Here is a 57,970-nt window from a genome sequence, read left to right as displayed (position 1 = left end):
GAGGATGTAATACACTGATTTTGCTTGTGCCCTGGTTTTGCCGGACAGATGTGAGTCACAAACTTGGATTTCAATAAGTGGGGCCAGAGCTCAAGCCCTCCACAGGCTGTCCGAACACAGACAGCATTTGAAGAGGAAAGATTTCATTAATTAGGTTTTGCCCAATGGACGAATGCGGCAATCTCACCTTATCCCACACTCCCACCACAAACCTTGTCCTTCCACATCATCATCCCCTCCCAGCATGCCATTATCTGATATATCTCTTGACTTCACAATTTAGATCTCTCTCTTTAACTTAAAAAAAGAGTTCGTTGGCAGCTCAAGTTTGAGGTGGACTGAGCCCAAATGGCAACTCTCAACTCAAGTGTCTTGGCCTGCAAGTACTCCATCTCGGGATCCGGAGCCTCCGGGCTTACCTCGAGGATCAGCTCGGTCTCGACGGGGGTGTCGAACGGTGTGAAGCTGCCTGTGATCAGAGCCCAGCAGGCTAAGGAGGAGACCTCTGCGACTGAAGGCAGGAGGGCTGCTCTTGGGTACTTGGCTGCCACCATCTTCGCTGTTGCCGCCTCCGCTTCCTCCGCAAATGCTGGCGTTATCGAGGAGTACCTCGAGAGGAGCAAGGCCAACAAGGTCTCTTTTGTTTTGCAGATGTGTTGGAATCCAATTTAATTCATGCTTCCTTTTTCCCCTGAAGATGAGTCCCCGATGAAGAGATCGACTTGTGTAACTGTTACAGGTTTCTAATACGATGATGATTTGTTTTGCTTGTGTCGTTAAGGAATTGAATGACAAGAAGAGGCTGGCCACGAGCGGGGCGAACTTCGCAAGGGCGTACACCGTCGAGTTTGGAACCTGCAAGTTCCCCGAGAACTTCACCGGCTGTCAGGATCTCGCCAAGCAAAAGGTTTTAACCATGATCTCGAGCTTTCCATTTCATAGGACATGAAAAACGAGATTTCGGGACATTCGTCGTGCTTTCTAACGCTGGGACATCTTTCATTCATTGTTTTTTTTTTTTTAATGGTGCAGAAAGTGCCGTTCATCAGTGATGATTTGGATGTGGAGTGCGAAGGAAAGGACAAGTACAAGTGTGGTTCGAATGTTTTCTGGAAATGGTGAATAGAGATTTGAAATTGAAATCTCCAGCAATCCTGAAAATGAATTATAACCCTGTACTTAATCTTCTACCATTAGTTTAAACTTTAAACACTGAAGAGCATTTGTTCGGTTAGTTGTTGATCATCGTAATTTCTTTCCTGATCGCTTCCTTATGGTTCTTATTCAAGAGGGATCGGTCGATCACCTCTGATTTGAGAATTTTAAGGATGAATTCGAGAGGTGAATGATCTAGAATGGTCACCACGAAAGACAGTGTGAGAAATACTCCATTACAACACGAATTTGTGGATCCGATTGCAGCAAAATAAGGATCACATGGAGGAAAGAAAATCATTTAACTTTTCAAGTCTCTCTCTGTACATGCCAAACTCTCTCTCTGTGTATCATCACTTAAACATCTATGGGATGTGTTGTGTACAACGAAGAATGACCTAAGTTTAAGGTAACATCAGAAAGATGCAAAAAACTGAAAGTTCCTGATGTTACTCTATCGGCTAACTTCAAAGAACGTACCCTCATTCGCCAAAATTTGTTATATTCCCGACTCCTGAGCAAAGAGCTCCTCTCCTCAGCCGCAGATGATCAGCTCTCTTAGTTGTTCCCTGTCCAGTAAGCAGTCAAATGCAAAAACTACATTCACGCCCAACGTATGTGAATCTCCACCACTAATCTATGGAGCTCGAGTGAAGCTTAGGCCTGACCCAAACCAAGACCTCCTTTTTATAGGCAAAGAGAAGAACTGTTGTTCTGCATCTCTAAACACGGGGCTGGAACAACTCCATCCGCAAAGCCTGAGATAAATTCACAGTGCCACTTCAAGTTTGGACGGAGTCCGAGTGTCGTCACATTCCTCATGCAGATATCTTCAAATGCTGCACCCTCCATGCCCTCCAATACCGGTGCTTTCGTTGAATTTATACTGTAAATGTTGCTCATAAAGATTCCCTTTATGGTTGGGACAGCTTTTGAGTCCCATCCGTCATCAGGGTGGTCATTAGAGCCTCTACTAAACCTTATTGGCACTTTCACTCTCTCCATGAAGATGTTGCTAATGCTTATGTTAGATACATATCCACCTCGGCCTACATCAGTTTTGATACGGACCCCAGCAGCAGAATCCCAAACATGGAGGTCCTCTATAGTCACATTTGAGATCCCTCCAGACATCTCACTACCAATTCCAACCCCAGAGCATGTCGGGGTTGTGCCCGATATTCTCCTAATTGTGATATTCAAGCTAGGACGAGCCATTGAAATCCCATAGTGGTCCCATCCACTTTTAACTGCCACCAGATCATCTCCACTCTCGATGTAACAGTCTTCAATGCAAACGTTGGTGCTCGAGTCTAACATACATAAATCCATGCAGGGTAATTTAGTGGCGTATTTCTCCTAGTATACTCTTAATAGTTTAATGAAAACAACTCTAGCCTAGCCTGAACCAGAATGAAAAGTATTCCTCCAGACAGGGCCAATGAAATTAATCGTGTGTAGGTTCACCATTAGTTATCTTCGAACCCCAATAAACAGTGGCTGTTATTAACCAAGTCCTAGGAAATCATATCTAAATTGAGTAAGGATACCTAGTTTCTAGTGCTGCGGCATCTAAGAGAAAAATTACGAGAGGGTACAAGAAAGGGATTGCTTACCAGGATCTATGCCGTCAGTATTTGGGCATCCAGAGGAGCCAAGATCGTCATGTCTTTGATAACGACATTACTGCAAACAAACTTTAGAACTAAGTTAGTTTTGCTTGAAACTGCCTAGCGCATTTGGTATAAAAATGGGGATAATATTCATGGCATTAATCAACATCTAATAATGATATAACATTGGACACAAAGCAATGAAAAAGAGTATAGTTAGACCTGGAATAGACTGGGTGTATGGTCCAGAATGGCGAATTTTGGAAGGTAAGGTTGGAAATGAGAATATTTTGCGAGTTCATGATTTCTACAAGGTGGCCTCTTGTGTGTTCCAGTGTCCTGTTCCACCATAGCTCCCACCACATCTTCCCTTGTCCATCTATTGTCCCATTATTTCCTGTAAAAAGGATGAACACCAATCAGCAGGACGAGCAAATAGAATTTCAAAAGGAAAAAAAAAAAAAGAAAAGAAAAAGAGTAATCCGTAATCAGTTCCCTAGTTGCGTTGATAATCTCCCACAATGTTTTTTTTTAAGATTCTGCACACTAATCATACTCATTCCAGAAAAAGATTCATAGGTCATAATAGATCGTAAACCCGGGGCATCAATACCTGTAATGACAACATTCATGAGGCCATCTCCGTGTATAAGGCTTATGTGCCTTCCTCCTAATCTCTCTCTTCCTCTTCCATAAGAAGGTAACGGCTTGATAATTGGCCAATCCTCTGGCTCCTATCATTTCAAACATAGATCCATCAGACATAATTCTTTTTAGCCACTTTATGATCATTTCTTTGTTAAATATCTTGTTCAGACTCTCGCAATTTAAATTACTCAAAAAGACAATTAAATATCTGAATACTGACAACTTCATTATTTAAGAAATATATGTAAAACCACCAGACGAAGAGAATGAACAAGAAATCAAACAAAAGTTCAATTTTATATTTGATTGCTTCTGCAGAATTTAAACCAATGCACTACACTTTCTTTTCTTAATATCACAACGGAGATACCATCCTCATGTCCTCATCCACATGTAACTCACAAGTCTATAGTACGACTGAAAACTACGAATTTAAATATAACTTCAGAGAATGAGCAAGAAACCAAACAAAACCTCCAGGTTAATATATGAATTCTACTGCAGAACTCAAAGGACATAAAAAACTTTCGATGCCCCTAAGAGATTCCAATTCCGTATCTGTCCACATGCAACAAATAAGTGTATCATAGTGTACAATTGGGAATGCAAATAAGAAATTACCCCATGAGAAAAACTAAAGAAGGTGCTAGTAAAGCATTTTTTTCCCATCAGGTTTGATTCAGATTGAATGTACATTTTAAAAGGGAATTTAAGCTGCTCATATCTTACAAAGATGTGGAAAGCAAATGGGTCGACAAGTGAAGACAAGGAATATAGCCTGCAGTGGGTCCTTGCAAAGGACCAGACACCAACTTTGTCACTATTTCCATATGATATTGCCAGGCCGGTGGTTAGTATTCCATCAGCAAGAGAACCGTGACTTCCTAAATGCCTTGCTTCATGAAAGAAACAAAAAATCTTAAAAGATATCGGTGCTATAGGTATAGGAAAAAAAAATCCCTAAGTTTTTCCTTTTCCCTTTTCTTAACAACTAAATTACTGTCAGTTTGCACAAGGGAAAATGTAATATTTCTGATAAAAAGATGAACCTTGGTTTCGGTTCATCAAAAAAGTTGAAGAACAAAGGGATCCGAATACAATACGCATTCTTCACTGCAAGAAAATTAAAATATGTAGTCTGCTGTCTGCACCCAAAAAGCTTTCAAATTTTAAAAGAAAAGGTGGCAGAACAAACATAGATTTTCCAGTTTCTTTTCTCGAGCAATCGGGAAGATTCGTTAAAGAGATCATGATGAGATTATATAGGGGCAAAGGGAAAGAAGATCTTGTTGCCTTGTTGGGGCTAGGATTCTAATTAATAATCAATATCATCAAATCAAATCAAATCATTATCATGCACCATTGGTCCTATCTTCTCACGTAGAACCCCAAAATGATATCATAATCTGAAAAGCTCCCACTAATTCCAGTTCCACTCTTCCTCAGACACCATAATCACAACTTTGGAAAACTTAATGATCAGTACAATCCCAGAGAGAAGAAAACAAAGATCAAAACTTTAACTGGTCAGAAACAGAGCATCCCATGTCCAAGCCCTGTCATTCATAGAAATTCAAGAGCAGATGATAAAGTGACACCCAATTGGTTTCTAGTAACTTTTTCATAGTGCTGAGCTCTGACAAATTCATCCATCACCCTTATGCGAATTCATCTAAACAGACTAAGAATTCGTACGTATGTATGTGTAATTACGCGTATATACTAGAAGGATGAAAAGCATAGTGTTTCTTTAAGGAACGATCGTGATGAGAAATTGAGGTTAACCTGAGATCCCAAAATCAAAGCGCCCTCTTCGAGGAAGAGCGTGAAGTTGCTGGTGAGGTTGAAGCTCCCCGTGAGCCACGTCCCTTTGGGGACGTTCAGCTGGGACCCACCCCTGTCCCCGAACCTCCCCATGAACCGGACCGCCCTCCGGAACGCTTCCGTGTTCGACGTCCTCCCGTCCCCGACACCCCCGAAGTCCGTTATCGACATCACCACCTTCCTTTCCGCCGACCCCCTGAAGAACGCACCGCAGCTCGGCCTCCCATCCCTCGTCGGGTTAGTGATATTCCCGGGGTGAATCACCGGCGAGCCGGGGATGCCCGGAGACCTAGGGGTGAGCTGCAGGGACAGGATTGCGATGACGGAGAAGAGGAAGAGGAGCGGGGCCAAGGCGGGTCGGGACGGGGTGCTCCACGGGGCAGAATTGAACATCGGCTTGTCGGAGTCCATGGACGATTACATGCATGCTTTGAGAAGAGCGCTCTCTGACTCTGTCTCTCTCTCTCTCTCTATATATATATATACAAAATATGCGTGTACGTATAATATGTATACGGAGACGGGGAGAGTGAATGGAATAGTGGTTGAAGAGGGAGGCGATTTTCTTACAGACAGAACGATAGCAGAGAGAGACGTGCAGGGGAAAGACAGACAAATCCAAAGAGGAGAGAAAAGGCGAGAGAGGTAGAGAGAGGGCCCATTAGCAGCTCTAGTTTGTGAATATTTGGTCCCTGAACTTTAATTCACTTTTTGCATGCGTCCTTTTACGAGGGAAACTCTTGCCTGAACCTGATTCATGATATTCCTCCACACTCCATCGATCGCAGTATTTTGATCATATGAGAGCAAAATTTCATGCAGCTATTGAACTCGGCTAACACGAAACTGATGTGAATAATTTGAGTTTCAATTCAGACTTATTAATGAGCTGAAATTACAACGTTAATATTAAGTTAAGAGGGAGAAAAAAGGTGATGAAGTGGGAGTTTGAAATTGTATGACTGAGCTAATTAGTGCCTATATGGACAAAAATAAAAGGGGGAGCAAACTGTGCATGGTTCATTTATTAAAGGAGCTCCATTATCATGTCTTTACTTGTAACTATTGAGATAATACTAAAAAGATTTGGGATATGTACTCTTTTTAAAATTACAGATTGGTCCACGGGACAAGGTCTAACTGGATTCATGAACTGCAATATATATCATGCCGCTACGTGAAAAACCAAATCTCAAGAGGTGTCATCATCATGAAGTTCATTTAGACGAGCTATATTATTTACAGGGTTCGGAGGGAGAGAAATTCTCTTGATATTTACTGTTGTTAAATGTAACATGACAAAAATAAAAAAAGTGTATATTTCAGTAGTAGAATGGAATTGAAGAAGAAGATTGCATATTTAGGTTTAGGTGGTACGAGTGGATTAGCCGAAACCGAAGAAATTCCAAACTGAATGAATGGATCATGAATGATGGCGCATCGCATCGCACCACATTGGAGGTGAGAGCAAAGTTTGAGGACCCAAATAGGGCCGTAGATCAAAGTTGGAGGAAGAGAGAAAAAAGTCTTTATAATTACAAAAAGTTCCCAGGGTGCCATGTGGGCCCGGTTCGGAAAGTCCGAGGGAGGCGGCCATCGATCGATCGATCCGTTTTGTCCGGCTCCACCTGTCCACCCAGACCGAAAGATGAAAAAGCAAAAAAAAAGGAAAAAAATGAAGAAAAGAAAAGGAAAAAAAAAATCTGGGCGCAAAAGTCGCTCGGTGGAAGAGGACCGTGAGGCCGACACATGGTGTTTATGTCGGGATCGGCGATTCGGCGTATGAATGATTGTTGGTGGAGTTGACTTAAAAGGACGCCGCGTCCGGGCCGGTTTTGCGTGTGTGAAATGAATCGTATTGTGAAACGAGAGAGAGAGAGAGAGAGAGAGAGAGAGAGAGAAATCCGCTATTCACGGGACGACAATCTTCTCTCTCTCTCTCTCATGCAATCCAATCGGAATGTCTGCTTTTCTCATTCATATTATGCTGTCGGATTTTCAGTTATTTGGCTCAATTTCTTGCTCAAACGTCGGAGTTTTAATTATTATTTTTTTATATTAGAAGGTAATAAGTATAATAAAATAAAAATTATAATATCTGTATATCTAATAAAAAAGTTATAGCATGAAAATTGAATCCAGATATTTATGTATCACTACGCTGCTTCTTATTTCGAGAATTTTGATTAGTTCAATTAAATCATTTAGGGTGTTGGGGTGCCTCTACCCAGTCCATCTTTATTAATAATAATAATTATTGTTTTTCTTTCCCGTGTTTTTTTGTCGCAATTGATTGAAGGGAAAACAGAGAAAGTTCTCCTTTTTGCTAATATAGACAGAAAGAGAAAGTGCGTAGATTCTCTTTTTCTTATAAGGGGGACTTTCCGTATATATAATATTCTATCATTGAATCATGAGATTGGAGATGAGCCCCCGAGCCAGCCACGAAACGAAGTGATAATATTATTCTCATCTGGTCCTCCTCCTCATATATATATATATATGTATGTGGAAGGAATTATTTTCAAGGGAATTGCTCGGTTGGCCTGCCATACTAGTCAGACTTCCTATCCTATTTTATGGAATTATGTAGACTGAGTAAATATAGACCGACTAATTTCTGATATATACGGAAAACTCTGTAGTGTTAATTCCATGTACTAGGGTGAAGTGGACATTTTTTTCTCATTATTATTATTATTATTATTATTATAAAGAGAAGAAGAAACGCTGAAGAAATTAATGTTTCCGAATTTTTTTATCCTTTCTCTTGGTTTTAATTTTACTTATAGGAAAAGATATGGAATTTTTTTTTTTTGGATCTACATCATCTAGTATCCAAAGATCCAATAATCTCAATAATTCTAAGTTCACATTGGGTCTTAATGATATCCTTAAATGAGTGAATTATTATGTTATACATGAGAGACATCGACTTCCATGGTGGAGACGAGCTGAAATTCGGGCAAGATTGGTTGTGTTTGGGCTAAAGCCTAATCAGTAGTGTGAAATTGTGTAATTGATCATCATTTTTGTGCAAAGCCCATTAGGATTAATTCATGAGTCCATGGAAAGTCATGTTTCCCAAGAATCCCAACCCATACAAAAGCAAGGAAGCCCGTGCCATGTTGAGGTCCGTCAAGCTAAGATATGATATGATTAACATATGGTCTAATAACTTTATTATTATTATTATTTTGGTTGGAATTATGAAAATAAAGCCTAAATGAAAAGTTCTAGCTCGACGAGGGACATTTAATATGATCATTAGTATCTGGTGAATACTGTATAAATCTACTTATATGTGCGCATGGTATGTACATTTGGCTTATGGTTTTTTCAAGCTACAATATAAAATTTAAAGGAAATATTTCCATATCCAAGAATCGGTCTAGCCAAATAAAATATGACGTAGAAGCTCTATCTCCATAGTTCGAATCCGTAAGTAAGCTCCCACACTACGTCCAACTCGTTTCTCTCTTTTAACATATATATCAATTAAAATGGAAGAAGGAAAAATTAAATCCATTGATGAGGCTGCGACCTTAGCTAAATAGATCATACAGAAGGGACGATGACATTAATTCATTTCATTTCCAGCTAGTTTATATATACATATGATTATATTGTATAGGTCGAATTTGGTTGGATTATTTGAAGGAAGTTCCTAAGAGACTTCGTAGCAAACGCAATCAGCGGGGGAATGTATGACTTGACTTTCTCGGGTCTTCCACTCAAACATATTAAATTACATAAAATAATCAAAATGATTATATTATTTTATCATAAAAAAAAGAAACATACTAATATACATAAAAATAGTACGTACTATCGGCCATTATATATATATATATATATTATCATGAACTGTAAGAAATGATTACCAGCAATTATATATTATCGCTACAGGAGATTACTGTTTGATCTCCTTTTTAACATGTTCCGCCCCTTTTATTAACTTATCTAACAATAATTCACGACCCAGCCAACGCTCCGTAATAGAATCATTGAGAATTTGAAGCTTTATATATATATATATATATAAAAGTTCAGCAGTATGATAATAATTATCTAAGCAAGTGCTTCTGACCATTATTTCGTCAAATCTACAAAGTGAAAATCCTATCTTACGTATCGATCAGTTCAATTAACTACTTTAAGTATAAATTAAATACAGATAAGGTAAGCAACATATCAATTTCCTTAATTAACGGGCAAGAGAGAAAATAAATCATGATATTGCTGAACAATCAATTACTTCCATTATATGAACAAAAGAAAATACAAAAAATAAAGGCATATACGAGAAGTCTTATAGCAAATATATTGATTTTTTGTTGCACTTGATTTATGAGGTTGATCCCAAGAAAGAGCCGTGTCAAAAGAGATGCGACCTCTAATAATTTCATCCGAGTAAATGGGAAAATTACATCACCCGGCAAAATTTCTAAACCTTTTTCTACGAGAGCTGGTACAGTTTGGAAATTTGACATGAGCTAGCATAAATTCTTGTCTCTCTGTCAAATCTAGCATTTTGTTAACCTTTTGTCTTAAATTCGATGAAAAACTAACACGGTATCACACGTATGCAGAGGTATGCCGCGTCAGTTTACTGTAACATTCGAGATGGAGAGTTGGCGCTAGACTTGGCACATAAAAGGGAAGATTCGTGTTAGGTAACATCAATTTTTTTCTTAAAATTATGGTAGAACATACAAAAAAAAAAAGAAAGGTAAACACCATACTATCCGGGGTAAGTTTTCAATAGACATGGCATTCGCAATTAGCTATCTCCAAGATACGTGAGATATCGCGATAGCTTTCTGTCACATTTTAGACGAAAAGTTGATAGTGTGTGTTAGATTGACACAGAAAAAAGAATTTTGAACTATTGTGTCAAATTTTAAAACTATGATAGTTCGTGGAAAAAACCTAGAACTGTGATTATGTAGTGCAAGTTAATTTTCCCAAAGTAAATAACATTTCTTGATCGATGACAGGTCCAAATCAAGAGTTTTGTCGTGAGATCCGTTAGCGAGAGTCTGACTAGGAATATGAGAAAAGGATATATGGGAGCAACAGGTCCAAAAATTTGATATTAATGGGATAGTCGTGGTGAACCACTGGGTATATAAAATTTACACGTCCAATGGCATGCTTGAAATATGAAAAGGCAGCAATAAAGGTTAAATCGAAGCTGACCCACGTAACTCTCTTGATTGCTATCATACACTCCGGTGCATCATATACCATATATGATCCTAATATAAACTTTACAATCACAACTACCATTACACGACAATCATTAAATTTTTGTTTTTTTAACTACAATGAAGACCAGTACTTAGTACAATAAAACATGTAATACCTAATAAAGGGATATGGATAATCCCGCTGAGTATTAAATCTGACACCTCTAATTGCCATACAAGAGCATGCATCGTCGCACTACATCCTCTTTTGACGTGACATCACTAATTTGATATTTCAGAATCGGTCCATTTGCACTGCATTATGGTGCAACAGAAATATGAGATTTCTTCTTCTTGTTCATATCCCTACGATATGCTGCGTTTGGTTTCAAAGTAAAATTTTAAAATTAGATTTTGATTTTGAAAAAGAATGGTATAAATGGGCCCACCCTTTGACTCTTTGACTCTGTATGAGTTATTTTGTTTTGTTGTAGAAAAAAAAGTGATATAAATGGGGCTCACTCTTTGATTTTGTATGAGTTATTTTGTTTTGTTGTTGGTAGAATTAGGTTAAAGTTGTGATTTTAAAATCACATTTGCAAACCAAACAAGCCAAAGTCATCGATATGTGGACTTCGCTTGCATAAAAATAAACTTTGTTAAATTTGTGTTGTTTTCTGTTTTTGGATCACAAGGCCTATGGACTTACTAAGAGAAGGAATTTAATTAAAGGGCCATGTGAATATTTAATTATGCATGATAATCGAACTAAAAAATTGTCAATTTTAATCTCTGTCCCAAGACTCCCAACGTATTCATATTTTGTCAATTTTTACATGTTTGTTGTCATTTCAGCGACTTAGCTAGGAATTTACAGACCTTGAACAAAGTGAAAATTATTGAAAATTTTTAAATGTGGTAAGTAATTTCCACTTTAGCAAGTAAAAAGAGCTATTCATTAACTTATTATTATCTAATTTGACCTCAATGACGTCACTAGAGGTTTTAGATCCCTCAATGGCGATATCAGTAAAGGTCAATGTGGCTAGTTTTGAGCAAAAATGAGCTTCTAAAGACCCAAATTTGAAACATGTATATAAATCTATAAAAGAATGTCATGATAAAAATTTGTCAATAATTTCGTACTCGAAAAGATTTGCAATTATAGGTATTTTTTGTTACAATTTAAACATTGAAATAAATTTGAAAATGAGTGTAAATGCTAGCTATATACATTTCCTAATCCATTTCCATTTACCCCAAACCTAAATATTTTGCTCCATCTGTCTAACAAAATATTCATAGAATTCTCCAAGTCCTCAAATGATCAGTTGTTCCTTTCCCTTCATATAAGATAGAAAATAGATAAAGGAATTGTTCAAATGATTTTCTTTCTCTCTTTACGACCTTTAATCATTTGCCAAGTCCATAACTCTTGACGAATTGAAGATGCAGGCACCCATTGAATTCCGAGGAGAGTGTCTATTGCAGCCCATAGTTTTATATTTTGTAAAACTATTTTAATCTTTTATTTGAGGAAATTCATAATCTCATAATCGATTTGTCTTTCACGATTGTTGCAATAATATAACTTTATAATGAAAAGAAATTAATTAATATAACTTTGGTATGCACAATTTGTCTAATTTTGCCTATATATTTGATTTGGAAAAATATCTGTAAAAAACTATACTTATTAGGTGATATTTGAGGTATGATGTATCATTAAACTTCTAGGAGTTAAATTGAGAAAAGAAGTTGCAAGGAATAGAAAATATCAATGTAGGAAGAGTAAGATTTTTGTTTGGGAGTGCGGTAAGAGATTTCATAATCACATTTTCTTATAATCTTATGCAAATTTGGTATTTGGTAAGAGTTTTTGAAACCATAATTTGGATCGAAATTGCAGTTGCAAACGTGATTTTCTCAAGCAGGTTAATAGGTGTTTATAAAATCTACTTCTGCTTATTCTATTTCAAGTATTAATAATTATTTTTTTTACTTTTAGTAGTTTTTAATTGTTATTTCTCAAACGCTTTTGCTTATTTTAAAATCAGTACTTATTTTTCAATAATTATACTTCAATTATATTTCAGCAATAACACTCCCAAATCAAGCATTAAATTACAAAAGAAAAAGTAAAAAAAGATCAAGAATAAAATTAGAAAAAGAGCATAGTATATATGGCCATTTGAGCCATTTGTATAACTCTCTTTTACCTACCTTTCCGAAAGAACTCTCTTTTACCTTAGATATATTATATATATAGGTATAGATAAATATGTATAGAATTAGATATGTAAAATTTATAAGTTATTGGGCTTATTTTCAATCCAAAAACTCGAACCAGTAGGTTGTGGTACTTAATCTCTTATAAATACGTGGATTTCTCTTTTATTTTTCAGTGTGAGACAATCTCTCTCAATACTTGTCCTCATGTAATACCATGTAGTCTTTATCACCCTTTACTTACACATATCACGTGAACACTTAAGCCTTCAACAACTTATCTCGAGCAGGACTCTCCTCTTTTTTGGACTCGAGCCTTAACTATCTCGAGGTGGGCTTCAACTTTCATTTCCGGACTTGGACTTCACTAGCCACTAGTTCCACACTTGGGCCAAGCGTGATATGAGTTCATACACAGGCGCACAGAAGCCTAATCAACTCTGATATTATATAAAATTTCACTGGGCCTATAAACTATTGGGCTCATCTTTCGTCCAAAAGCTTGAGCCGATAAGTGGTGGAACCCAAGTCATATATTAACCAACGAATTTTCCTTTTCTTTTCCGTAACGTGTAGACAGAAATAGATCACTGTTGCACGTGAGAGCAGATGTTGAGGATGTTAATTCTACATGGAAAAAATAAAGGAATAACAATCGGTTTATATGAGGATTGGGTACCAATACTTATCAACTTGACTTTTTAAGTGGAAATGAGCCCAAATTTGTATAAGCTTAATGGAAATTTAATATGGTATCAGAGGCCAGACAACACGTATGAGCACCCACACTACACCAGGCCCAGTATATTCAAGAGTGCCTCGTGTTAGTCCCCCCTCAACTGAGCACGAAAAATGAGCTTGGCTCGAGGTTAGTTGTTTAAGGCGGGTGTTTTCCAACACGTATAGGCAGAAATAGATCATACGATGCATGTGAGGACGGATGTTGAGGATGTTAATCCCATATGAAAAAAATAAAGGAATAACCATAGGTTTATATGAGGATTGGTACCAACGGTTATTAATTTCAGTTTTTAAGTGGAAATGGATCCAATTATGTATAAGTTCAATGAAAATTTAATAAGATATAGACATAGACATAGATGAATAAAGGGGCAAATATAACTGGTTAATATGTTAATGCTTTTTAAGTTATAAGGGAGGCATATAGACCTAATACAATGAAATAGAAATCATCGTATCTAATAAAGATGCACATATAATTACACCTGAGCTTCTTGGCGATAAAGGAAGGGCGTGCGCTACCGCTGCATCCTTTTTTATTGAAATGTTAATGTTGATATGATTATTTCATCACAACGTTGACTAATTTTAAGTTAGACTGCTTGAAATATAGAGAGTTGAACATAATGACTGCAATGTTGCTATATACAAAAGGATTTTTCTAAACTATGCCCTCAGGGTATATGATAAGAACTCATACTGACCAAGAGTGTTTGTATGAATTTGAGAATAAAATAAATGTTTTGTATTTTTAAATAATAAAAATTTACTGAACAATATTATAATTTTAGAAAATTTATTTTATTTTTAGTTTTTATCCTGTACCCTAAAAAATCACAACCTTGACTATTAAGTTAGACTATTAACCGAAAAGTTGTATGCTCAATATCTAGTGGGATTATCGTGCCCCTTTATTAGTTATTTAGAATTTATATTTCATCGTATTAGGTCTTGGGTCTCCTTTGTGACCCAAAAAATCACAGCTTTTTTATGGATAAAATAGTGGGCAGTAATGATGGCAACCTTGCTATCCCCTACTACGTAATGTTTGGACTCTCGTATTCAACAGCAAATATATTAGACGAACTGAACAACCAACGCGAGCCCAACCTCTGACCGCGTAAATGTAGAACCACCAAAAGCCTAGTATAAAATAATAGAAGCCAGTGTCTTCCAAGCCCAAGCGAAGAGCGCACTCCTAGCAAATGTTTTGACACAAATGCATAGAGGGAAACCAAAAAAATCACAACCCGGACTATTAAGTTAGACCGCGTAAAATGGAGAGAAGTAATGGATGCACATAAAGAGGGAAACCAAAAATTGCAAGTATAGCTTAAGTTAGATTGCTTAAAATGGAGAGAAGTAATGAACGCACATAAAGAGGGAACCAAAAATGCAAATAAAGCGCGTAATTAGCACGTCATCTTTCACTTCATGTTATCACTAATCGTCTATTATTGAGATTCCAGATCAATTTTCTTAAAAAAATAAAAACAAATATATCTTTTATGGAAGAAAATGGCCGTATATTAGAAAAACTGAGCACGCAGCTCCAGTTACCGAATTTTGCTCAAATTTTCAAAAAAAAAAATTATATCTTTTCTGATCACGAGTACGTGGTTTAATAGCACATTGATTTTTAGTGGGCAAAATATACATGTGATGTAAGAGTTTAAAACTAACGAGAAACGCCTTGTTATTAGAGGATCAAGCCGAAATCGGCACATGATTAGTTTGATAGTCTCAACAATAGGTTGAGCATATCTCTATCATCTTATATGGAAATATGACTTTTCCTTTGGCAAAAAATGGTCATACATTAAAAATGCCAACCACCTCCATTCCCCACCCTTTTTTCTCTTCCGGCCTCCTTTTTCATTTCCTAGTGAAATAAATAGGAATTCACAAATTCTTATCTGAAATTAAGAAATTTTTATGTTCGATTCTTACCGTGTGGTATGATTCCATATGCCTATCTCTAACTGAATAAAGAATAGCAAACTGATTTGATTATGTAGTAATCGGTTAGTAATAATTTTCTCAAAGTGATTGCATCTAAAATTCAAGTAAATTACCTAAAGCTGCAAGTAAAGTAGCCAAACATTAAATAAATTACATGTATTTTCAAATAAGTTGCACTTTAATTTTTAGTAAGATATTTTGAGTGCACAGCTAGGCCACCACTCTTGGTGATTGGACCATAAAATTTTCCTTCGAGTTCACTTCCTCTGTCTCTCTCTATATATATAAGTAACCATTTGGAAACAGAGCAGTGGCATTCTGAGGAAGAAGAAGAAGAAGAAGAAGCAATGGACAGAGAGCAAGAAGAGATGCAATTTCTCGGGTTCGCCGGGATCTACAAGGAGTCCTTCAAGATCATCTCTTCATGGAAGAAGCTCTTCGCCCAAATCTCAGTTTTCCTGATCCTCCCCCTCTCCTTCATCTACCTAGCCCACTCATGGATGACTCAGACCCTCTCCTACCGCATCCTCAGTGACTCGGTTGACCGCACCGACACCTTGAAGGATTCTAAAGAATACTCCAAGCTCTCCCGCTCGATCAACTCTGCCTGGCTTTCCCTTGGCCTCTTCAAAGCCGGCTACTTCACCTTCGTCCTCGTCCTCTCCCTCCTCTCGACCTCTGCCGTGGTCTACGCGATCGCCTGCATCTACACTGGGAAAGACGTCACTTTCAGGAAGGTCATGCCCGTTGTGCCGAGAGTTTGGAAGAGACTCGTGGTCACTTTCTTATGGAGCTTCGCAGTTTTCTTTGTCTATAATGTTTTCTTCGGCGGGCTCCTCGTAGCCTGTCTTCTCTTCGCCAGCCTCTACACCTACAGGCCGGTCGATCGGATCGCTGTCGTGGTTGGAGTCTTCATATTATACATAGTCGGTTTCATCTACATGTCAATGATATGGCAGTTGGCGAGCGTGGTCTCCGTCCTGGAGGACGTCTATGGAAGGAAAGCAATGGTGAAGAGCAAAGCCCTGATAAAGGGCAAGATGGGGATCTCGGTGGGCTGCTTCGCTGGCCTCGTCTTGCTCTTCACGGTGGTGCAGGTGGCGTTTGAGTTCCTTGTGGTCATTGACGACCTTGTGCGGGGACTCAGGAACAGGATCTTGATTGGGCTCCTATGCGTGGTGCTCCTCCTTGGGGTCGGGCTCCTCGGGCTCGTCGTGCAAACTGTGCTCTACTTTGTGTGCAAGTCGTTCCACCACGAGAACATTGATAAGCCGTCCCTGGTGGATCACCTTGAGGTCTACCGTGGAGACTATGTTCCTCTCAGGGCCCAAAATATCCAGCTAGAGCATATCCATGTATGACTCTAATTGGATTACCTCTCTTGGCTAATTTATACGTATTATATATCTAGCGAGAGATAACATGATATTATTGTTCTGTGCGGATGTTGTGGGGACGGTTGAAAGGATTGATGAGAATGGAGATGTGAAATTTATCTTGATATATGCCGATGATTAAAACTTTTTTCTTTCGGGTGAGATCAAAATGTATGGTCACTCAATCATTAGCTGAGATTAATATCTACTCTGCGTTCATTTTGAATTTACTCATAGTAAAGTGGACACCACTCTTTCCACTTGATCGTATCATCGTAGTATTTCCTGAAGTGTAACATTCCTTGTTGTTCTTCTTATCGTTGCTTCTCCACGATATCGCACACTATCGAATTGCAAGCAAGGCCAGATATGTAAACCCTCGAATATGCATATTGCGATTACTGCCTGTATCATCCCTAATTTGTTCTCTTAAATCTTGTTTCAATTAAGCACAATATGAATGGTAAATGTGCGAATACTTCCTGGCACTGGTTAGCTTGATCCAATATTAATCAAGTTTAATTACCCAAAAAAAATATTAATCAAGTTTAGCGGCAGACATCTCACTCAGAAGCATGCTACTAAGATAGAGCTTCCCTAATTAATTTGTTCCCCTAAATCTTGTTTCACGTAAACACAATATGAATGGTAAATGTGCGAATACTTCCTGGCACTGATTAGCTTCATCCAATATTAATCAAGTTTAATTACCCAAAAAAATATTAATCAAGTTTAGCGGGAAACATCTCCTTCAGAAGCATGCCACTGAGATAGATCTTTCCCTAATTAATTTGTTCACTTAAATCTTGTTTCACGTAAACCCAATGTGAACAGAGCCTTCTAGCAAAATTAGAAGAATTTCTCTTCATACTGGCCATCTGTGTTCGGTCCAAAAATGTTTATGAACCTAACGGAGCCTTCTAGCAAAAGTCAAACTTACAAGAGATCGCCCATGACGCCAAAGAGGCAAGGGGAACATTGCATGATCATTGCTGGAGATGGATGTGCAAGGAATTCCCTTTTTTATTTTATTTTTTGCTTCACATTTTATTTCGTCGAATGAATTGGAGATTTATTCTCCAAGATGATTAGTACGATATATATATATATATATATATATATAACAATGGATTCTGAAATTTGCTCTTAATTCTCACGATTCACATGAACACTTTACTAGCCCAAAAAAATATTGAGTGAGTATTATTCATTATTTTTGGATAAGTAATAACCGATCTGAATGTTTATAATCTGAATTTGTGGACTCGTTGTGGAACAATTTTCACTTTCAAAAATTCTGATTGTGTATTACATAATTAAGTGATTGAGTAATATTCACCGTATATCCCGCAAGCCATTATGATATTTTCTCTCCTTGTAATATTTTTTTCATTAATTTAACAATTTAGCAGAGTTCTATTTGAATAATTTTCAGTTTGGTATATATGTATGTATTCGATCTAGATCGATTCACTAGAATTTCTCATATACGCCTACAAATACTAAATCCGGTATTCATTATAAGGACCCTCGGACAATTCAATCAAATGCACTTATTCTTTTCTGTTTTTATTATTCTGCACTTTAGGAGTTTTTATGCTTTAGCAAGTTATCGTTGTTCGAATTTAGCAATCCTTGAATCAGTAATGGAGAAAGTTAGCCATAGATAGAAATTATTAATTTTGTATAATCAATTTGATACATTTTCCATACTTGTATCCATGATTTTTGTACACGTTACAGTATTAATACAAGCATACAACTCATGAGCATTAGGCTGATATTCTCACAAACATTTTGAAATCCCTTATGATATTAGAGCCCTAGATCGAGCCTTCTCTGAACTCTTCTTCGTCCACCTCGTGTGACCACTCCTCAGACACCTTTACTAGATCAATCTCAACCCTCTTCACTATTTATAGCCTCAGACTTTCTCCTTCAATGGCTGACTCCACTTCTGCTATGATCACTTCCACCTCTAGGACAACCAATTTAAATCAGTTCCAACCTCTCCCTACTACTGTTCCCACCGTACCAGTCAAGCTTAATGGAGGTAATTATTTTTTCTAGCAAGGTATCATGAGTGCCCTTCTAGAAACATAAGATTTGCTTGGTTATGCTGAAGGTACAATCTCGGCTCCTAAGAAGACAATCTCGAAGGATGGCACCACCACTCCCAATCCAGCCCATCGACAGTGGGCAATGAGGGATAAATTTGCCCATACCTGTATCATGCTTGCTGTGATAGAAGAGATAGGCTGCAATATTATCGACTTAAAAACCTCTCACGAAGCCTGGATTGCATTGGAGACCATGTTCTCGGCACAAACCGCATCATAAATTGATTTCCTCGAGCAGCAGTGGCGTGATTTGCGAAAGGAGGGAAACACTGTGCTAAAATACATCAATGTTGTACGTCAATTAACAACATGGTTTGCGCAGATTGGAAAACCAAAAACCTCTGAGCAAATCAATCGTGCGATTGTGACTGGCCTTGGAACCGACTGGGAGCCACTCGTTCCTGCTCTATGTCCATCTCTCTCTGCTATGAATACTGATGAGCTAACTAATCATCTCCTCCACGATGAATCTCGCAGAATTTTTGCTTCCATTATGGTGCAGCCAACGCAACCAATGATGCCACCACTCTTGGGTCTTCTCGGACCACCATTTGCAGAGGTTCACTACTCCGATAGCAATAGAGGAAAAGGTCATGGCAATTACAAGGGATGAGAGTGCAAGAATGGTGTGTAGGGAAAGGCCATAGCAAGGGTAACAATTTGGGTGGATGAAACCCTAATTATGGCTATGGTGCTTTCTCTGGCAATGGAAGCTTCTTTGGTAATGGAGGATGAGAAACAGGAACCGGATGTGGGTAAAGCTGGCAATTGGGTCAGATGCGTGACTCGACTCACGTCCTGACATCATTCTCTCATTTTTCCAGCTCACTTGCACATTGGCTATCAATTCGACACGACCCTTCATTCCGTGGGATTACACATAGAGTTGGGCCTTCCATTAATAATTTAATTTGCCAAATTTGTAATCGAGCTGGACATTCGGCTCTTTACTGTCAGCTTCGTGATGGGCAGGCTCATTTTGCTCAAGCCTCTTCTACAGGAATCCATGATCTCAACTGGTATGTTGACTTAGGAACCACTCATCACATCATGCTTGACCTGGGGAATCCACACGTTCATGATGATTATCCAACCTCGAGTTAGCTATTCATGGGAGATGGTAAATCACTACCTGTAGTAGCTACGGGTTCCTCTCTTTTCCGATCCTTGAGGTAGGATAATCATTCTGAACGTGTTTTCCATATCATTCGGGTGCCTTTGTTTTCCATATTTGCATCCTTACATTCGTCATATATTAAAGCCTCGCTCCATACCTTGTGTTTTTCTTGGTTATCTCACTCATCATCAAGGATACAAATATATCGATCTAGTCTTTGGTCATATTTTTATAATTTTCCAGGCTACTTTTGATGAGCAGTCATTCCCATATCAATCAGGGTCATCTATCTCGGCCGGTTCGAAGTAGACTTCTCCTTCACCCATACATGCTCCATGTACGACATCCTTCTCTTCACATAATACCTCTTCTATACTACATCTCATATTCCCCTTCCAGTCTTTTCCGCACCTCTATCCACTGACACTACAAGTGAACCTCTTGGACATGCTTATTCTATTGGACATGTGAATCCCCCTGGACATGATGGTGATGTTGAATCTTCGGCCCCTCGAGTTATCAATCACTCTGATGACTCTATGGATCTCATACAAGTGGCTCAGGCTGATGAACCTGTCCCTCAGAGAACTCATTCTATGGTAACTCGGTCTCGTGATGGGACTCTTCCTGCTCCTTGTTTTGTCATATCTTGACATCTTGATGCCTTTTTGATTTCTGCTAATCTACAGGAACCTTGCACTTTTTCTAAGGCATGACCAGATCCACAATGGAGAGCCGCCATGGAAGAGGAGTTATAGGCTCTTATTCATAATCATACATGGGATCTAGTTTCTACTCTTCTTTCGAGGATTATTATTGATTGCAAATGGATTTACAGGATCAAGCAGAAGACTGACGACACAACTGACCGGTACAAAGCCCGTCTTGTCGCCAAGGGCTTCAATCAGCGGGAAAGCATCGACTATGAGGAGATGTTCAACCCTGTTATTAAGTCGGTAACTATTTGGGATATTCTTTCCATAGATGTCTCTCTGTAGTGGTCTATTCGACAGCTGGATGTGAATAATGCATTTCTTTATGGTCATCTAAGTGAGGAAGTTTATATGAGTCAGCCTCCTGGATTTAGCGATCCACTACATCCAGACTTCGTCTACCGGTTGAGACATTCTCTCTACGATCTCAAACAAGCTCCACGTGCCTGGTTCGCATGTTTGAGTAACTTTCTTCTTAGCTTGGGATTTTATGGTTCTCTTGCAGACTCCTCCTTATTCATCTCACGGGGCAGGACTTACACTACTCTAATTCTTGTGTATGCGGACGACATTATTCTCATTGATACTCCGGGAGCTCCTTTTGACTCACTGATTGCTGCACTTCATCAGGAATTTGAGATGAAGAACTTAGGGCCGCTCAACTATTTTCTCAGTATGGATGCTACATTTGATAGAATAAGACTACACCTAACTCAAGCGAAGTATATTCATGATATTCTCTCGCGGAGTTCCATGTTGGATTACAAGCCCATTAGCTCACCAGTTACAACAGGTGCTTGCCTTTCTCTTCATGATGGTGATCCCTTTGAGGATCCTTCCCTCTATCGGAGTGTTAGGAGTCTTTAATACTTGACTCTCACGAGACCAGACATCTCATGTTTGTTGTTGACCAAGTATGTCAGTTCATGCATAAACCAACCACAACTCACTAGTCAGCGATAAAGCGCATTCTTTGGTATCTCAAGGGCACTATTACTCATGGACTTCATTTCAAACCGAGTGCCATATCTTCCCTACATGGCTTCTTTGATGCAGATTGACCTGGCAATCTTGATGATCGTCGTTCTGTCAGTGGTTTTGCTATTTTTCTTGGTTCCAATCCGATTTCTTCGAGTTCCAAGAAACAACGGATTGTAGCTCGCTCTTGCATTGAGTTAGATTATAAGAGTCTGGCCAATGTCATTGCAATGATAATCTGAATTCAAACCTTGCTTTTGGAGTTGGGAGTTCGATTATCCCATCCACCAATTCTATGGTGCGATAATATCTCAGCTATTTATCTCACAACAAACCTTGTTTTTCATGTTAGGAACCAAGCATATTGAGATTCACTATCATTTTGTTCGCAAGAGAGTCTCTCACAAGAAGTTGCTCATCCGCTTTATCAGCAAAGATGATCAACTTGCTGATGGTCCCACCAAAGGACTTACTAGTTCTCGCTTCTTAGCACTTTAATCTGAGCTCAATGTTGCTCCTTCCCCGTTGCGCTTGCAGGGGAGTAATAGAGAAAGTTAGCCATAGATAAAAATCATTAACTGTGTATAATCAATTTGATACATTTTCTATACTTGTATCCATGATTTTTGTACACATTACAATATTAATACAAGGATACAACCTATGAGCAGTAGGTTGATTTTCTCCCAAACACTCTGAAATCCTTTAATCAGCAAGCCACTTTGCTTGCACCAAGATTAGCCGTTCTTGATCGTGGATTCATCGGTTATACCAAGCCACGACCTTGATCGTCTACTCTAAGCCACGACTTCATTGGCCACCTAGGCCATGATCGCCTTTGATGGCCCCTTCTTGGCTATGATCTCGACTGGCTTTCACCACAGTCCATTAACTGCTCGATTCGTCACATTCTATATCATTCCGAAAGGTTCACAAATAGTCGCAAGGATTTGAGTGGCTAAATTCTCAAGCCACACCTATTGTCTAAGACACCTTTTTCTTGCTATTCATAGCCAAATGTCATTCAGTCCTACATATAATCGACCCTCTGCCACAACGCATAGTGTTGGAGGCCGGCGACTAGTGTTGGCGTGGGGTAGTACGGGCCTAGCGCGTCTGACACAAAGTGAGAAGGCAGCTCATCAAGTCAAGTGCCTGCACATAAAAGGCAAGTGTGCTGGACATAATTAGATGAAATAATTTTTAATGCGCCCGGTAGAATCCACACGACTATGTTGATTTTGAATTAGGTAGAGGCGAGTAGAACTGGTTGATTTTTTTTTCTTTTTTCGGAAGTAAATAGAACTGGTTGATATGTTGATCTCGACAGGATCATTTTATCGCAACTATGACTATTACGTTCAACTCTTTTTTTTTTTTTATAAGTGAATTCAACTCTTTAAATAGAGAGAAGTAATGGAGATATATAAAGCGGGGAGCCACAAACGGCAAATGAAAGAGAGATGTACCATTAGCGACAAAAGATGGCGTATTGGCGTCTGATAAAGTTAATTAAGAATTGTCTACTGACAAAAAAATTAAAAGGAATTAGCAGAAAATAATTAAGAAAAGAAACGTATAAGAAAGAAAAAAGTAGAGGAAGAATTAGAATGAGGATATGTTTTTCCAGGATTTGAGGTCATTAAAAGTATATATATATACACACTTTTGGCCAATTAAATCAATTTTTATTACTTTAGTGATTTTTTTCAATTGTAATTACTTATTAAGTGATTTTTTAGTCAATCTATATCTAGTCTAGTCTAGATTATTAGATAGACTCTTCTGATGGTGCAATGAGAAATCTCCGATTGTGCGATGAGAGTTTACCATATAAGTTTCTGTGAAACTTTCGCAGCCAGTGCTTGATCGATTATTCAAATCCCTTGTACATAAGTCAACCTATTAATAAATGTCCACTTTTTTTTCTCCTTCTTTTCGGCCACATCCCGACAAGCCCTTTGAACAAAAAGAATTTCCATTGGCTTTTCTAATATATTTCACTAATTCCGTTTACGCTAGAGAAAATTTTCCAATATTTTGGATTACGGTGGAGAAAGAAATATTGAAGGGGAGAATTTTCAGGCTTTCAGCTATTAAAGGCTTTCAATTGAGGTAGCATGGTATAGGAATGACCACTTTGGATAAATCGGACTTATACTTCCTACAAGAGCACCTATGCAGGCAGGGATTCTACACATACATACATACATATATATATATATATATATAATTGAGAGGAACTTCTCATTCATGTGATGAGGAATTTCCACGCAGGTGTTTTGAGTAAATTCTTAATTCATGGTTAATTGTGTCTTCATGTTCCCTGCGATATTGAATTTAGGTTGTCTACTTTAGGGATTCTAATTTTAAAGAGTTTATTTTATTTTACATTTAATAATCTTGGCAAATTCATGGAACTAATATTTTTAGAAATTTTGATTTTCAATAGTTGTTGGATACATTTAAAAAGAATTTTGTTGTGTAGAAAGCAAGAGAATATATATATATATATATATATATATCCAATAAATATTGAAAATCAAAATTCCAAAGATGTTAGTCCCATAAATTTGTCAAGGACAATGAAATTATTAAATGTAGAATAAAATTATTTTTCTTCAAAAAATAATCCTAAAGATGTTGTCCGATAAAAGATTAACGAAGTTATTAAATTTAAAATAAAATTAATTTATTAATATAAGATAAGGTGATTTAATAATGTAATTTTTCAATCTCTATCCAAATAATGGTAAGACCTAAATTATCTTTTCATGAGTATATAATTTCATGTCATCTCATTTTGAACTTCTGTATTTTACAATTGCCTTTTCTCTGAATACATTTAAACTGTATTTATAAAATTTAATAAATTAATTTTGATAAATTTAATCTACAAAGGATTAACCGAAAATTAGAATATGCAGACGCCCGTGCTTTGCTAGTAATTAAGTACATTAGACCCCATCTTTCCTTTTTCCATGCTCTTCGATGAAGCAGCAGGGTCGAAGTCTACTAGCTTTTTCTTATAATTGGTTTATAATTATCTTTTTTGGTAGACTAATTATAACTAATTTTTAAATTCTCATTTAATTAATTTTTTTTATTATGTAACCTAATTAAGTTCTTTTACTTGCTCTTATGGGTACTCTTCTGATCCTTATATTTTTCATCAGTTTCCACAAAAATAAAACCAAAATATCTTTTATGGAAAAAAATGACCATAAATTTTGGTCTTCAAATTTCGCGTTTATTTTTTCATGAAATTAAAAGTATATTTTGTAATCATGAGAACATAATTTAACGGCAAATTAAGCTCTTAACGGATGAATTTACTTGCAGCGCAGGGATTTAAAACTCACATGAAACACTTCGTGACCAGGTCAAGCCTCCCGAAACAAATCGGTTCCCACCAACATGCTGAGAGTTTCTGTACTTTGTAGCCTTTCCAAAAATAAAGTTTTTTTTTGTAATTATAAAAGGGTATAGCGTAGTGGTGTTCACTATCGCCTCTGGATTTAGAAGTCGCAAGTTCGATACCTAGTGGAAAATATAGTTTTTAATTTTTTTTTAATTTGACGAATAATAGTCATTACATTAAAAATGTCAACTACCTCCAATTCCTCATCCTCTTTCTCTCTTCGTCTTAGGTGGGATTTTCCGTGTCATATGATTTCATATGCCTTCCTGTAACCGAATAAAAAATAGCAAACTGGGTTTGACTATATTTTCTTTTTCGGTAGATTGATTTGAGTGCTGTATATATTATCAATCGGTTAGAACGTAGTTTTCTCGAAGAACAAGGGCAATTCCATATGGCTTCAACTTCGAGTAAGTCCACTTGCTCTTTCTCTGTATATATGTAACCATGTTGAAAACAGGGCAATGGCACTCTGAGGAGGAAGAAGAGGAAGAAGAAGAAGCAGCAGCAATGGACAGAGAGCAAGACGAGATGCAGTTTCTCGGGTTCGCCGGGATATACAAGGAGTCCTTCAAGATCATCTCCTCATGGAAGAAGCTCTTCGCCCAAATCTCACTTTTCCTGATCCTTCCCCTCTCTTTCATCTTCCTAGCCCACTCATGGGTCTCTCAGACCCTCTCCTACCGCATCCTCCGTGATTCGTTCACCCGCATCGACACCTACAAGGATTCTGAAGAATACTCCAAACTCTCCCGCTCGATCAACTCCACTTGGCTCTTCCTTGGCCTCTTCAAAGCCGTCTACTTCACCTTCGTCCTCGTCCTCTCCCTCCTCTCGACCTCCGCGGTGGTCTACACCATCGCCTGCATCTACACTGGCAAACATGTCACCTTTAGGAATGTCTTATCCGTGGTGCCGAGGGTTTGGAAGAGACTCGTGATCACGTTCTTATGGATCTTCGCAGTTTTCTTCGTCTACAATGTTTTCTTCGGTGGGCTCCTTCTAGTATGTATCATCTTCATCGGAGTCTACTCATACGGGATTGCTGTTGTCATCGGTCTCTTCATATTGTACGTCGTTGGATTCGTCTACATGGCGATGATATGGCAGTTGGCAAGCGTGGTCTCCGTACTAGAGGACGTCTATGGAAGAAAATCAGTGGTGAAGAGCAAGGCCCTGATAAAGGGCAAGATGGGAATCTCTGTTGGCTGCTTCGCCGGCCTCGTCGTGCTCTTCATGGTGGTGCAGGCGGTGTTCGAGTTCCTCGTGGTTATCGACCTAGTGCCAGGGCTTGTGAACAGGATCTTGATCGGGCTCGTCTGCGTGGTGCTCCTCCTCGGGGTCGTGCTACTCGGGCTTGTTGTGCAGACTGTGCTCTACTTCGTGTGCAAGTCGTTCCACCATGAGAACATCGACAAGGCATCCCTGGCGGACCACCTGGAGGTCTACCGTGGAGATTACGTTCCTCTAAGGGCTCAGAGTGTCCAGCTAGAGCAGATTCACGTTTGACTAATTAACCTCTTGTCTTGGTCTATCTTACTTTTTTTTTTTGGTGAATAAAGGAATTCTAGATTTTGGTCTATATTACTTTATCTAGCGAAAGATGACATATATATATTGTTAGTCTGTTAATATTTTGATTTTCTTTGTGAGGATGATATTTTGGGAACGCGTTCGATGAATTGATGAATATAAGGAGATAAAATAATTCAAACATTTGCCACATACATGATGAAGAAACTAATTACCAACTGTTGACTTGAAGAAACTGAAACGCCATGACTCCTCCTTATGTAGACTTGCAGGTGGCATATATATTGACTGGGTAAGTAATATTCTGGGTTCAGATCCAAGGCAAAGTGAAGTATTTGAGGTACATGTTGAAATTTGAGAATGGCAAGAGAAGGAAAGAGCAAATCACACCTACAACATGCCCAAGTAACTTCTGTCGACCATCATGGAACCTCAACTGAATGTCATATGCCATCCAAAGTGGGGTATTGCGCAGTAGCGTGAGCCATCGCCTGGTAACTAAGAAGTTTGAGGTTCGATAATTGTTGGTATTACCCGTACCCCTTTATTAGTCATTAGGCTTTCTATTTCATTGTACTAAACTCTCGTAACCCAAAAAGAAAATGTCAAATGCCAGTTTGTGCTGCATGACCTGCAGTTTTGATTTATTTTTGGATATATATGTTATAAATCTGATCTGCCTTTATCGAGAGGTTTCTGCAACTTCTGTTGATTCTTTTATGCTGCTAATAGAGATAGTCATGACTATACCATACTATACTATCTGTTTCTGTAATAGGGACACGAACAACCGAGAACCATTTGAATGTGTTCATATAGGCTCAAAATTAAGCAGTGAATGACAGACAGCCACTTTTATCGAGTTTGTTAAGTTCAAATTTGTAGGGCCAGAAATTAACAAACATGCCTCGCAGAAGTACATACCATCATCTTGAAAGTTGTTCAGACAGTTTTTGGTGGAACAAAACATGCTGATTGTTGACAATATTCAACAAGATTAATTATCAAAACCTCATTTGAGATTGCCGATGAACTGTTGTGTTCTTCTCTTATAAGGCATTAGCCGGAGATCCTTGAAGACAGACCGGTCCATGTTGAGCTTTTATGATCTCGCACGGAGGATGATTACCTCAACTCAATCATGCAAGGGACCTTTGCCATTGTTTCTGAAGCACAAACTCAACGGTCATTGTGTTCCTGCCATAAATTTGCAGCAAAAAGTGGCACAGTTTCTATTCTTGGCAAATGGTGCGGGTGTGTCCGTCGACCAGTGCAAACTTCAGACAGATCAAACAACAATAAAACCTTTGGGGCCACAAAACAGAGAACAAACTGCCTTCACCTTATCTGCCTGCAATATATTGTTTCGTTAACTTAGTATGTACTCCACTATTATACAATCAGCTGAAACACTACATATGTATGACTCAGAGATAATGAAACCAGGTCCCCTTGAAGAAGCCCTTTCCATCTTTTATTCCTTTCCGCATCTCAATTTATTTCTCTGCTTCCTCCAACCTCTATTTTCCTTTATGAGACAAGGATGCTTCTATGCTTTCGTCAGCCTTCATTTTCCTTCTCCTGTCTATCGATCAGCCAATCCAGGTCGTCCAAAAATAAGTTCTTTTAAGGATCTCAGAGGAGAGAAGTGTCCGTAAGCTACGCTGTCTCTCCAGAAAGCCATCCCTATAAGGCAAACATTGTCCTCCATGGTTGAGCTTATATAAGAGTGGCAGCCTAACTTATTTCAAGGAACATGTATACTAATAATATATGTGTACTCACCTATCCAAGAAAGCAGGCCACCTGTTGCTGCTAAGAAGAATTCCCTGCTGATACAGTTGAAACTGGGAAGAAAAGAACAAACTCTTCAGTCAACTGTCAGTCTACTCACATATGTGGAACAGAACCACCTCAAAGAAACCAAGAGTGACAAAGTCATTATAGATAGATAGATAGATAGATAGATAGATTACCAATACAGGCATAGAATGTTTGCATATCCATACAAGAATGCAGCCCATGCAGAACCAGTGAACCTGCAAAACATAACCCGGCATTTTACTTCTCCATTCAAACCCACACGATGGTCCAAACGAAGATCACTTGCTAGAGTGTTGGCAAAAGGTTTATGTATGAGGAATTCTTCCTCTGTCAAGTCTCCAAAGGAACTTGAGATTATAAAAAAGTGAATGTATAGTGGTTTGGAGAAAGTACTGACAAAACAGTGACCATGAAATTCAAATGGCTTAATAAAATGGCCCATGAAAACAGAGCAGAGTTTTACCACATGAAATCACGGATGAAGAGTGCACGTGGGATCATGAGCCCGTTGCCAATCATAGCAAGCAACATTGTGGAAGCAGACAAGCCTTTAATGTTCTCAGGATGCAGGAAATTAGTCCACTGCGAATTACACCAACCTTTGTTAATAAAAACTCAGATAGAATTAATCAACGGTATTTGCAAAATTTCCAAGAGAGCCACAGAATTTCAGTTCACCATCTGGGAGACTGGCATCCACATGAAGAGAAGAGTAGCTGTCCAACCAGATATCGATCTCACAAATCTGACACCTTTTTCTGAGAGTTTTCCCATTCGTTCCTGAATAAAAGAGCCCATCACAGCATGAAGTTCACCAACATATAGCATCTCCTACTGAGCTTGACTAGCGCCCAGTTCATTGAATCAAAAACCAAAGGAGAGAAAAGGAGTACGATTAGTGAAAGAAAAGGGCGATGTTCTTGGCCTAAACCCTACTGATTTGCATTAAAATCAAGAGCTTCATCTTATTGTGCACTAACAGTTCAATAGTTCCGTATTGAGGAAACTGATTCACACTAGCATAGGTCACCCACCAGACTATGGTAGAATTAGTTAAAAGTATCAAAATAAGTTGATGCAAGGAAGCAGACTTTAGTCTAACAGGATCTTTGTTTACCTATCCGTCCTCTAGCCCAAGCAGCATACTTATATCAGGACAGCAAATACAGTTTCTTTTTTTTTTTAATTAAATATTTTTTGGCCACTTTTTATTAATTAATGGATAAAGATTAACATTTTATTAGTAAAACCAGCAAAAGGGTGCACATCCTAATGCAGAAGGATTTATAAAACGTATACAAAAGAGAGGAAAGAGAAGAAAAAAGCCCGAGGGATGACAAGCTTGATTGAATCTAACAGAAGGGCAGCATGGTAATCAGCATTCTAAACCATTCACTGAACGATATACAGATGGGAGTAGCTGTGTATTGAAAAGATTGATTGTTCCAAACCAGCCAAAGAAATTGACTAAGGGATGCAACCAAGGGGCCAGGAATTGCACCATGTTAGCTTTTACAGTAGAGCAACCATCGACCAATTAAAGAGCTATTTCTTGCTTTCTCTATCAACAAGTTTTTCTTTACCATCCTTGAGAAAGAAGCAGTTTTGTTTCTCGGCTGCACTACAAAGGCAGATCTCCAGCAGGAAACAACAATTAGGATATTTGTGGCAAACTGGGGAAAAGCAGTTTCTCAAAACTGGATCCTCAAATGCACAATGGTTCTCGGGTAGAGATAACAAGGATTTTTTTTATAAGGTGCGACATAACTAGAACAACTTCATTTGATGCTAATAAGAGTAGAAAAACTGGAGTTATTTAGTGAGGTCTTTCCTGAAAGGTAGGGGACGGAGAAATGAAAAAGGAAAAAGCTTATACACATATAGTATAGCTTGCACATATTAACTTCTCTATCATTTTGATTCTAAGGTTGATTATTATCTGAAAAGACAAGCTGATGGGGAGTGAAGCTTACCATGAGAACTGCTGCCACAGCAACGACAAATGCTGCAATCCCGGGAAAAATACTATTTGGAAGGTAGGGCACGAATGTAGACCACATGACCTGTATTGTATTCAGTAGGTGTAGGTGGGTTAATCAACAATTTATATTATCAATGCGTGTTTGCGTTTGTGTCCGTTTGTGCGTGTGCACGGGCATGGAAAGAAGAGGAGGACAAGAGAGGAGCGTGGAAAGATAGAAGATTCACTTGAGGAAGAACGGAAAGTCCGCCAATGGTGATGAAGTCTTCCCAGCGGCGCCAAATAGGGGCACTGAGAATGCCAAAATAGTTCATGAAATTCAAGGTGAGACCGATGGCCACCACTGCCGAAGTTGCCAGGAAGTGGGGAAGAGGCATGGCCTCAGCAGCTGCGAGCTGACATATCACGACAAACGTGGATATGACTCCCAGTGTCTGAACCAGCATTGCCTCCTTCTCCCTCTTCTTGGCAAAGTAAGATAGCAGTGACAGGTTCCCGAGCAAGCCTGTCAGCATACCCTGCAAACATTAGTTAGGATTAAGAAACTGAAAAAAACCATGGTCACGGTTCGGCTCGTGATGGGAATGGAAAAAGGTTAAAAGGTATCACCACATCAGAAAGGTGCCTGCTTTTCCACCTATCATCTAGTAGCTCTTTAATTAAGCAGGTTTTTCAATTCAGGCTACAGGCTATACAAATTAAAAGGCTAACAACATTGGACTGTAGTCGGTTGTCCACCAAAACAAAAGAATGAACAGTTTGAGATCAAGAAAAGCTACCAGCCAAGGGATGGCGAGGAGGGCAGACTTATTTCCGGACAAGAGATTTCGGGCATTGAGGATGATCTGAGGGAGCTGGAGTAGCAAGAATGGTATATTTGCAGCAGCAGAGAACTTTGCCGTGATAGAGTCCCATTGTTCCAAGTCCTTCTTGGGTAATCCCTGTCAAATAAAATCCCACCCATCCCCGCATCATCATCAGAAGAGAAGATTATAAGGGCAATCAATCAATCAATCAATTCAATTTCAATTTCAATTTCAATTTCAATTTCAAGTTCAAGTTCAAGTTCAAGTTCAAGTTCAAATTCAAATTCAATCGGGTGGGTTGGTATGTATGGTGTACCTGGGAATGAGGAGGGAGGTGGTCGGAGGAGTGGAGAGCTCGAGAAGAAGAGGGACCCCGTTGTCGTTGGCAATGCCATCGGTGATGGAGACTGGTGGGAGGAGTTAAGAAGAAGGAAGATGGTGGGCAAGGCCAAGGCCAAAGGGGGCAAATTTATCAATGTCGAGGGAACAACTGGAAGCGGTGGTGGTGGGCCTCCTCATCCCCATCCTCATCGTCATCGTCGTCGTCCTCCTCCGTATTGAGTATGGAAGATTTGTTGATATAATTCCAATTCCAAATCCAACACTAGCCGTCAACATCCTCTTCTTTTCCTTAACGACGCTTCCGCTGCCACAGTACGAAAAGGACGCCGAGTTGGAAACCAGTAGAGATTCCGCCATATCTTCTTCCTTTTACCTTTGAAATTTGTTGCAGAGCAAGGCAGACTAATACTGCTACTACTACTGATGATAGCTCATCGTCGTCGTCGTCGTCGTCGTCGTGATGTGCTGATACCGAGTTGAGTTATCAGTTGGTTGCCGCAGTCCGTCCGTAACAGAGAGCAAAATTGCAACCTATTACTATTATTGGAGTGGAGTGGAGTTCTCTCAGCTTCCAAAAATGGACAGATAGGGGGAGAGAGGAGGCAAGTCCTTTATTGGTGGCAACTTCTCCTCTCCTCCCTCTCTCTCTCTCTCTCTCTCTCTCTCTCTCTCTCGCTGTCAGTAGCCGTACTACTGTAGGCAGTGAAAGTGAAGCAAGGCTTGGACGATGGAGTCGACCGGAGAGGAGGCGGGGGAGGATGAGGAACTGGGGCAAATGCATCGGATCTGCCAATCACCACTGGACACGTTTCACCACTCCCGCCGATATTTGCTCTCCCTCCCTCCCTCCCTCCCTCCCTGTTTGTGTCTCTCACTGTCTGTGCCTTTCAGCTCAATTTCACAATAATAATAATAATAACATCGTATGTTGTTGGATCTTCTGTCTCTTATTGGATCCATTTCATTTGCATATATGCATCTGCTTTGGTTGATCCAATGCCAGATCCAAGTCCAAGTTCAACCCAGTCAAATTCTCCAATACCAAGGCCCAATTAAGCATTCATTGATCCAATGCCAGATCCAGATCCACAAAATCTTCCATGTATATAAATGTATATATAGTATGCTCTCTTCCCATTCATCATATCATATTATATTAGAGTTTGCACCCGGGGGGACGCGCGGCCGATAAACTAATCGAGATAATATTAAAAGTGATCAACAAAAAAGAAAATATATTATCTATACAATGTATCTATATAATATAATATATAAAAGTGTAAAACTCACTCTGCTATCTCTCGCCTTTTGAATTTCAAAACTACCCTTTAATTTTATTTTATGTAAAATTATCTATGAGTGATTTTTGTTATGTGTGTATTTAGCAGTTGGCCATGTTAAAGGGTAGATGAAGACCCAACCAGTTCAGGCTCTGTCATGAAAACAATGCTTCCTTCTGGCCAGCCGCCCGGAAGGGAACCTCGGCTTCTCAGAGGACGGCAAGTTCCCGTTTATGTGAAAAAAAAAGAACTTTCATCTCTTGTGGAGTGATTTTTGTGTTTTTGGTCAGCCAAATTATGAAACTTTATTATGCTTCGCTCTGGGGTGATAGCAAAAGATATTCTGACTAAAGACCAAATTAAATTTGATATCATGAATTGGTGGAATTGTCCTATTTGACCATCTCGCCTTTGGTCTACTGGTGAGCCATAGTCTTCTATGATCCTCTGATAATCGGTTTAAGTCTGGTCGAGAGAGAATTGTCCGGTTCGACCGGAGGCTGATAACTCTTTGGGGTCAACATTGCTTCTCGTGCTGCTTAATGAAAATCGAGAAGCATATCAGGAAGTTCTTTCAAACTGAGGTGAAGTAATGGATTTTTATAGGCAGGCTGTCTGTTTGCATATCGCAATTTATGTTGGTTGCAGTATAGAACCACGCAATGAAGTTACACTTCCACCATAGGATTTGATCAATTGGAACAAAATAATTTCTGTAAACGTTTCATCTCTTGTGCCAGTGTGGGTGATTTTGGTTTTTTAGTTGGCCAAATTATGCTTTGATTGCAAGGTATGCTATGAGTTATGGCACAAACCAATCCGGACAGTTGGGCTTGATAGTACTATCTTGTTCATCTTAAGGCTGATAACGCCTTGAAATCGATATTTCTTCTGCTGCTCAATGAAAATCAGTAACCTCTTTCGAAAATATTTTCAATTGAAACGAAGTAATGAATTTTACTTGGCAGACTGTTTATTTGCATTTCCTTATGAATCTTGTCTGAATTGTAGAACCAACCAATGAAGTTAAAATTCCACGATAGAATTCAACATTTGGAACAAAGTGCTTTATGAGGGTGATTTTGTGTTTTTAGTTGGCCAAATTATGAAATTTTTTGTGCTTAACTCTGACGTGATAGCAAAGGGGACGCTATGACTTATAACACTGACCAATTTGAATTGTTAAGATAGATAGTGCTATCCTATTCGTCTCGAGGCTGACAACGCATTGAAATTGACATTTCTTCTTGTGTTGCTTAATGAAACTCGAGAACTATTTCAAACTTTGGTGAAGTAATGAACTTTGATTGGGAGACTGTCTATTTGCATTTCCTAATTTATGTTGCATGCAACGTAGAACCAGCCAATGAAGTTACACTTTCGATAGCATTCGGCCATTTCGAACAAAATAGTTCCTGTGAGAGGTTTCCTTTGCCACCAGTTTTGCCTCTTTTCATTTGCCTGTGCAGTCGTGCAATTATTGAGTATCCATAGATGTTTAATTTTCTCTTGTTAGCATCTGATCGCTATTCTCTCACTTTGCATTTGCCCAAGTGATTACTGCTATGAGGCTTTGCTACCAGCTTCCTCTGAAATTATATGAAACATATTATGCCTCGGGAGTTAGAGATCACCTCAAAAGCATAAACCACATGCTTTATTCTTGTTAAGTAGGCAAGAAGTTTTTAAAATCTTTTTGCTCGTTGGAAGTTCCACTAGCTCATAGGCAATTAAATGCCATTCTTTATTTTTTCTGTCTGCACCTTCTATTTCTATCGTATATTTAGCAATTAGCATGACCGACATCCTTTCTTTTCTTTGGCCGTTCACACCAGATTGCTCTAAATCCTGACGCTCTTGTGATAGAGTCCGCTATGCAATTTAACCGTGCAACAAAAAGGGGCACGGGCCAAGGCTGCGATTGAAAGCCGAAACACGAGCATGAGCATCTATGCCTTCTATGACCCCCAACAACCACCTTGCACTGCCGAAGGTATGCGCAATTGCACATTTTAGCTTCCTTTTAGTACCATTACTTACCCCAACAGTTTTATTCCTTCTTGGTACTTACTGGATCTACTTTCACAGACTGAACACCTTCATTTTCTTTTGCTTTTCTCATATATGACTTCACTGCTTTTGCAGTTCTCTGACCGAGCCAATACTGTTGGGGTTAGGGATGTACTCAACCAAACAATAACGCAGCAATTAATCTTCCTCCCCTACTGGTGTAATCGAGATAGGAACTAATCAAATCAACCAACAAGCAGTAAAGTAAAACAACACCAAGAATTTTACGTGGAAAACCCCAATGTGGGGAAAAACCACGGGACCAACTCCGAATCAACAACGATCCACTATGAAGATTATACAATGTCTTTCATCAAGGGTAAACCCTTGGATCACCAAACTCAAGAGAAACACTCTCTTGGATCACCCAAATACTAATTCGTCACCCACACCGGGTGGTTCACAAAATCAGCTGAAACAGCACCTACAGAGCTCGAATAGAAATTCTGACCGTTCAGAAGTTAGCCCCACGTGTTGTGAAGCTGCTGTCAAAATTTCGTCCCAATCGGAGTTCGTTTGATGTCCCGATCGAGGTTTGATCTCCAGCTGCGCGCTGCCCCTGTTGAGCAGAATTCGGCTCTGCTCTTCCTTTGTTCTTTGTGCTGTTTTGCTGCTTGCAGCTCCTCTGCCGCTGCTGTCTACCCTCTGCTGCTACTGCAGTCTGCTGCTGCTTTTATACCTCAGCTGATTTGCTGAAGAATAAACCCTAACAAAATGGGTTCTTGGGCTTATTAAAGCCCGATAAAAGCCCAATACAATTTGAGCCCAACTTCCTCCAAATTGGAGGGATACCCAACAAAATACTTCATGAGTGCATATATTTTCCATCTACATTTCACTTAAGAGTATATTACTTGCCAATTACTTCTTCTACCTTTTTATTGAATGCCTATTACTGGACTGCAGCCAGAAACTAGGAATCATAAAGTACCTTCTGTTTTGCTTTAGCCATAAGTATTTCGGATGTGCAAGCTTCTTTCATGTTCACTCCTTATAGGTGCCATTTTTTTTCCCCCTCTCTCCATGGATTAAGCGGTCTATTTTAATATATAGTTTAATACTGAAAAATATATACAGACGCCGCCAACACTAAACCAATAACTGCAGCTAAACAGAACCCAACTAATTACATATCAACCTCAAAACAGATGATTCATGCTTGTTTGTCAATCCCAGTTTTGCATCCACACTTCTCCATGCTGCTGTGTGGCTGCACTGCGAAAGAAGATATGTTCCAAGGTCTCCACTTCATCGTCAACACTCACATTGTGCCAATACAATGTTAATAGAGAATGTGAAACCGAGCATGCTTTTTCAGCTGCAGAAGCAGCCAAGCATCATGGAAATATACGTTTTTCCTCCTTTTTTCTCTAATTCCACTAACATGCTTTTAGAAGTTTTGGAGTCTTGAAAGATATGCCTTTAGTTACGTGTTTTATCAAAAAGGCTGCCGAAAAGGAGTCTGAATATTCTCTATGTCAATTCCGAATCTTATACTTCTATTCACTAAAACTCTGTTGACCTTTGGCAGGGCAACTTCTTCCCATTTAAGTGTTGCTCCATCTGCACACTCAAACCACTACACTTATGATGAATTGTATTACATTTTTTTTTTTTTGCAGTTTGAGCACCAACTGTAGTCGTGCTTCTTGCAGATATTAGTTAAGACTAACTGGAGGCCGAGAAAGCATAACCTGAGGCCTTATAGAGGATCATTCTTAGGAAGGGATATGTAAACCCAACCAGTTCGTTTGGCGAATTCCACGCTCCTTATCTCCTGAAAATCATAAAGCAAACCAAGAAGGAAATATTGTGAGAAAAAGATAAAATTAATGTCAATCATTCACAAGATGCATGGCTGTTACAGTTGATTGGGATTTTATTTAATGTTTGACTTTATGATAGTTTGATAAACTGATTACTGTTAGGAGATTTCATTTGAGGATTTATATGAGTATGGGTGTGACCAAAAGGACTACATATGAGTCACCTTCTTTTACAAACAAAAGGTCAGTATAAGAGGATTAAGGGATGGATTTCAAAGAACTAATCCTATGTAGATAACTGTTTTACTCTGTAGCTCCCACCGTTGTGTTGTATAAACTTGGAGCTGTTTTGAGTTATATTCTAATTTGTGTGATTTTTGTCATAGATCTCCACAGTTAGATTTCAGTTAGTTGGTATTAGATAATTCTCTGCTGTTGAGAACTCATACATAAATGAATTTTGAAATAATACTTCTTGAACACATTAAATGAGAGCACTTGATGATCGTAAGCAGCTTCTGTAAAGATAGAATGGCGGCTCAGTAAGATTGATTCAGCTTTGTACCCTTCTGTGTTAGAGCTAACTATTTGTATTCGATTGAAATGTCACAGAGCAGTAATATATAAACTGAGTGCTTCAGGAGAACCTTGAACAACGGATCTAACAGATCGAAAGATCAATTTAATTACAAAGATGGCTTGTTTATATATTTTTTTTAGCATAAAAAATTCACATTTTGACACATAAGATTCCATAATGAGTATATACTTCTGCAGAAACATAGCAGACGTTCTTCTTAAATAATTATGAGATGTTTTTCCATACTTGCGCATTCAGTTCTAGCAATTTTTTGCACCTTCTGATTGATCTGAACAACATAAACCGATCCCCTAAACCCCATTTTCAGTACTTATGGAATAGAATGAAATTATCCTGTTTTATCTATTGGTTGAAAGAGAACCTTGAGCTTAAACTCTATTTTTCTCTTAAGATGTGAACTATTGTCATGTTTTACTTAATTTGACAATGCCTGTGTTTTCATTCTGTTAAGAGGAGATCGTTTTGCCTTTGCTTGGATAGGGAAAACTTAGTGAACACTTGTGTTTCAAATAGCTATTCTTTCAAATAATCTAAGCAGAATGGATACCCACATGCGCTAGATCAAAGTTTGTGGCCCTGGACCATGAGTATTATCAGTAAAATATTTCCAGGGCGTAAATTTTATTTATTAAGATTCCTTTTCTTTATTTGATTATTTACTTAGCCAATTATAATGTCTAGCAGTCTACCAATCTTCTAACTTCTTTGCCTTTCCTCGCATGAATCCTATTCTTGATTGCCATTTCAATTTACCTCAACGAAGTTAAATGCACACTTTTAGGAGATAACATGAATGTAACCCCGTTGACGAAGATGATAGGGAATGAAAGTCTCCATTGAATTTATTAGGCTAGTCATATTGCTAGTTGAGTAAGTTAGCTGTATATTGTAAATGTTTCCTCTCGGAAGAAGTTCAGGAGTTTTGGCTTGTACTCAGTTGTTATTTGGTTTTGTTGGTGTAGGAGTCATATACGTGTGCTCGTGCAATCTCGAAAGATAGGTAACGATTTGATTTATATATTAGAAAAGTAAAATATCGATTCATATGTTAAAAAAAAATAAAAAATTTACGGCTGTTTAATTGAGCAATCTCTTGGAAATATGGATGCGCTAAACTATCTTTCCTAATGGATTTAGCTATCAAAGCAGTCTGCTAGACCTGCTCAGCCACAAGGCACAACCCATTTCAGCCGCTTAGACAGTTGGTGCAGCCAATTCCACTGTCCAGTATTTACATTGGACAAAGTGCTAAGGTAAATGATGTCCTTCCCTGTACTTTAGATTGGTGCTGGAGCTACCAAACCCAACATTGAATTAGGCTAATATGCTACATTCTAGTCCTTGGGTCTTGATCGATAGTCTTGTGCTCTCTTTGATTCAAGTTTAATAGTTCTTGAAGTTTTTGAACATTTCTATCCACCACCTCTCTCGATCGTTGAGCCTACAAGCTGCTTGTTTATAATGCCCCTTCCATTCGGTGCATATGCATCTGAAATGCGGCCACCCTAATTAGTGTTTAGTTTTACGTAAGGCACATTCCAAACGCTCAGGTTTGAATCTTTTTGGTGAGTTTTTGGCAATCATGTTTATATATGGAGACAAGTTTATATAAACATGAAAAATGGTAGCGCTATTGATAATATTTCACCAGCCAAAAAATGGCAACGCCATTGATAGTATTTCACCAGCCATTTTCTGATGGAACCAAAAGTATGTTCTTTCATGATTATGGCTTTTAATAAAAATCTTGTATTATGTTCTTTATTTTTTTCTTTGTTTTTTTTTTTGGAAGTTGAGAGGGCTGTTGTTGCCAGTGCAAAGGTGGTTGCTAGCTTAGTTGTCTTTGTTCCAATTTAGCCATTTTCTTTTTCAATAATGTTAATTGGTCATATGTATTGAGGCTTAATTAGACTGAGTCTATCTCTGCCTCTTCCTCTAGAGTAGAGAGTTAAGCGTTGGTAATCCCATGAATATTACGGATCCGCCTGTAGTAGCAATAAGCTCCTTTTTTATGCTACGTAAAGAAGTTTATACATTGAAGATTTTTGGGTTTGCATGCCGTAGCTTTAGAGCGAGTCACATAGATTATGTAGTTTCGAGCGACGACATTTTGCATCGCTCTAAACAGACAGAGAAGGAGAAGACTTGATCCGAACCACTAGATCGAGAAATTGCAGACGTGAAGAGAAGGGCATCAACTACACCAAGCACTAATATTGACTCTGTTTTATATAATAGGTGGACACCTCTTTTCGCATTTATATCATCACTTGGTGTGTCCCTTGCTCCTGAGATATCCACATCGGAATTAGTATTGTTGTACTAACAGAAAATCACTGGCGGGATTCCATTGAAAATCCATCAATCGGCTACCATTGGAATCAGTTGCTTAAGGAATCAGAGCAATGCCATTAATTTCTTCTCTTCTTTCAAATGTTCGAATGTCTCTTTGTTGTCATCACACTCAAAATTCTGTACAGAAAAAAAAAATCAGGCTCATTCAAAGTTACGGTGATATTCTCATCATAAAGAAAAAAATACGTATCCGGAAAAATGAAAGGAAATGACAAAGAAAATCAAGAGCGAAGGTGGCAGAAGAAGAAAGGATAAATAAAGGGAGAAGTGCGAAGGACATGAAGAGAAAGAGAAGAGAGGGAAATGTACTTAATCCTGAAATTGTAATTTTATCCGTTATTGTCATGTATATATTTTTTCAGGCCATCCAATAAAGTACAATTTAGGTAATTCACTAAATTAACTGCCAACTAGTATACCAAACGTTTTCATTAAATACTAGTATAGATATTATATGAGGAAGTGATTACAGGTCACTAGCGAACCTTTGCTGGCGAGTGAGTAGCTTTTACCCCCCCCCAACTCACCTGACAAGATATTCCATGACCTTATTAACCACTCACCCTTAATACCGTTACGATTAGACCAATTATTTCAAGGAATATCTAATTCTACTTAAAAAAAGAAACAAATTTCCGCTTTTGCCTAGTGATTGTATATCTAACTTGGGCAATTTTAAAGAAAATTGCATCGAAAATATTAGATATACAACTTAACTTATATATAATAATTTTTTTTTTCCAAATTTTAGACATATATTGCAAATTGAATCTCACGAATCCTTCTTTAATCTAATTAGAAGGATTAATTTTGGAATTTCTTTTGTGTACCTCAGTATCCAAAAGCTTAAGGCAATGAAGCTCTCTATTATTTCACGTTCAAGCTCAAGTCTACCCACTAAAGTGTAAAGCTCTACCGTGGTAGATTTTTACTATTTATTTCACTAAAACTTGAGATCTTATCTTTGAGAGGCCAAGAGTTTTTCTCATATATCATTTAAGCCTAGAATATATCATTTCCAAGTTTCATTCTTTGTTGGGTTTTGCTAATTCTATGCTAGCCCAGGCCAAAAAGAAAATAAATAAATAAAAGGAGGCTTTGCTTCAATTCATTAACCTGTCTGTGTTAGCTATGCTTATAACCTTAATTGAATTGTCCCGCCTGGTTTCACGTGCACCCACCAATTCGAACGAAGCCCAGTCTCCTCAAACCAGCTTGCAGATGCAGACCAAATCCGTCATACCACCTTATCATTCCAACAGATCGATTAATCCCATCGTCCATGATTCATTTACCATTTGGCATGCATGCATGTGCCTGCATGAAGAGGATGTATGTGAGTTGTGCGTACATGGTATAATTAACTTATTGTCTTGTAAACACATACATAAGAAAAGTGAAGTAATCAGTGGTCCGATCATAATTAAAATTTATTCTAGACCAAAAATATATATAAACTTCATTAGGTCTCCTTTAATTCATCATGAGCGTTTTTTTTTTCTTTCATATACTCATGATTAATATGACAAGCTAGCAATATTCCTATAACGTCAGATCAGTGCACTTCATAAGTATAATAATGCATGCATCCACCAAATCCATTATACATAGCTGACCTTGTAAGTGCACCATAATTGAACTCTCCCGAACACTAATCTAGTAAATTTTGGTTTGGGCGTGGTGGGCCGAACAAATTATTTTTATTAATCTGGAAAATATTACACAATGCACACTCCCTCAGACTCACCCATATTTCTCGCACTCACACTCTCTCTTACGCTTTTTTTACTCTCTTCTGCTTAGGAGTGATTGGTTCTGGGTACCATGTATTTTTTTACGATACCCGGACCCTACCCTGTAAGGGATAAGTTCTAAGATTTTGGAACCGGACCCTACCCTGTTGAATCCTGGAACCGGAACCTACCCGGAACCTGTATTTTACCATAGGTTCCGGGTACCCTGTAGGAATCGGGACGTACCAATTGTCTAACTAACTCAATCAAACAGCAAAAACTTCCTCTAGATCACTGCTTGATCCAATCCGTCATGCCAAAACTTGCGTAAATGACAAAATGCACATGCTCATGTCTATGAATTGACCAAGACAAACATCGGCATTCCACAAAATGACCTCTTTCTTATCATTCACGCGGTCAAAATGAGCTGAGCATAGCCCAAGTTACCGCATTTAGAGTACATGTCGACGAGGGAGCCCACAACTATCGTATTAGCCCCGAAGTTAGTTCGTATCAAGTGGGCATGGATCTGCTTCCCACGCTTCAGATCAGCAAACCTCGCATAAGCGCAGAGACACCTACTGAAAGTGAACTAATCGGGAAGGATCCAAAGGGCCATCATCCTACTAACAACTCGAGTGCTATGTTGCTCAGACCATTCCTCATGTACCTAGCAATCATAGCAGTCCAGGAAATGGGGTTCTTCACAGGCATCTCGTGAAATATCTCACTTGCCCTGTTTATATCGCCCGACCTAGCATATCTTGAGACCAAAGTGGTCCACACGAGGACATCTTTAACTTCCATCTCATCAAACACTCTTCTCGCATCTGTCATTTTTGGGAATATAAAAATCAATTGGGAAAGTTAATCCCACATCAGAAGCATAAAAGAAAATAGAGTGGTTTATATGGATTGAATCTCACAACTTATCAGCTCGAGCTTTTAAGTTGAAAGTTGAGTCCAAGCCCATGTAAGCCTAATAGAATTTAAGATGGTATCGGAGCCCATGGTAATGATCCTGGGGCGCATATGCGCAGGAATCCACACCACGTCAGTGAAGTCTGAGAACGGAAGTAGAAGCCCGGCTCATAGTAGTTGATCCCCTTGCCCGAGTGTGGAAGAAGTAGCCCACCTCGAGGCAGTTAAGGCCCGAGTCCGGAAGAAGTGAGAGACCGGCTCGAGGGTAAGTTCTTGAGGGCGGACAGTTAAGGTTCACGTAGCCCGTGTAGGCAAATCATGAAAAAGACCACACGGTGCCACGTGATGGTGAGTGTTGGGAATATAAAAATTAATTGAAAAAAGTTAATCCTACATCGGAAGCATAAAGAAAATAGAGTGGTTTATATGGATTGAATCTATCTCACAACTTATTAGCTCGAGCTTTTAAGTTGAAAGTTGAGTCCAAGCCCATGTAAGCCCAATAGCCCAATAGAATTTAAGAGTCATCTCCCCGCATTTAGTATAAGCATCAACTATCGAGCTTAAAAGCACAATATTCAACGAGTATCCAAGAAGTAAAACCTGGCCATGAACCTGTCTAGTAAGTCCTACTTCTCTCAGCTTCACGCAATGGTCAAGAGGCTAGCGAATCTGAACTTGTTGGGCCTCATCCCCTACGTCAGAAACTCCTTATAGAACCTTAATGCTTCGTCGCAATCACTAACCTTTGCATACCTGATCAACATTGTGTTCCAGGAAACAATATCCCTCTTAGGTATTCTGTTGAACATCTTTCTCTCGGGGCGCATCCTACCCAGCTTTGCATACCTGGAGAGCACATTGTTCCAGGAGTAGAGATTTCTCGAGGCCATTTCGTCGAACACCTTACGCCCAAGAAACTCACTTCCGCACCTAAAGTACGCCTTGATGTATGGAGCTGATTCATTCAAGTAACGAATTACTGCTCTTCAGTTGCATAAGAGCTTTAACAAGATGTAAGAACTCGTGAGACGGATGGATTCGTACCAGAGGATGGCCAGAGGAGGCGCCGCCGAGGAAGAGAGCGCGCAGAGGATGATTCGTACCAGAGGATGGCCAGGAAGCGACTGCCGACTGCTAGGGTTTTGGAGAAGAGAAGAGAAAATGAAACCCTCGCGCGGTGCCTTAGAGAGCTTGAAGGAGAGTCAGAGACGGAGGGGACTGGGCAGCCACAGACACAGGGAGTCGGAGTCGAGAGTTTCTGTCTTCTAAGCAGATTAGGTTTACGTTTACGAAGTCAAGAGTTTCAGTCGTCGGAGTCGAGAGTTTCTGTCTTAGACATAGGGAGCTGAGCTTAACTCTTTTTTTTTTTAATCATTCGGTTCCGGATGCCGATTATGGTTTCGAATCTGGGTACCCTGTAGGTGGGAACCGGAACCGGAACCAGAACCGAAACCGAAACCGATTTTCACCGGTTCCTTAATGTAATACCCACAATCTTATCCTATTTTCAATACGAGCTACCTGAACCTTACCCTAACGGGTAGGTTCCGACCAGTTTCGGGTATACCCGATACCCGTGCACACCCTTACAGTTCTACTTGTATTGTACATCCATACACTCACATACATCACGCGTGTGTGTTATAAATGTATGTGCCGGTGATTTTACCGCCACAATTCCACCGCCACCCTCGCTTCTTCTTCTAATTTCGAGACTTTTCTTTTCTTCAATTTCTTCTAGATATCTCTAAGTTATTCTATTTTGGTCCCTTTATCTCAACAGACCTTTACGAATTAGGGATTCGTAATTAACAAGTGGCTTCCATGCACGTAGTCTTCTTTCTTTGGTTCATCCATCCATCATCCGTCCCTTGGTGATTCCTCCTGCAATGCTTTCTTGTATCATCCGTACAAGCTAAGTAGCCATAGATACATCAAAGGTCTTTCACACATAATAATCGATACTAGTCGTGTAGCCCAGCTTTGCACGTGGTGACAAAGGGACTATATCCCCAGGGGGGCCAACTCAACTCCAAACTATCGCCAACGGTAATATAACAATAGTCACTAGATCACGAAGTTAACAACATTCCAAAAGCAAACTTGCCCTAAACTATTTAAGTTGTGCACTATTAGGTCCTCATATTTCACTGAATAACTATTGTAAAAATAATCATATGTTCCTTTTCCACTTTCTCATAAAAGAAAAAAAGTTTTGCATTCGTAAGGAAAAGAAAAGAAAAGGAAGCGGGGAAGAGAAAGGAATGCTTTTGCCTGATAATCGCATGATCCCCATGAAATTTTTTTTTTATTATAAAGGAGGTCCAATGGGTAGTCTCACGAGGTATCGAACCCGCGGTCTTTAAGTCAACAAGTGAAGGCATGCGTTACTGAGCTACACTCTTTTTGGATAACCATGAAATTTTAGATTCCATTCTTGTTAATATAATTACATATGATTAATTATTTCAATTATTAATTCCCTATATTAAACTCATGAATCTCTCTTTATAATCCAAAAAATAGAAAGTGGAAAAGAAAATGGATATACATTCTTAAACCTCCATAACTTTTTTTTTTTTATTGTTATTATAAGATGAGAGTCTCAGAAAAGGATATGAAAAACATTGGCTGACATGTGAAATCTTACTAATGAGAAGATGATACTTTTTTATGAAAAAATTATGGGAGACATCATTCCCGTAATTTCGGAAAATCAAGTGTGAAAGGTTATTATTCCTCTCAACAAGTACATTTCTTGAGACTCGAACTTATACTCTCTTTTTTTTTTCTTAATTACAACCTTATATTCTCCTTATAGGAGTTGTAATTGGTTGCCACTCAACAAGACTTGTTTGATAAAACGATACTTTCTTAAATGACATAGCCTTTACACATGTCATAGAACTTACCATTTATATTTAAGTCAACCGAGGAAGAATTCAAAATGATATTATACAAAGTTGAACTATACTGACATATGAATAGATTCATCTTGATTTGCACTGCTGAATTGCGTCAAAATAATTTGTTTCTTACTATATGGATGCAGGCTCAGCAGGATTGAGGCTAAAATAAAAGTAGAAGAATTCCCATTTCAGTTTGAATGTGTAAGGATGTGTTTTGTTTAAATTTATTCAAATAAATACTTAAAAGTTAGCTATAAATTAATTATAAGGGAATATTAACAGGAGGAAAGAGAGAAAGATGAGAAATGAGGTTAAATTGAGTTTGGTTTTAGAGTATGATTGCGTATTCTACTCTACTCTATTTTTGAAATAAGAAAAGACAAAAAAATAATTATTATAAGTGTTGATAAATATATGAATGTGTGAGTGTATATATATATAGAGAGAGAGAGAGATAATTTATTATTAAAACATGATTATAAAAATTATTGGGAAACATATGAGTGATAAATTATTAATAAATTGGAGAAAAAGACAAAATAACATAGTTATCAGAACCGGACCGGACCGGCCGGTCGGATCGGAAACCAGCACTATGACCAGTCCGATTCCACCTTCAGACCGAAAATGAACATTTGAACCGTTGAACCCACAGAACCGGCCTCTTTGAATATAAAAATCTCTACTAAACCGGCCGGTTTATGGGTCCAACGGTTTACTATATTTAAATCAAATAAATGAATGTGGTGGCCCTAGTGGGATTTGAAACAATGCCCCTCCACTTCACACCCAAATTATGACCATCTCACTAACCAGCTAAGCCATAGGTCCTTTTCTGCATAACTATACAAATGTTATGTATTTATTATCAATTTATTTTATCTAAAGCAATAATATAAACATTTATTATACAATTAATTAAACACGCGGTTCGACCCATCGAACCCCCGGTTGAACCCGTGAACCCATGAACCCATGCCTTACCCGGTTCGCTATCCGATCCGTTTTTATAACACTGCAAAATAGTAAATATTATTGTATCAAATTTAGGGAAGAATAAAACTGAGTGGGGTGAAGTAGAGTTGTATCCAAACGCAAGCTAATCATTAAGCAAAAAAATCATATAATGAGTTAAGCAATAATATTTGATAATGAATAAATTATTTTTTTATTTATTGATACTATTTATCCTTCACAAAATATCTTCTCATTATTATCATTCATTCACTCGTCTCATGTATTTCTTTGTATAACTAATTAAATGTTTATTTTTAATCACTTAATTTATTAAACTTCACCTACGTTAATCTAAGAAGATTGTACAATGGTTGAAAAGAGGACATAATACATTTATCATACAACCAATTATGATATTTCCCAAAAAAAACCAAAAAGATGGCACAAAACTGTTCGTTTTTTTCAAAGGTTACAAATAACTTAGTTAATTAAAAAGAGTGTAATGTAGTGGTGCATGTTTTTTTTTTCTTAGTAATCAAGAAATTCTAAATTCGATACACTTTGAGGACCGCCTATGCATCTTATTAACTATTAGGATTTCTATTTCATAGTAGTAAATTTATGGGCCTGCTTTGTAATCAAACGAAAATAAGTTACTTATAATTAATTGAAGGAAATTATATAAAATAAGAAAATAGCCACATATAGAACAGTTTGACCTTATTTAACTTCTTAGCACGTTTTTAAAAGTTTTTAAGCTCTAGCACAAATCACTTTTTATTCCCAGATCTAGCACACCGTTAAACTCTGTCTATACAACTTAATGACGTCTTATAACACCGTCAAACGTTACTAACGGTGGGTCCTTATTCTTCTTCCTCCTCATCCTCCTCCTTCATGCCTCTGCCTTCCCAGCTCCTCCAAGGTTCCACCGATTTCTCCTTCTGCGACACTCTCCAACTCCTTTCCTCAGCAATCTCTGTTGCCGCCTCCTCTCCCCTCCTCGAGAGGAGTCTCCTTCTCATCATCTTTTCTTTCTTTCCTTCGATTTCTCCACAATGAAACCTGGAAATCGAATAGCAAATTTATAGGATAAATCCTTTATAGTTTCTCCGATTGAGGGAGAGGAAGTAGGTTCCGGTCGTAGTCGTTTCTTGTTCGGGTTGGAAGGGTTGGTGTTTCAAAATTCATTTGTCGATTGTTGGTCCCGCCCAACATGGCCATCTTGTTGACCACCATGCTGCTGGCCTGCGCCACGACGGCCAAGATCATCGATGCAAATGTTGCCGAAGTACTCCAGACTCTCTTCCACATCTTTGCCCCTCAGCTATGGAATGGGAAGCAAATACTGAGGTTGTCTCTCCGTCTCTTTGGCAGTTTGTCTTCCGAAAAAGCAAACGTTCTGTTATTCTATGCCATGGCTTGCTCTTTGCAGATGGGCAAAAGCCCCCAGGGAAGATGCCTCTTGTCGAATTTCACATGATTTGCCATGCCAAGGTCCAAATGAAAATGTAAGATTATTATATGGAAAGGTTCCTTTTTCTTGGTACGGCTGAAGAATAATTTAATGTTTTGTGGTTGCAAAGAAAACAGAGAATATACTCTGCTGAATTATGGCTTAATCGATGTTTTAGGCCAATCAGGCATGTTCTTTGTTGGCTTCCATGGCGATAGTCGTCCACAACAATATTTATCTTGACAGTTATCCAAGTCTGTGTTCTTTTTCAATTAGTATTGATAATTCAATTTCTTTTTAAATGCAATTTAGATAAAATAAATAAATTTACAAATCATCTGGCAATCCCTTGTTCATGTGAATCGATGCCAATGAATTCGAATATTTGTATCATGAATCTGCGTGGCAGCTGGAATTTGAGTTGATCGGTGATTTCCAAAAATTGGAACAACCATGAACAAGACATCCTTAAATCTCTATTGAATGGTGTCATACTGACCCAACCAAGAAACGCAGGAAGATTGTGAGCAGGATAGAGGAAGTGAGAGGGGGCCAATCAGGCCTGCAGACGTAGCCCCAAAAACAAGAGTGATAAAAACAAAAACATGAAACCAAACTCGCAATCAAACAAAAAAGAAAATGGGGACCGCCAGCTATTGAGAATATTCTCAAACAATCCACAAATGAATTTCGAAACACCAACCCCACCAACCCGAACAAGAAACGACTGCGACCGGAACTTGCTTCCTCTCCCTCAATTGGAGAAACTAAAAAGGATTTATCCTATCAATTTGCTCTTCGATTTCTAGGGTTTCACTGTGGAGAAATAGAATGAAAGAAAAGATAATGAGAAGGAGACTCCTTGCGAGGAGGGAGAAGAGGTGGCGGCGAAGATTGTCGAGGAAAGGAGTTGGAGAGGGCCACGGGAGGAGGAAATCGGTGAACCCTGGAGGAGCTGGGAAGGCAGAGGCGTGAAGGAGGAGAAGGAGGAGGAGGAAAGAAGAAGAGAAAAAGAAGAAGGACCTATCGTTAGTTATGTTTGACGGCGTTATAAGACGTCATTAAGTTTTTTAGATGAAATTTAGTGGTGTGCTAGACTTTGGAATAAAATGGTGATTCGTGTTAGAGCGTAATAACTTTTAAAAACATGCTAGAAGTGAAAATAATGTCAAAACTGTGCTATATGGGGTTATTTTCCATATAAAATATAAGTAAATTATTTGATGTCAAGCAATTTATTTGTTAAATTCAAATGATTCACTTAAAATGTCTTTGTGTTAATTTTCAAATAAGCCGATGAGCTGCACTGAATTCATTAATTGAGACTAATGATCATAATTCATATGTATATTTTTTTCTCTCGGTGAGCAACTAAATATTCAAAAGTTTAATAGACCTTCAACTAAATCAATCGAATCAGGTCGGCGTATAAAACTCTCACAGCTTGAACTCAAGACCTTATTTAAAAATAATAAATATCAAAACTCTTGAATCAATGACCTTACTTAAAAAGAATAAATATCAAAACTCTTGAATGAATGCACGTTTGTTATATATTCGTTATGGGATGGAATATATACTATCCCGGTGTTCTCATATCTCTTCAAGAGCTTGGATGAGGCTCATAGTCACATTCTTATGGCTCTTCCTCCTTATCGTCGTCTACAACTTAATTTTTGTAGCGCTCTTTTGCCTGTGTTTTCTATTTGGTCACGTAGTTGCAACTGTCCTCGCAGTCATCCTAGTAATTGCCTATTTTGTGGGCATCGTCTACTTAACAATTGTGGGAGAGTTGGCATTTGTAGTGTCTGTTCTCGAGCATGTCTACGGTAGGAAGGCAATGTCTAAGAGCAAGGCCCTGCTGAGGGGCAAGCTGTGGAGCGTCTTCTTCTTCTTACTGTTGCTCGGTCTGTGCTTTGGGCTGGTCCAGTTCGGGTTCGAGTTCACGTGGCAGTCGGGGTAGTAATCAAGAGTGTGGCACTCAGGATCGTGGCCGGGTCATCTTTTGGTTTGTGCTTGCGCTCGGGACCCTCATCGGTCTCGTCGCATTGACTGTCATTTACTTCGTCTGCAAGTCCAACCACCATGAGAACATCGACATGTCTATCGTCACAGACCACCTCCAAGTCTACTCCAAGGCTAGGGATGTCCAGCTCGAGCGTTCCCAAGTTTAACAACCAGTTTTCTCCTCTCTATATAAACAGTCTTGTTTTGTTGCTTATGTGTAAGTGTGGATCTTACGATGTCCTCAATCAATAAAAAAAAATATATATATATATATATATATTGTATTGGCCGATGTAATAATTCTCTTTCGAACATCAACTTGGTTATGATCATCCAATTAGTTTTAAATTCGTGTAGAATATCTAATATCTATCAATATCAATACAGAGCACAGTTCACTAACTCGTTACAACTCAGTGATTTATATACGTATTTCCGATGTATTATTATGAAATATTTGGCACATTTGTACTTGGTGTTGTGTCCTCATAGAGTGCGTATGCATATGTCAGCCACTGCAGAGAAGGTTGTTTTTGTCAATTTCTTTTCTTCGTGACGATGAATCTCTCACATCATGAGTGGGGGACATTTTTTTTTCCTTCCATGTGAACGTTGACATTCAAAAGTCGAATTAGATTTCTTTATTTTCTATTCTATTGAAACACATGTACATATTTTTGGAAATAAGATCCAATATTTTTTTATAAGGAAAGCTAACGCTCCGTTTGATTTCGTAGTTAAAATCACAAAAATCACAAATTTAACTAACTTTAACTCAACACACTACACATCATTTGTCATTTTCCACAATCAAAATCAAAGTTACTCTAACTCTAAACCAAACGCACCCAAAAAGTCTAGATTAATATAAGAGAAATCCTAAATAATTAATAAGGGAATACACATGTAATTCCGCTAAATATTGAAGAAGTGATCTCTAAATTAACAGATGAGAACGTAAACCACTGCGTTACACCCTCTAATTTGTATTTCTCTTTCATTAATATAATTCACGATCAGTGCTTGTAATTGAGTATGATTTGACTGCACCAAAAAACAATTTGATGAGTCGACGGTTGATTTAGTGCAAGCAACAGCCATAACATGTCTTATTCACACTCGAGTAGATATTTATCGGTGGATCAAACATCATGAAACAATGAGGATTACAAGGAGGAGAAGAAAATGCTTAAAGAAGTGCTTTTGGTTCGTAACTCAAAGGGGCTTGACCTAATGGTTAGGGGTAGCTCAAGTATTCATCCGATTTCAGGTTCGAGACCCCATGAAATCATCGGATCGCATTTGGCATTATTACTCACCCCGTATGTCCCCGGCGGTTCACGGAGTCCCGAAAAAAATATAAGTTTGGTTCGGGACGGTGCGTGCCATTTATACATTCACGTACATATCAAAGAACCTTGGCAGTATTTTCTTTTATTTAGCGTGTACACTGATATTTGAAAGCCCATTGACCCCGACTAATCCAATTCGATCTGAGTCGGCCTATTAAGAGGTAATCTCTCACAACGTTAATTGTCCACTCACAACAAATAATTTATTGTTTTCACACCTGTCACAACTTGAACAAATTCACTTTAGTAGTGTATATAATTCCTATTAGTTCATGTATTAGAAAATTAATTAGTATTTATATTAGTAAAATAATATTGTTTTAAGAATTTGTTTTATGAAAAATTATTATTAAAATAAACAAAAAATGAACATGAAATTGCTCAATAAAAAGAAAAAAAGCTGCTATCAATATGATATGCAAAGTTGATTAGTCCATCAAAATGCCCAATTGTCGAGTTGCTTGCTGCGATGAAATGTGATATGGCGTCCTACGTGTCTTAAACTATGTCAGAAAAATTAATAAACAATCCACATGACCAAAACGATGTAGCATTTAACCGGCGCGCGGACATTGGCTGTGAAGCACATGAACGGGGCATGCTACGAAGCAACGGGTGAGGAAAGGACTCATCACCAGCGGCTGCCTGAGCGAGGGAGAGCAAACACTTGTGATAATTGCTGAGACATTTCTGTTGGAAGTAATGGGTGGGGGACAAATAATTGTCCCACACCGGCCCCAGAAGGAAATTGAACAGTTTTATAAGTGGGGTGAGGCCCGCAGGTTGGACAGAGCAAGTTTTCCAATTTTGTAGGATCAATACCAAATTCTTTCACAAAATAATCCATCCTTTTCCGGTTTATTCATTTTGTAATGAAAAGTATAGGGTTTTGTCACCACCATGAATTGAATATGGAGTTCCAATAAGATTTCATTCTTTTTTCTTTTTATTTATTATTTATCGTTAAGGATTGAAATCAACTTTGATAATGATTCTACTTCCAAATTCATAAAAATAGAATTTGAAAATTCTTTTCCAGTCTTAGATCTCTCAACCCATTACCCCGGAGATTGATTAAAAATTCATAAACATCCCATGGATTTTTCTCTATTATACATATCAAACTAAAACTCCGTGGAATACTTCCTGAAACATAACCTAGAATAGATTTTCATTATTTAAATGAAACCTGAATAATCTATTGACTTAAATTTTTGAGTTGTAAATTGTTCCGAACCCGTATAAGCCCGGTTCAACATGTGGTATCAGAGCTAAAATGAGATTATCCTGGGGAGACACGCGTGCTACGCGAGCCCACATCACGTGTAAGATTATATGTCGCCACATGAGGGTAGGCGTTGGAAGTAATGGGTGGGTGGGGGGGGGGGGGGGGACAAATAATTGTCCCACACTAGCTCCAAGAGGAAAGTATGGGTCTGAACCCATATAAGCGCGGTCCAATAATTTCGCACATTTGTACATGGTTGTCTCGAGAACATGCTCCACTGAGTTAAATCCTTTTGACGATTATCGATGATTAAGTGCAAGCAACAACCGACCATTTCTTATTTCAATGAGCTATTTTAGGTGATGTGGACAGGACGAAATTTATAAGCAAGATGAGACGGAGGGACTATATCCCCAGGGGGGGGGGGGCAACTCAATGCACGCTCTAAACTATTGCCAACTGTAATATAACAATAGTCGACTAGATCACGAAGGTAATAACATTCCAAAAGCAAACTTGCACTAAACTATTTTAAGTTGTGCACTAATAGGTCCTCATATTTCACTGAATAACTATTGTAAAAATGAGAAAGGGGGTGTAGTGCAGTGGCTAATATCCTCACCTGGTAACCTAAAGGTTCCGAGTTCGATTCTCAAGTGGGACTACCCGTGCCCCTTAAATTAGATTTCATTTTCATTTCCTTGTACTAGGCAATGAGTTTTCTATTGTAACCGGAAAAAAAACTATTGTAAAAATAATCATATGTTCCCTTTTTCCACTTTCTCTTAAAAGGAAATAAAAAGTTTTGCATCGTAAGGAAAAGAAAGAGCGGGGAAGAGAAATGAATGCTTTTGCCTGATAACCGCATGATAGCCATGGTTTTTTTTTTGTTATAAAAGAGATCCAACGGTAGTTCCATTAGGTATCGAAACCTACGAACTTTAAGTCAACAGGTGCAAGGTAGGTCATACTCTACTGCGCTATACCTCTTTAAATAACCATGAAGTTTTAGATTCGACTCTTATTAGTAGAATACATATGATTAATTATTTAGATTTTTATTTCCTTATATTAAACTCATGAACCTCCTTTTATAATTCATAAAATAGAAAGCAGAAAAGAAAATGGGTGCACATTCTTAAACCTCCAAAATTATTATTATTATTATTATAAGATGAGGGTCTAAGAAAAGATATGAAAATCATTGACAGGCACGTGAAATCTTACTAACGAAAAGACGATAGTTTTTTTATGAAAAAAATATTGGAGACATTACTCTCGCAATTTCGGAAGATCAATGTAAAATTTTATTCTTCCTCTAAATAAATACATTTCTCGAGACTCGAACTTATAATCTTTCTTTTTTTATTTTTTCGATTACAACCTTATATTGTCCTTATAGGAGTTGTAATTGTTTACCACTCAATAACACTTCTTTGATAAAACGATAGAAATGACATAACCTTTACACGTGTCATAGAACTTACCATTTATATTTAAGTCAACCGTGGAAGAATTCAAAATGATATTATACGAAGTTGAATCTGTATTGACATATGAATAGATTCATCTTGATTTGCACTGCTGAATTGCGTCAAAATAATTTGTTTCTTACTATTTGGATGCACGCTCAGCAGGATTGAAGCTCAAATAAAAGTAGAAGAATTCCCATTTCAGTAAATATTCAATTTTTTTTTCTGGAAGATACAAAATAGGGTAAGGGTGTGTTTGTTTCAATTTAATCAAATAAATACCTAAAAGTTAGCTATAAATTAATCATAAGAGAATATGAATAGGAGGAAAGAGAGATGAGAAATGAGGTTAAATTGTGTTTGGTTTTAGAGTATGATTGCTTATTCTACTCTACTCTACTCTACTCTATTTGTGAAATAAGAAAAGATAAAAAAGTAATTATTATAAGTATCGATAAATATGTGAACGAGTGAATATATATATATATATATATAAATAAGTAGATGGATAATTTATTATTACATTATTATAAAGATTATTGAGAAATATATGAGTGATAAATTATTATTAAATGGGAGAAAAAAGATAAAATAGTAATGATTATTGAATTTAGGGAAGAATAAAGTTGAGTTGGGTAGAGTAGAGTTTGTATCCAAATGCAAGCTAATCATTAAGCAAAAAAATCACACAACGAGTTAATAAAAATATTTGATAATGAAATAATTTTTTTTATTTATTGGTACTATTTACCCTTCACAAAATATCTTCCCACTCTTATCATTTCTTAACTCATCTTATGTATTTCTTTTTATAATTAATTAAATATTTAATTTTTAATCACTTAATTTATCTAAGAAGATTGTTTAATGGTTGAAAACAGGACATAATACATTATCATACAACCAATTATGATATTTCCAAAAAAAAAAACCCAACCAAATTGATGGCACAAAACTGCTCATTTTTTTTCAACGTTCTAAATAACTTAATTAATTAAAAAGAGTGTCGTATAGTAATGCACGCTTTTTCCTAATACCCAGAAATTCTAGCTTCGATATTCGTTGAGGACCACCCGTGTCTCTCAATTAATTATTAGGATTTCTGTTTCATCGTAGTAAATTTATGAGCCTCCCTTTGTAATCAAACCTAAACAACTTACTTATAATTAATTCAAGGAAATTATATAAATATAAGTAAATTATTTGATGTCAAGTAATTTATTTGTTAAATTCAAATGATTCACTTAAAATTTCTTTGTTTTTCTTTTCAAATAAACCGATGAGCTGCCTTGAGTTCATTAATTTAGATTAATGATCATAATTCATATGTATATTCATTTTTTCGATGTGCACCTTAATATTCAGAAGCTTAATGGACCTCTAACTAAACCAATCGAGCCGGATCGGCGGATTATGGGTAAAGCTCTCATATCGTAAAACTTTTTTTTTTCATTCATAAAACTCGAACTCAAGAGTTTACGTAAAAAGAATAAACAAATAAATGTCAATGCAGGTTGGTTATATATTCGTTATGTGATGGAATCCATACTAACCCATTGTTCTCGTATCTCTTCAAGACTCGACAAGACAGAGACTTGAGAATACCATTCCATTTCCTTCAGATTTCTTTTTTTCTTTTTCTTTTTTTTTTAAAGAAAATGCATTTGCATTAGAAAGCAAAAGCAAAAGCTAGCAAAAGAAAAAAAGCTAAACAAAATATAAAGAACGCGTACGTTATGCTTAAAGATTTGTATATTATTTTGTGTATATTCCCTTTTGTGTTTGGCGTGTACGTTATAGTACTAATTATTACTCATAGTTATTGTTGAGATATGTTGTCCCACGTAGAAAATTTAAGAAAGAAACCTCGAGCTTATATAAGGTTTGGGTCCAGCAACCTACCAGCTTAAACTTTTGGGTTGTAGATGGTTTTAAGTATGTATAGGCCAAAGTGTAAATTTTACATGGTATCAGAGTGGGTTATACTTTCGCGCCCTTGGTGGGCTCACATCACGCCGGATTCGGTTTCGTGGCAGTCAAGAGTGCACCTCATATTAATTAGACCCGAGAGTGGCCCGGTCTAGTTCCGAGGTAGCTAAAAATGTATCTCTATTTAGGTCCGAGTATGGAGCTCGAGGCTAATTTGGTATTTTGTCCCCCATTTCCCAAGCACGGAAGAGGATGTCCGGCTCGTGGTCAGTGACACGTGTTGGGCCACACGTCCTCACGTAAGGGCGAGTGTTGAGATATGTTGTCTCACATAGAAAATTTGAGAAAGAAACCACGAGCTTATATAAGGCTTGAGTCCAGCAACCTATCAGTTTAAGCTTTTGGGTTGCAAATGGGCTCAAGTCTGTGTATGCCCAAGTGGAAATTTTACAGTTATATTATAGTGGAGACAAATATATTGCCTAAGTTATGTTCCGAGGTATCTAAAAATGCACTTTTATTCAGGCCCCGAGTATGGAGCTCGAAGCTAATTTGGTATTTTGTCCCCCATTTCCCAAGCAGGGAAGAGGATGTTCGGCTCGTGGTCAGTGACACGTGTTGGGCCACACGTCCTCACGTGAGGGCAAATGTTCAGATATGTTGTCCCACATAGAAAATTTGAGAAAGAAACCACAAACTTATATAAGGCTTGGGTCCAGCAACCTATCAGCTTAAGATTTTAGATTGCAGATGGGTTCAAGTCTATGTAAGCCCAAGTTGAAATTTTACACTTATATTATAGTGGAGACAAATATATTGCCTAAGGTGTGAAGTTATGTACATGGGTCCAAGCCTTGGCTGAGTTGGCTCCATGCATCCGATCAGAAAAAATAAAAAGGGGTCATGCACATGAGTTCACATTGATGTACTACTTCGCGTGGTTTATGCTTAAATCTTTTACACAACCATAGCTTGCTTACTTCTCAATCGATCCTCGATTTGTGAACACGATAGTTCACACATACTTTTGGAAATATGGCAATCTGCCAGCACAGACCTCACATTGCATGCTATTATTTCTTTTTGATGAAAGTGGTCCAGCGAGGAATTATTTGCTTTTGATCAAGACACTTCCAATTCAGCATGTATAGTACTAATTATTACTCATAGTTCTATTATAGTGGAGACAAACATATGGGACTAAGGTGTGAAGTTATGTACATGGGTCTATGCCTTGGCTCCATGAATCTAATAATCAGAGAAAAATGGGGTCATGTACATGAGTTCACATTGATGTACTACTTCGCTTGGTTTATGCTTAAATCTTTTACACAACCATAGCTTACTTACATCTCAATCGATCCTCGATTTGTAAACACGATAGTTGACACATATTTTTGGAAATATGGCAATCTGCCAGCACAGACCTCACATTGCATGCTATTATTTCCAATTGATGAAAGTGGTCCAACGAGGAATCATTTCCCACTATGGTGCTCTTTGATCAAGACACTTCCAATTCAGCATGGAGATGCCACATATGTGTGGCTCTCAGTCACTCTTGTCAATATGTTCTCATCACCAAGGACCCCTTTTTTATAACCCGCGCCCCTGCGAATTGTTGGTACGAGTAGAAGAAGAAGAAGAAGAAGAAGAAGAAAGAAGAAGAAGAAGAAGAAAGAAAAGAGAGAGTAGAGCAGTGGACATTACAAGGTGTAGAGCGCAACTAGAGTTTGATGGAGGGAGGACCGAGAGGCTCAAGTTCCTCGGTGCATGCGGAATGTTCGGGGAGTCATTCCGGGTGATCTCCGCCCGGAAGAAGCTCTTCGCCCAGATCACGCTTGCCCTGATCCTCCCTCTCTGCGTCTTCTTCCTTGCCACTCGAAGGTCACCCAGCTCGTCCTCGAGAACAACATCAAGACCAACGACCACGGTCAGCTCATCAATTATGACGAGAAAAATGGCGAGTACGAAGCCCTCTCCCACAAGAAATACGGTTGGGGCGATTATCCTAGCCATAAAGTTCGTCTACTTCACCATCGTCCTCATCTGTCCCTCTTCGCTACGTCAGCTGTTATCTACACCGTCGCATGCGTCTACAACTCCATCGATGTCCCATTCAAGAAGGTCATGAGGGTTGTGCCGAGAGCTTGGATGAGGCTCATAGTCACATTCCTATGGCTCTTCCTTCTTATCGTCGTCTACAACTTAATTTTTGTAGCGCTCTTCTGCCTGTGTTTTCTATTTGGTCACGTAGTTGCAACCGTCCTTGCAGTCATCCTAGTAATTGCCTATTTTGTGGGCATCGTCTACTTAACAATTGTGGGAGAGTTGGCATTTGTAGTGTCTGTCC

General features: G+C 38.3%; 4 protein-coding genes, 1 long non-coding RNA gene and 1 pseudogene across 8 annotated transcripts; 3 read left to right on the top strand and 3 right to left on the bottom strand.

The window, feature by feature from the left end:
- The first annotated feature begins 222 nt into the window (after positions 1–222).
- LOC116190177 (photosystem I reaction center subunit N, chloroplastic-like) lies at positions 223–1,460 on the top strand. Its single transcript, XM_031519836.1, has 3 exons — positions 223–633; positions 782–907; positions 1,033–1,460. Exons 1-3 carry the CDS (start codon positions 349–351, stop codon positions 1,120–1,122), a joined length of 501 nt encoding a protein of 166 aa, XP_031375696.1. The 5' UTR covers positions 223–348; the 3' UTR covers positions 1,123–1,460.
- On the bottom strand, positions 1,439–5,839 carry LOC116190176 (annotated as a pseudogene).
- A 9,808-nt stretch (positions 5,840–15,647) lies between these two features.
- LOC116190172 lies at positions 15,648–17,005 on the top strand. Its single transcript, XM_031519831.1, has one exon. It carries the CDS (start codon positions 15,712–15,714, stop codon positions 16,723–16,725), a length of 1,014 nt encoding a protein of 337 aa, XP_031375691.1. The 5' UTR covers positions 15,648–15,711; the 3' UTR covers positions 16,726–17,005.
- Positions 17,006–25,536: 8,531 nt separating this feature from the next.
- LOC116190174 lies at positions 25,537–26,598 on the top strand. The gene has a single exon (XM_031519834.1). The coding sequence runs from the start codon at positions 25,537–25,539 to the stop codon at positions 26,596–26,598; it is 1,062 nt and encodes a 353-aa protein (XP_031375694.1).
- A 1,259-nt stretch (positions 26,599–27,857) lies between these two features.
- LOC116190175 (maltose excess protein 1, chloroplastic-like) lies at positions 27,858–31,693 on the bottom strand (the record flags this gene model as incomplete). The annotated part of the gene is made up of 9 exons (XM_031519835.1): positions 27,858–28,308; positions 28,408–28,469; positions 28,599–28,661; positions 28,910–29,028; positions 29,125–29,226; positions 30,420–30,509; positions 30,655–30,945; positions 31,207–31,368; positions 31,550–31,693. Coding segments are annotated over 9 exons (1,134 nt in total), but the record flags the coding sequence as incomplete, so codon positions are not given.
- A 7,797-nt stretch (positions 31,694–39,490) lies between these two features.
- Positions 39,491–43,608, bottom strand: LOC116190173. 4 transcript variants are annotated; one of them, XR_004152613.1, is made up of 4 exons: positions 43,352–43,608; positions 42,908–43,262; positions 40,764–40,964; positions 39,491–39,764 (listed from the first exon to the last, which is right to left on the bottom strand). It is a non-coding gene; the product is annotated as an uncharacterized LOC116190173 (long non-coding RNA). The 4 variants fall into 4 exon arrangements; XR_004152615.1 differs by having other exon boundaries at positions 40,790–40,964; XR_004152616.1 differs by having other exon boundaries at positions 40,829–40,964.
- Between the last annotated feature and the right edge of the window lie 14,362 nt (positions 43,609–57,970).

The sequence above is a fragment of the Punica granatum genome, unplaced genomic scaffold, assembly GCF_007655135.1.
Source record: "Punica granatum isolate Tunisia-2019 unplaced genomic scaffold, ASM765513v2 Contig00340, whole genome shotgun sequence".
In the NCBI taxonomy this organism is placed as follows: domain Eukaryota; kingdom Viridiplantae; phylum Streptophyta; class Magnoliopsida; order Myrtales; family Lythraceae; genus Punica; species Punica granatum.
Note: the sequence above shows the minus strand (reverse complement) of the source record. Positions and strands in the feature narration are given on the sequence as shown.

Bases quoted from the DNA above. Each gene is read 5' to 3' on its own strand.
- LOC116190177 (XM_031519836.1), top strand. From the start codon at position 349: ATGGCAACTCTCAACTCAAGTGTCTTGGCCTGCAAGTACTCCATCTCG. The intron at 634-781 runs GTCTCTTTTGTT...TGTGTCGTTAAG, and splicing joins AGAGGAGCAAGGCCAACAAG to GAATTGAATGACAAGAAGAG. The intron at 908-1,032 runs GTTTTAACCATG...TTAATGGTGCAG, and splicing joins AGGATCTCGCCAAGCAAAAG to AAAGTGCCGTTCATCAGTGA.
- LOC116190172 (XM_031519831.1), top strand. From the start codon at position 15,712: ATGGACAGAGAGCAAGAAGAGATGCAATTTCTCGGGTTCGCCGGGATC.
- LOC116190174 (XM_031519834.1), top strand. From the start codon at position 25,537: ATGTTGAAAACAGGGCAATGGCACTCTGAGGAGGAAGAAGAGGAAGAA.